Source organism: Canis lupus, chromosome 25, assembly GCF_011100685.1.
Source record: "Canis lupus familiaris isolate Mischka breed German Shepherd chromosome 25, alternate assembly UU_Cfam_GSD_1.0, whole genome shotgun sequence".
In the NCBI taxonomy this organism is placed as follows: domain Eukaryota; kingdom Metazoa; phylum Chordata; class Mammalia; order Carnivora; family Canidae; genus Canis; species Canis lupus.
This window is the reverse complement of record NC_049246.1, coordinates 39,310,202-39,382,290: the sequence shown is the minus strand read 5'-3', so window position 1 is coordinate 39,382,290 and position 72,089 is coordinate 39,310,202. Positions and strand designations below refer to the sequence as shown.

At 37.9% G+C, this 72,089-nt stretch overlaps 1 long non-coding RNA gene across 2 annotated transcripts; it reads left to right on the top strand.

Moving 5' to 3' along the window:
- Positions 1-24,215: 24,215 nt before the first annotated feature.
- Positions 24,216-39,983, top strand: LOC111092411. 2 transcript variants are annotated; one of them, XR_005378275.1, is made up of 4 exons: positions 24,216-24,363; positions 25,050-25,096; positions 25,508-29,646; positions 39,888-39,983. It is a non-coding gene; the product is annotated as an uncharacterized LOC111092411 (long non-coding RNA). The 2 variants fall into 2 exon arrangements; XR_005378274.1 differs by lacking the exon at positions 39,888-39,983 and adding an exon at positions 31,846-33,290.
- Positions 39,984-72,089: the final 32,106 nt, after the last annotated feature.

The window sequence follows — 72,089 nt, the reverse complement described above, 5'->3', positions numbered from 1 at the left end:
TGTCCTTGCATTCTGAAGCACAGCTTCCCACCCAGCACGGACCTAAGAACCTATTTAGTTCTGAGAATATCATATCCAAAGCATACGGATTATTTGAGGAAAATTTCCCTTGCACATGCATTACAGGGGGGAAATCTCAAATGTAACCCAATCTCAATGAAATGAGATAAACAAAAGAAAAATGAAAAAAAAAATTAGCTCTATTCTCCTATTCTGTCCAGCACTCTTCTCTCCCACAGTCTCCATTTGGAAATACTTTCTCAGCCTTCTTATGGTTTTGAGCACATATTTAACATTTTGAGAAACTTCTATTTGCCTTTGGCTAGAATATCCTACATAAACATCCTCTGCCTACTTATTTAGAACAGCTCCTGTTTCTTCTCACACTCTCCTCTTGCAAGTTCACTATTGTGATAACAGTCATATCCCCCCAAATGTAATAATTAACACTTAGTAATAGGAATGTAGGAAAGTTTATTTTTGGTTTCTCTTACCCCAAAATCAAATTGCTCTTTCATTATGGTCTTAAGGGAACACGAGCCATGTGGCTGTATTCCTGAATTTCCAAATCTCATTCCTGAAGAATTCCATGGAACAGAGATCAACCAGTTGGCATTATGCTGAGAATTGCACTTCCTAAAAGCTCTCAAATAAAGAATGCCATGAAAATGACATTTTAGTCAGAGATCCCAAACTGGATTGACTTCCTCCCTTCTCACTATTCTTGAGCCAATCAGAGATGACTGTAGCGTGCATTCATTTGGAATGACAAGGCAGATAAATATCAGGATGATTGAAGAAAGATGAAAATAGAACGAGTTGGAAGATAGACTGAGAATGGAGAGAAATATGTTGTAGTTTGAAATGAAGCATCAAACTTATTAGTTGTATGACCCCAAATATCAGTGTATGTATAATGTATAATTTGGGCAATAAGTATATTTGGAAATAATTGGAATTTTTAATTTGATTTTCTAAACTTTATTATATTTTCATTTTCAGCATCATCTTGACTCTTTCTTCCAATCATTCAGCTGGATGGCTGGTCAACTCTTCCTAAGTTAGTTTTAAGGGGCCTTTCTAAACTATTCTCATGGTCCCTTTTTAAGTGGCCTATTCTTCTTAGCATGCCCTCCTCTCTATACCACTTTGAGTCCACTTTCTTTATAGCAACTCACTTCCTCATTCCACATTTTTTTAAATTTTTTTTTTCATTCCACATTCTGTATTTAAGAGTTTCTGATACTCTCTAGTTGTAGGAACATTTGATTCCACTTTATGGAAGGGCAAAAGATTGTGTATTGTTCTTTTTTGAGCTGGAACATCTTGATTATATAATTTCAAGACATCAGCTTTTGTTATGTCTCTCAATTTTCCCAGGAATGATAAAATTATCAAGATGCTAGAAAAATGTAATTGTTCCTTCATGAAAATATGAAAAAAACTGATATAAAATATTTGTTTCTCTCTCCCTGTGAAATAAAGCAACAGAAATGTATTGGGCTTCTCATTCTTGCCCTGAATGGTCATTTGTTATCAGGATAGTTGAAATGTTAGCCACTTGCCACACTGCTTCTACCCACAAGATAGAAAAAATTCCTATCAATTTTGAAGGGGTAGCTTGAGTTATAATTATTGTTTTGTTCTTGAGGAATCTGTATATTTATCACACTTATGAAAACAAAAGAAAATAAAATTATAGATCCAACTTTTTGAAAATGGGTTGATGAAGTTACCAACATGTGAAGGGATTTGAAGAATTCTACAAGAATCTGATTCCTGACTCTGCCCTAAACACTTCCTACCCCTCCTTATTAGAACCAAGTCTACATCCTGAGTTAACCCTTTATTTCCTCCACTTCAGTTACAATTATTTTTTTCTTTTTAAAGAGAGAGAGAGAGAGAACAGAGGGGAAGAGCAAGAGGGAGAGAGAGACTCTTAAGCAGTCTCCATGCCCAGCATGGAGCCTGATGCTAGGCTCCATCTCACGACCCTGAGATCATGACTTGACTGAAACCAAGAGTTGGTTACTTAACCTGCTGAGCCACCCAAGAGCCTCTTGAGTTACAGCTTTCTAATTTATAGTTTTAAATTCTATTAAAATGCAAGAGCATCTTTTTGTTGTTATTATTTCATAAGAAATTAATGTATTTACTTTGCAGAGGTAGCACTAGGTTTGCTGCAGAGTGTGAACATGATTAATATTACCTTAAAGAGTTATCTGGCTCAGATTTGCCTGCGTAGGATGTAGCTTCATTAACATGGAATCCCATTCACCTTCCAAATGAAGAAACTGGAAGAAGGTTTTGATAAAGCAATAAGAGCTTCGGGGGTGAATTTAAGTACCTGAAGTGCAGATGGTGATGCCAGTGAATGGTGAGAGGGCACCGGAGGAGAAAAACACTGAACACACACAAAGTCGCCCAGCTTTACAGTTATGCCTAAAACAGCTTTGTCAGAAGCCCTCATTTATTTTCACCCAACTTGTTTACAGTTTTCAACCCACATTTTAACCACAGCTCAACTTTCAGATTACAGCTAAGACTCATGTTTATATTTAAATAAGAACACCTCGCATCCAATAACAAACTGTTGGTTCCTGAGAAGCTAGGGTAATAAATGACAGTCCTGGATTGATACAATTATGAATTTCTTTAATTCAAACCTCATCTCCTCCTTCAAACTCTGCTCACTCTTTTGCAGGTAAGGCTTTTCCACAACAGTATCAGAATATAAATAGTTAATGTTTCTATTAAAACAAGCTTTTAGATGAGGCTGAGTTGTTCTTTGTTCTTCACTAATATCACATTAATAGTTGAGTATTTTAAGCCTAGGTATATAAGGTGCCTTTGTAACCAATGAATAATATATCATATTATTATACATATATGTGATATATCCACATATATACATATGCACATATATGTAATTCACATGTACATAAATGTGAAACAATCTTCTATTTTCCTTATTAGCTTTAATGACTGGTAACACATAATCTCTTATGAGTCTACGATTACTAATATTGTTTCTCCTTTGACAGAGAAGTTACCTTGGATAACCTATCCCCACATAGAGTTTTATGACCTGCTCTCCAAATTATACAAATTACTCAGAAGTGAAAACCACAATGGAAATATTACAGAATCACATTCCAGCTCTGGAACACAATGCCTTGGTTGTTAGCCAACTTTCTTTTCTTCATCGTTCAGAGTAGTTTATAAAAATATTTTTCTATGCCAATATTGAGTACTGGCACTAATGTGTTCTCCTTTAAATTTATTGCTGGAAGCTACCAGGATAATTTGGAAGGAACATATCAGTATAAACCAAATAGTACATCTCAATCCAGGAGTTCTCTCATTATCCTAAATAGATCATTAATTTGTATCATGGAGACTCCATCTGAAATGTATGGTCAAAGAGTAAAAGAATGGGCCAAGACTTATAGGAACTTGCTGATAGAACAAGATGTTACTGCCAATCTAGGGTCTCATCAGGGTAAGTTTTCTGTGTCTCAATAATTTCATAAAACGATCATGTAAGAACTTTGTGCAATGTCCTGGGCATTGAAACTGTGCCAAAGAAATGAGACAATGCAAAGAACATATATTCTATGATCAACATTTATAGCAACTACAATGCAGTGTTACATTAAAAAACATAAAACATGAGTATGTAAAATTCATTAAATGTGTTTTAATATCAGGAAATCTACTTAACTACTTATATAGCTAGTCATGTTAATAGGTTAAATAAAGACATGTGACTCACACAATCGATATAAAAGACATCTGATAAAATTTCATAGCATTCCTGTTGAAAAAATTTTTGAAATGATCATGTATATTTTCTTCATAGGATGGGAATAATAAAACTAAACCATGACCTGCATCACAGTGGGTGAATTTTCATTAAAATAAAGAATAAGACATGAATCTCACCATTACCATCACTATCTAGCACTATCCTTTGAGGTCCTGCTTAGACATTAGAAGAAAACAACCAAAAATGAGGTGTAATCATAAGAAAAAGCAGGCTAAATTGTCAATATTCGATTTTTTGATTGTATATCTATACCTCAGGGTAACCAATTGGGTGGATGGAGGGCTTTTTGCACAAAGCCATTTAAAAACTAATTTACAAAACCTTTTTATTCTATTTGACAGTAATCAGTTAAAATATAATAGAAACAAAACTAAAGTATCTAAGGATAGCAAGAAATATGTAATATCTTTATGAATAAAATTGTACACAAATTTTTTGAAGCTCAAATAAGACCTGAGATATGGGCAATTGTTTTCGGAGGATGTCAATTTTCTTTGAATTAATATATAAATTTAATTCAATTCTGATAAAAATCTTTGTTTCAAGATTATGATTCAAATGATGTTGAAGTTGATATGGAAATGTAAATAGCGGATCATGGGCAAACATCTTCTGGAAAATATGACTACTGAAGGGGATCTAAAATGCATTGTAAAGTCATGGTCATTAGAAGATTCTGGCACTGGAATAAATACAAAGAAACAGGGGAATTTGTATTTAATTTTTTTACCACTACAATACTCCCTGAGTACATGTTAAGCAGAACATCATTTCCTAGGCATGATTATTAATCACTTCATAGCCATTATCATGTAGATATATATAACCAATCATCACTGGCAAATGTACAGTTCTTGCTATTGTGTTCAACCAGCTATTTTTCTTGATATGGATGAAAAGGTTATGTAGATGGAAACAAACACCACTTTTTAATGTCAAAGGAGTTAATTTTTTATTTCTGTTTCCTGCAAAAACTCATACAATTCACAACCAATGAAATGTTCTACAATTTTGAAATATTTTTAAAGCAATATATATAGGTAATGCACGTTTAGAGACAAATTAGAAAATATATACCTTTACCCATCCTAGGATATTCTTCTTTATTCATCACTGACAACATGAGGGCTAAGATTAGTATTTTATTCCTTAAATTTTATATTTAATTACTGGTGAGTCTGAGATTTTGCCCGCATTTATGAACTACTTGTGTTTTCTTCTGGGGATTGCATATTTATATTTTTAGGCCATTTTTCTTTCCAATTTGAGTTAATTTTTTTTACAAATTGGTTTCTGAAACTATATCTACATAATAATGTTGCTAGATTTTTGTTTTTCAAACACATGGCAAACATTTTCCTATATGTCCTTTAATTATTGATAATGCATTTCATCACAAAGAAATTTTAATTTTTATGTAGTCAGATGTATTGATCTTTTTCTTGTGCCTGTCACACTTAGTGGGAACTTCCCCATGCTTATATCCATTTATACTTCTCTTGTAAACTGGTGATTTCACTTTCATATGTAAATCTTTAATCCATTTAGATTTATTATGGTGTCAAGTACAAGAAGGGAATATAATTTTATTAGTCTGTTTCCTTCTGTTATGAAATGTGATCATTATTTGATAGGAATTAATATAATTTGATATAATTAATATTTACTGTAATATATATTTCATATAGTATATATTTATTATTTAATATAATTTGATAGAGCAATCAACATTAATTTTCAGCATAATAATAAATACACACAAGTTAAACTGTGTAATATCTTCCTTTCTTCCCCCTTCTTGCCACAGCAGACAGAATTGAAAGGCTGATGTTGGAGGAGAGAAAGCAGCTTCCAAGAGGGCCCAGAGGACCCAACTTAGGGGCACAGAGACTGGCTGCATTTCAAACATAAGCAGTAAACATTTTGAAGGGCATATTGGAGTGGATCTAGAGATCTTTTATTCCATACACACTCCAATTCCTCCTACCCCCTTTACCCCTACTGCTATCATCATCACCACTATTGGCAGCAAAACCTCTCCATTATTTCATGAAGAAATCTCAGGTAGCGATGATGAATGGGGTATACAGGAAACAGTCTTCTTCATTGCTATTCTAATATATGCAAAATGTCTTTGGTATCATTTTGAGGTAAGATACTACCTAAATTAAAGTGCTTTATGTGAACATACACATATTTGCTTAGAGAAATTTTAACTGTCCAATTTTTTTTTTCCAAAATAATTTTATGTCCATTTGAACAGGTTCTCATAACCAAAGAGAAGTCTGAAAGTTACTACTTTATTAATGTGATCAAAGCAAATACTAACAGGAATGAGACAAATCTAAATTACTAATATAATCTGATGTGAAGAAACCAGCATCATTTCTACAATATTACTGATGGAATGGATATCTAATTGTGAGAAAACATCAAAAATGTCAAGGTTTTGCAAATCAGCAAAGACTGGGAAATAATTCCAAACTGAAGGAGATTGGAGAGATATGTCAACTAATTGCAATGTGTGATTCTGAACTAGGTCTTGTTGGTTTCTTTGTTGTTTGTTTTTCTATATTTTTGTTTGTTTGTCTTTATTAGTTTAATTGGAAAACTTGACTGGAAGACTGAAAATTAGATGGCAATGATATATCTGTTCTAATTTCCTGGGTTTTGGTGGTAGTATTGTGACTATAAGGAAGAATGTTCTTATTTGTAGAATATGACAGTAAGCATTTAGGGATGATTGGGTTGGGTATCCTGGTGGCAACTTACTTTCAAAAAGTAAAAGAATTGTTAAGAAAAGGAGAGTTATTTCTACAGTATCCAACACTTTTCTGTAAGTGTGAGATTGTTTTGTTTCAAAATAAAATAGATAAGAAATGATTAAGCATAACTTGATAGGCAAACTATTAAGGCATAGCTACTAACTTCCTACAATGTTGCTAGCATTTTGCCATGATCTATCGGTGATGGGTGGTCATTATTTAAGATATGCTTGCTGCTTTTGAAGCGTTTACGGTCTACTTGAGTATATCATATTTGAAATATAATTATTTAAGGCTAATAAAATTCTCATGTGTTTGATAGGGATTTGGAGGTTGACTGTTGTATATTGAAATAAAAAAGAGTGCCTTTAAGGAATATTTTGCCTGAAACATTCCTTAAGAGCTAAGAAGATATTTCTCTTGCTTGCATCAATGAACTGTGGAGAAGCAAGGGGCAAAAAGTGATGATTATGTTGGGTAGGTGAGAATGGGTGACTGGCAGAGGATTGTCAGCTGAGCTACCAGTTGTGGAGCTAGGCTCTGGATAGGAACTTGCATAGAGTCAGCAAAATCCAACATTCCACCTCCAAATTGAAATAAAGCACATGGCAAATCTTCATTTTTCTTTCTAACATAGAGACTTTGGTAAAAGAGGGTTTTGTATGCCAACAATTAAGTAATATGTACCGAAAAATGACATCAACTAAATAAATAAATACATGAGAAATAAAACAGGTTTTAAATGCTTACATTATTTTTGTAAAGAGGAAGAGTGACTGATCCCACCTGACTTCCTGAAAGTTTTCTGGGATAATCAGTTCTATTCTTTCAAACCACGTTAAGGTTATTTTTTTCATCCTTTGCCTCAACCACATTGCACTGGTTGAGCTTCCTTTCTGGGCATCACCAATTACCCATTAGTGGTATCCTAGTTTCCAGAGGAAATTAAAGAAAAATAGGAATGAGAATATGAAAACAAATATGCAGAGTCACTAATCTTGATGAAGTCATATGTGTCATTAGAAAAATGGAGGGAAGATACATCTAATGCATGATCTCTGCTCCAAATGTTAATTAATGGCCACCTAGATTTCTGCTGAGACATCTTCAGTTGCAGATATATTGCCATTTGAATAAGTGTGTATATATGCATGTCTGTGGGCACAAGTCATGACAAAAGAAACAATATCTTTCACTTTCTAAAGGATTTTTCTTTTTTCTTAGCTGTAGGATATAACGTGTTCTAGATGATTTTTGGAGCAGCACTGTGATATATTATCATGCCCACCTCCTTCAAATCTAGTCTTTAACATAGTAAGTAAGTAGCACTGTTGCTATTTTAGATTCATGAGGATCTTGGGATAATTTTTTTTTTCAAAAAAGATGAAAGCATTTCTAGAGTCTGTATTAGCTTACTGGTCCTGCAAGCTCTCTTGAATAAAGATGATGCTATCCTGCACATTAGTTTGAATATTCTACCCACAAGTATCCCCTCTTCATTTCATTGCTTGAATCAGAAGGTCTCTAAAGCTTTCATTCACTTCAATCAACATAAAATGTTTCCTAACACTTGTGACATATTTGAATTATTTGGAAACATGGAAAAAAAAAAAAGGCTATGGATGATTGAAAAAAAAAAGGAGAATTAATTGATTTGGTGAAGAATCCAGTTATTGGTACTTTGAATATCTTCCTGAGTTCTCAAATATAACTAGAGATGAACATGGGATGGGTTCGCTGGTGAAGCCTTCCTAAAAAAACGGCCTTTTCTTCTCCATCTTGTTGTGCTGCTTGGAGGACAACTGACATGTTAAAATTCTTCTCTCAATGAATGGATGTAGTATACTCCATTGTGGATTGTGTGGAAACGTGGAAGTTGCTTTGATGGCTGGAAAAGGAAATTCAATATTGACAAATAAGGTGAGGAGATAGAAGCAAAGTTTGCCATGAGTGTATTCCCTGGACTAGCTTTAAACAGTGAGCTCAAGTGGGAAGCTCCTGAGCACAACATGATATTCATTCTGAATAATTTACTCATTAACCCAGTACCTAACATGAGCCATGTCCTACACTAGACACATGAAAGCTGAAGCTGATTCAGTCGGCCTTGATGGAACACACTGCACAATAAATGGGAAGTGAGGCAAACACGGGGTGACTACATTGAACCTGAACATGGGACCATGATGAAAGTAGTGTAGAGAAAGGAAATAGGGTATTTTGTAACAAATAGGGAAGAATATTATTCCTTCTGAAAAGTTAAATTTCTATATTTTTTTAAGATTTTATTTATTCACGAGAGACACACACAGAGAGAGAGAGAGAGAAAGAGAGAGAGAGGCAAAGACACAGGCAGAGGGAGAAGCAGGTTCCATGCAGGGAGCCTGATGTGGGACTTGATCCCGGGTCTCCAGGATCACGCTCTAGGCTAAAGGCAGGCACTAAACCATTGAGCCACCCAGGGATCCCCCCTGTATTTTTTTTTTTTTTACAGTGGTAAACTCCCTACAATTCTTAATTTTATATTACAATATTGCTAGTCTTTACTTATATATTTTTTCTTCTTTGTTTGCTTATTTTTGCTTGCTAAATAACAGAACACCACGATCTGGGAGTCTCACTGTTTTTGAATTAAAATGTTTATTTATGAGAACTTAAAAAAAACCAAATGGGTCAGTTTCAGTGAATTCTCCAGAGGCTGCAGCAATAGTTAATTGGTTCCATCCTGGGGCAATGATAGCCAGCATTTCCCAAGACTAGAACTTGGAACTTCTCCAGAGGTGGTAGATAGGCCTAACACCAACAGAAGGTTCCAAGTCACATGAATCTGGGGAATTATGGATTGAGTGAAGTTACATATGTTTATTTACCTCAGGATTAATTAGAAGCTTTAATATACTAGTGAACGATGTGATTCACCGAGAAGAGGGTATTTTGTTCAGGGCTTTTCAAACACAAAGTGCTGTGGACTTTTTTATTTCCTCCTTAGGATTAGCAGTAATATAGCCCTCTGACTTTTCCAGCTATATCTTAAAACAGTCCATGTTTCAAATGTCATCCCATCGGAGAGATTTTGCCAACCACCCTATCTAAATGAACATCAGGCTTACATCAATTTCTACCCTTTCACCTTGTTTTTGTTCTCCTTCTCTGTGTGTTTCTCACTCCCTCTTAGAACTTAAGGTCCCTGCTACCATAGAGCCTTGCTTCTCTTCAGTGCTTGCCACACAGTACATACTCAAAATATGTGTTCACTGAATTGATCCTGTGTTGCCATCTTCAGTGAGTGACTTTGGTTCCCACGGCCACAAGATGGCTGCTCTACTTTCAGGTGTCATAACAATGTTCTAGATAGAATGACAAGCAAATGATGAGTCATGTGCCTCCTGGTGCTGTCCTTCCCATCTGGAAGACCAGAGTGGTTTCTGAGTGGTTTCACCCTCTAGGCTTCTGCGTATATCTCATTGCTTTGACTATGAGTTTCCGAGGATTCTACAAAGACGAGTATTTTAAACAGGCAAATAGCCATTGTGAACAAAATAAGATTTCTGTATTTACGGAAGGAATAGGCTATGTTGGGTATTATGTATGCCATTAGCATTCATCCCCACCATCCCCAGGAGGCTGTGATTGTCACATACTCAGCTTCACTTGTTTTACTTCTTTGGCTCCCATAGACATTTGAGTTTGCAGTCTTGAACTAGACATTTCTTTCTTTAACGTAAAGATTTTTTTAAGACTTTATTTCTTTATTTATCTATTTATTTATTTATTTATTTATTTATTTATTTATTTATTTATTCATGAGAGACACAGAGAAAGGCAGAGACATAGGCAGAGAGAGAAACAGGCTCCCTGCAGAGAGCCTGATGTAGGACTCAATCCCAGAACCATGTGATCACAACCTGAGCCAAAGACAGATACTCAACCACTGAGCCACCCAGGCATCCCTTTTATTTTTATTTATTTATTTATTTCAGAGATTTTATTTATTTATTCATGAGAAACAGAGAGAGAGGGGTGGAGACACATGCAGAAGGAGAAGCAGGCCCCCGTGGGGAGCCCAATGAAGGACTTGAGCCCAGCACCTCCTGGGATCATGACCTGAGCCAAAGGCAGACGTTCAACCACTGAGCCACCCAGGTCTCCTAGGCATCCCATTTTATAACTAATAAAAATTTTATTTATTTCAGAGAGAGAGTTTACGCAAGTGGGGAGAGGAGCATAGGGTGAGAGAGAGGAAATCTCAAGCAGACTCTATGCTGAGCATGGAGCCTGACCCAGGACTTGATCCCTGGACCCTGAGATCATGACCTGAGCAGATATCAAGAGTCGAACTCTTAACCAACCAAATGCTCCTGAACGAGACATTTCTTAAAGTCACTCTTAATCTTTAAATTTTATGATTTACTGATCTATGCATCTCTAGCAAAAGCCTTTGATTTATCTGTATATAGAAAGTTCTTGCATATTTGGTTTAAATAATTAACTTAATAATTATTTAAGGGAAAAATCTTCCTTTTTTTCCCTCATAAATAAAAGCAAACCAAACCAAATTAAAAAAAAAAAAAACCCACTTCCAGGTAATAGTCAGCTTTGTTCTGAAGTCATTCATGTTGTGTTCACTGAAGTAAAACAAATGGTCTGTAACAAGTGACCGTCACTCCCCTGGGAAGGTCTGTCATGCAACCATCACGAGTCCTAATCACAGTCTTAGGAACAATGATGACGCTGTCACTAGAAGGTCAGGAGAGGAAGCTGAGAGGCTCTCAAGTCTCAACCAGGGCAAGCCTGACAGAGGACACAGAAGTTAAAAAAAGAAAAAGGAAAGAAAAAAAATCAGATCCACGTAAAAGGAAACGAAGACACACAAAGAAAACTTTGTGAAATGTGTTGAAACTTGGAACATTTGGTTTTATAAAATATCCTGTCACCTTCTAACAATTTTCCATTTTACCATTTGATAAGTGACAAGTTTCACATTGCACAGGTGGCCGATTCCACTACAAATAGCTTCTTGAGCCTTATCAGTATCATTTATCAGAGGCAGCAGAAAATGTGGCATTGCACTAGAGACATTCATTCCAGTCCTATCTACACTGCTGAAGGCTAGTGGATCTCAGGATGGGCCAAAATGATACACTGATATTTACTAAGTGTGTATTAAATGGTAGGTAGTGTAGTAGACATGTTGAGATTCGTTACACTATTTATTTCTTCTAAGAGCCCTGCTAGCCTATTACAAAAGAGAAAATTGAAGCATACAGTACAAACTTAGGCAAATAACTTGAACTTTCTGATTTTCCATTTTCTCTAATCTTATTAGCATTGGACTGGTTGATACCCTTTTTCATTCGTTAAGTGACTATGTCTAATAATGTCCTTAAAATAGAGTTCCTCATTTGCAGAACAGAGATAATGAATCTGCCTTATTGTTTCAAGAAGGAAGGGAGGGTGGGAGGGAGGGAGAAAGAAAAACGAAAGAAAGAAAACCAGGAGATATATATAAGCTCAGACTTAGACTATCTTTGGGTTTCTTTTTCTTTCTTTTTTTTTTTTTTCAAGATTTATTTATTTGTTTTGTAGAGAGAGGGAGTGGAGTGGAGGAGTAGAGGGAGAGAGTCCTAAGCAGACTCCCTGCTAAGCATGGAGCACAACACGGGGCTGGTTCTCACCAGCTGAGATCATGACCAGAGCTGAAATCAAAAGTTCTACCTCAACCAACTGAGCCATGCAGGTGCCCCTACCTTCAGATTTCTGAAGAGCAGCACTGGAAATAATAAAACAATGACAACAACAACAACAACAAAACCATAAGTAAATAAATAAATAATACAATCACTTAAAAATCCTGAAGGAGAATTGTTTTCCCCTTGAGTTCTATACCTAGACAAACTATTAAGAAGGCATGAGGATAGAATATTTTTAGACATGGAAGGTCTCCAAAAATTCACCCAATCCCATGTGACCCCTGCTCTATCATCTGCCTGTCCTCCAAATATAGCAATGTGTACCCTTCTTCCCTTCATAATTATTGCAGCTGTGTTTCACATGCAACATTCCTTTGTACAATATAATTAAAAATGAATTACAAGAAAAAATGAAATACATCCCAGATTATTATTAGATTCAACAGAAATAAAATTATATTCTCATAAATATGTTGTGGAAAACCAACATAAGGAAAAGAAGAATTATAAAATCTGTACATGTTTATCATTAAAAGGGAGTGTTTAAATGATGAAATTGAATGTTTCTTACACTCAAAAATTTAATTGTTCCACATATGTAACTTGACAAGCATTCTTAGTAACACAGCTATTCTCTATTTTATTATTTTTTTTAGCGATTCTCTATTTTAAACAGATACATAGTTTAACACACCAAGCTTTTATCAATATCTAAAGTTTTTAATGTCATAAATGTGCTTACTTTTTGCTGGTTAAATGATCCATTCTATGCTGCATTGGTCACAATTGTACCCCAGAGTATACTGCATATCTGAAATATTTCCATCTTTTGTTTCAATAACATTTGTAGGAGTAAAACTAACCTCTCAAAATATGTGACAGAAGGATTTCAAAGTAATTTCAGCCTAACCAGGATATTCAATTGTATTTTTTATTTAAAATGGATGATAATATATTTTGAACATTTATCTTTAATTTTTTACCAATAAGCTAGTTCTAACAATCTAGCCTGTAAAGTTTTAATTAAGTTTAAATTATCTTTCAGTAGAAGAAAAGGATTTCAGATTCATACATATCCTATTGCATGAACTTCATATATATATGTGAGTGTGTGTGTGTATATATATTATATATATATATATATATAATAAAAATAGTTCATCATACTTATGAGGTATTCAGTGATGACTTTCCCCAATGCATTATGAAGATTATCACCTACTTCACTGATAATTGTGTTAAATTACAAATTATGTCATAATGGTCTGCAAAACTTCTTGAAGCTTATCTGCCACTATAAAGTATGTTGCATTCCTTCTTTACATGAGAGTATTAAAGAATTAAATATATCAATGATATCAAACAAATAAGCAAACCTGACTACCTAATCTATATTTTTTTAGAATTTGGAATATCAACTATTTATTTTATTTTGCAGTAAAACCAAGAGTTCATTCAGTCTACACAAAACTTTCCTCCTTTAAACCAAAGAACCCCAGCATGTGTAGAATCTGCTCATAGTCAGTTTTCATCTTATCCCATAATTAGTGCAAAGAAACTAAAATTTAATACATTAGTTTTTACATAATTCATATCATATAACCTACTTGACTTTCGACTTTTTTTTTTTTTTTTCAGGACAGCAACTTAGGAGCAGTCATAGAGCACAACTTCCAGATTGGACAGAGACAGAGAACTCAAGGAAGAAGCTGCAAAGAAAACACACACACACACACACACACACACACACACACACACAATACAGCTGAATTGCTAGCTCCTTGACATGCTTGACCATGTGACAAAGAGCATTCAAGAGTCTTTTTAATACACTTGGAGAACTTGAAGGCTTTAATGATAAAGACAGAAAATCATGAACGCAAATAAAAAAGATACACTTAGTAGCTGAGAAAAACAAAGTCAATCATGCTTAAGATGATCATAATGAAAGTATGATAAATTGCATTGAAGAATGTAGAGAAAGGGACACAAGATGTGAGGGGATGTAAAGATGCTTCCTATTTTCTAGTAGGAAGTTAATAGATGATGCCTACAAATTATAAATCAAGAGGCAGCAGGAAAAGTTTCTTACTTAGAACTGTGGACGTGGGGATCTGAATAAACTGCTAAAAGTCACTTGTCAGTAGTCACTTGTGGTTTGGTGAAGAATGGAGTTGTAACAGGGGACTTCTGATTTCAGGAAAAAGTTTGTAAGACATTTTGACTTGTAAAACTCTGCATGTGTATAAAATAATTTAATAAAAGATGCTACTCTGATTTAGTATTATGATTCTTCATTTTATCAAAATTTTGATCTAAATATCTGCTTCACACAGTTTTTTCTCTAAATATATGTATATGTTAATCTCCATAAGCTGTTAAAACTTAGTTATCATAACTAAATTTACTATAATTTTGAACCATTCGTAAAACTTTTAAATTTTTACCTGAAAAATCAACTGATTCTCATTCTGTGGGTCTTTGTATTTAAAGTTCAAGAATTTTGACATTTTAAAGGTTCAATAAGGATTATTGCTTTTTGTGCTTATGACTTTAAGTGGCTCAGAAGACTTTAAATTTTCTTTTTAGAAAGTCACCTCACCTCTGAGCAGAGAAACCCCTACCCCTTAGAGGGAAAGCTTTTGTACAAATTTCAACCAAGAAGAAATGAGGTTAGAGTGGAAAGTATTTGGCAATGATAAATTTTAGCCCTTGCCAGAATCAGTTATTGTGCTTTAAGTTTGTAAAATTTCATGTTGTTATGCTTAACATAAAATATAATGATGTTCTTTGGATACATACATTAAATTTTATACTAAAGCAGGTAAAAGCACAGATAAACTTGCCTTCATCAGCTTGCTCACAAATTCTGACTATATCTTTGTTGAGATTTCATTTCCTATTTTTTTTTTTTTTACTACAAAGGTCATAAAAGCACAAGGCAAACAGCTTAAACCTGAAATGAATTCCATTCTGTTTAGTGACCTGAAACTTTTCCCTGGGAAATTTTTACTTTGGCCACATGATCCTTGCTTGTTCTTTAGTCTTCCATAACCTGAAATCTTTCAAGGATTCCCATCCTTCTAAATGAAAAATTATTCTGAAATTCCCACTGGAAATTCTACTTGGGGGTGCCTAGGGAAAAAAAAATACACACACACCTATACATGAGAAATTGCCTTGAGTTATTCTGGAGCAAATGACACTTTGTATTTAAAATGGAGAAGAGATTGCTTTCTTGCACAATACCTATGCTCCATGTAAATCATACCCTCTGACTGAAGATTCACTGCAGGGTTCACATTGACCTGGAAACAATTCAATCTACAGGGATCAAGGCCAAGGGGAAAGAGAGATATCGCATAAAAGCCAATTCATTATGCTAGCCATCGTTCTCAAAATGAGTGTACAGTTGCAATCAGGTTAATATAAACATCAGGGTCACAGAGGCCACATGAAATTGCAAGGGACAGAGTGACCTGCTTTGTTTGGGTCACATCATGGCAGATAGATTTTCATCTTAAGCTGCTTTGGCCATATATTGTGTCAATGCAGGCTTCTTTTCAACAGGCTACCTCCCCACGGTGCCTCTGAATCCTCTATTTCTAGAGAGTTCTTGAAGGCACTGGGTTTAGGTCCACCCATGCCATTCCCACACTCGTGTTGTAAGCAGCCCTTGGGAGTACATAAAAGTGATTTTAAGGATCCATCAGATCCAGTTTGATTTCCAGTCTCTGAATGACTCCAGCCATATAGTTTGATTTCATTCAACCATACCCTGTACCCCCCACCTCCATTGGAGGCTTAATTACCAGAACCACTTCTGCCTAAAAGATGGAGTGTCTGAACCACCTTGAAGTGTGTGAAGGTAACTCTGTACCACCCTCCCTTTTTTCTGGGAGTCACTTCAGTGTAAGTGAATTTCAGCTCAGACTCAAGATGATCCTCAGTTGTCCTTGCTCTGAGAGTCTACATTTCTGTGACTTATCCAATACACCAGGCATGCCAGGTCCAGGAACTTGTCTGGATTTTAACCCTTGGAGACATTAAAAGAAACCTCAAATACAAAATATTTCAAACTGCAGTCATGATCTTTTCCCCCTCTCCAAATAAATCTTTCTGTTCACTTATGTAATTGGTGACATTGACTTTCGCCTCAATCAACTGAACCAGAAACTATGGTCCTTCCCTTGAGTCCTATTTCTTCTGTTCCTTATTCTTCACATCCACTTAATCACCAAGTCTTGATAATTCTTACCCTATCCCGTTTCTTCTATTAATTTATACTCCTATATACTTCTATTAATTTATATCTCCCTCCTATACTGTTGTAAAATCTTCTTTCCTGCTATGTTCATCTTGCCTCCAACCTTTTCTGACTCTTCATTCTGTCAATATAAATCACAAATAGGGTGATTACAATCTTGCCATGGCTCCCTACTGCCTCAGGATAAAATTCCTTTTCCTCAAGAAGGCCTGAAAGGCTCTTCTGATCTGACCTGTCTTTGTCTCACCTCATGACTTTTGTTCTACCCACTTGTTCCATTCATGTTAATGCCTTGTAGATGATTGTGTCTTTTAAGAAAACTCCTTGTGTTTTCTAAGCAAACCAACCAATCTCAGACCTCTGTGCTTTGCAGGTGTCCATCCTTGAGTCCCTTCCCAATCTGGCTGGTGGGTATCTAGTCTTCCTTCAAAGGCTATTAGGCTTCACCTCCTTGTGGGTCTTCCCAACACACAGAGTGAGGCTCAAGACAATCTAATCTTACTGTCCCGCTAGGTCATTTTCTTATGTCTTATTTAGTCTCAGGTCACTGTATTCAGGCTTTTCCTGTTGCTAATTTTCTGAAAGTACTTTTTCTAAAACCCCAAATGACTTTCATTCTGCTAAATCCATTGCCCCTTTTTGCAGTTTAGCTTACTTAGCACAACTGCTGTGTTGGATTTTGTGGATTATGTTCTTGTTTTGGAGCTCTTCCTATACTACTGAATTCCTTTCTCCTTTCCTTCCTTCCTTCCTTCCTTCCTTCCTTCCTTCCTTCCTTCCTTCCTTCCTTCCTTCCTTCCTTCCTTCCTTCCTTCCCTGCCTTCTCCTCTGACTAATCCCCTGTCTAATCTTCCTCTGTCTATTCTCTTACTTATTGACATTCTTGGGCTATATTCTTATCCCACCAGCTTACTTACCACCTCAATCTTATCACATTTATGAATCTTACACATCTAACAGCCCACTAAATTTCTCCATCCAAAAGTCAGACAAGAACCTGCCATCCTACACACTGAGCTATCTTTCCTTATAATATCTGCTTGACACCCCTACTCCTTTAGGAAATCAAAGTCTGTCCAATCATTCAAAATAGTTTTCCTTGATTTCTCATTTTTCCTAAGTCACAAGCAATCACAAGGTCCTGTACAATTGTCCCCCCAAATATGTGTTGACTCTATTGTACCTTCTCTGCCCTGTGGTACTTCTTGTTAGACTACTGTGCACACTTGCAGCCGACTATGTGTCTTCCTTTGGACCTGTAAAATCCCTCCTCTCCAGAACTTCCAGAAACATCTATCCTCAGCATATCACTTCCACATCACTCCCTTACCTACATTTCCTCAACAGTTCCCTCTCACTACAAGAGGGTAAAGTCCACACTCATTAACATCTCAATATAATTTAGCCCCATCTTCCTTTCCTATGTCATCTCTTCCACCATCCATCCCATACTTAATCAGCATCCATGGTGCGCCACTTTTAATTAGCATGCCCAATATGGAGCTTTATGTCTATGCTTTAGTTGACATTAACACCTCTCTCTGAAGACTCAGGAAGTCTTATTTCCAATCCTATTGCATTCACCTACAGATTGGATCATTTTGCTCTCTTCCTTGCTTTTTCCCATGAATGACTCATTACTTCTACTTGTGTTCTAGGCCTTCCCCTTCTTTTCTCCTCTGCAATCTGGCCTCTGAAATTATCCCCTGCCTTTACGCACTGACACGATCTCCAGCTCCACTGCGTATTTCCCTTCAGCCTCCACATTGACTTCCTCTTCCAATGTTTTTGAAAGTCTTTCTCTGATTCTACCTGCATCTCTTTTCTTTCTTTCTTTTTTTTTTAAGATTTTATTTATTCATGAGAGACACACACAGAGAGAGAGACAGAGAGACAGAGAGACAGAGACATAGGCAGAGGGAGAAGCAGGCTCTGTGCAGGAAGCCTGAGGCGGGACTCGACCCTGGGACTCCAGGATCACACCTTAAGCCAAAGGCAGAAGCTCAACCACTGAGCCACCCAGGCATCCCTCTTTTCTTTCTTTTATCATTACACATATTGGAAGAGTGTGCCTTCAATTCTCTTACCTTCTGCTTAGCTCAGCCCACCGTAATGTCATTTCAAATCATAACCCATAGTTGAAACTGTTTTCTTAACATCCCCAATTATCTACTGACTTTAAACTCAAAGAGTGAATTTTTGTCCTTATCCTAGTCAGTCCCCCCAAATTAATTGAGATAAATGCATGCTTCTCTTCTCTGATATTCTTTTTACTGTGATTAAACTACAGACATCATTCTACTTCTCTTTCTGTATCTACCAGCCTGCCTTCTCCTCCTCCTTCATTTACTTGACTTCTGCTTGTCCCAGACACAAGAACCCCACTAAGTAACTATCCCTTTTCCTACTCTCCTTTTTTTCTTACACTGGACCTTCAGCCATCACTTCACTCCAAATGAAACCCAAATGTGTTTCTTAACCTCTACTTATTTTTTTTTCTTTTGGATTTCAAATCTTTATTTCTAATTACCTATTGAGTATCTCTCAGAATCAGAATGGACAAAAGGATCTAATTAAGTCTTACCTTGTTCTCTTTTTGTTTTCCTGTGTCCTCCATATCAACTCTTTTAGGCCTTACATTCATCTTTCCCCACCTTCCACATTCAGAGGAAATCCTAGTGTTGTCAGTCCTATGTCCACACTGCCTCTTACACCCTTTTTCTCCTTTTCATCCCTGTTGCCGTGATACTGGTTCACTGCCTCTTTTTTAAGCTTTTACGATTTTATTTATTTATTTGTTTGAGATAGAGAAAGAGTCAGAGAAAGAAGGTGCACATGTGTGCACATGCACATGAGCACAAGTGGTGGGAGGGGCAGAGAGAGAGAGGGAAAAGCAGAAACCCCCTAAGCAGGGAGTTGGATGTGGGGCTTGAACTCAGGACTCTGAGATCATGACCTGAGCCACTTAACTGTCTGAGCCCCTAAACATTATATTCTTTTAAGCTTTTTAAAATAGATGCCTCATTGGTATCCTTTCTCTCTAACCTATTCCATCTGTTGCCATCATTACCGTTTCCAAAAGCCACAGTCTGTTCACATTTTCTTGCTTACAGATCTGTTTTCTTTTCCTATTGTTAATAAGATCAGATTAAAACATAAAAATTTTAAAGAGATCACTTTGTCATCATCTGGATCAATCTCTTTTATGAGCCTTGATTTTTTTCTAATTATATCTCAAAATTATTAGAACACTAATTGTTTCAGAACTTGATCTTTACATATCGATGCTATTTCTCTGTCTAGGGATAGTAATTAGGCAGTTCTGTATGCCAGATTCTATGATGTGTATGGAGGATACATAATAATTAAGAAAAAATCTTCCCTTAGTATTTATAGAGATCAGTTCTAGAGCAGAGAAGATAAAATAAATACATAACAAAGTAAGTAAGTAAAAAAAAAAAAAAGCATACTACATGCTATTCTAGAGGAAGTGTGAGATTTTAAATGTACATAGTAAGGCGCCTTACCTCATGGTTGTGGTGGTAGTGATGATGGCATGTTGGGAAAGTTGGTTACAGCGGCAGGCGCTATTTAAACTGAGTCAATTAAAAAAATAAATAAACTGAGTCAATTAAAGATGGGGGGAAATGGGTGAGTGGGCTGATTCTGGGCAAGAAAAAATGGCCACACATAATATAACAACTAATGATGTTCAGTATAGTGATTGCACAAGATATGAAGGGGAGAATGCTCACTCTGCTGAAGTTTGTTAGGCAAGAAAACACTAGATAATGAAGTACCTTGGACTTTATACAACAAACAATTGGAAGTCCGTTTTAAGCACAGGTGTGATAGAATCATATTTGTATTGAGGAGAAACATTTTGGCCACAGCGTGAATGATAAAATAGAAAGAAAAGACCAGAGGAAGTGGGAGTGCTCAGGAACTGTTGCAGAAATATTTGGGAACATGGGATGCCTGGGTGGCTCAGCGGTTAAGCGTTTGCCTTTGGCTCAGGATGTGGTCCCAGAGTCACGGGATCGAGTCCCACATTGCACTTCCTTGCAGGGAGCCTGCTTCTCCCTCTGCCTGTGTCTCTGCCTCTCTCTCTCTCTCTCTCTGTGTGTGTGTGTGCGTGTGTCTCATGAATAAATAAATAAAATCTTAAAAAAAAAAGAAATATTTGGGAGCAGCCACTTTGGCCTTACTAGATTCTTTGTTACATGAACAGAGAAAGGTGGATTGGTTATGAGGAATAAAAATGAGGATTTAGTGATTGCTTTATTGTTAGTGGTATAAGATTAAGTAGAATAAATGATGGTCAGAGGTAGGGGATACATAAGTCTGGAACTCAGAACTGATCAGCTCTTGAGACATAGATTTGTAATTCATTAGCATATAGGATTAGTGAAAGCTATGGAAATCAATGACATTGACTTTTAAGAATGGTTGAAAGAAGAGGGCAATGGTGGTTCTAGGAAGGTCAGAAAAGCTGTTTCAATAAAGAAGGAGTCCAACATAGTCAAATGCAGCCAAGAGGAGAAATAGGATCGTTTGGGGTTGGGGAAGGGAGCATTCAGTGTCAAGGATATCATTAGTGAACTTGGTACAAGCACTTTCTGCAGAGAATTGAGATAGAGGCTACTTTGCTTTGTTCATTAACATGCCTTCATGTTCATCTCTTGACTGGGACAGTAGGCAACAGTCTTGGCTGTGCACTTGGTGGTGGTTGTGGGAAGGGGCAAAGACTACAGGCCACTAAACACTACTTCTCTTTTTGACCATAAGTAAAAGTCAATTTTGACATTTCCATTTTTTGAACTCCCAAGTAGCCTATGAAAGATAGTGGCAGCAAAGCCTCTTCTAAAGCGTGATTATCTTAGGCTCTCTGCCATAGCTGATTGTCCCACACTCTTCTAAGGATATAACTACCTGCTATCTCCTTTGTTGAAATTCCATTCATTCTCAAGAAACATATCAAATTTCACTTTCCCCTAAAGACATCCTTCCCTCACAAGAGAATTATTGTTCTTCGTCTGTGTTCTTAGAGGATTCTGTACACAAATTCATTAAGTGTTTAAAACATTCTCCTTCATAATACAGTTATATATGTAGGCCTGCTTTCTTTCCCCTCTTGGGACACTGTCTTATTTATCTTTGCACCCTAGATTTCACTTAGTAAATTGAGGTATTTAATCCTTGTTTATTAAGTCAAATTGAAATGTTTACATAATACTTACCTGGCAGGGGAGATACCATGATCATGAAATGTTTACATACCATGGCTTGTCTAATTACAATAAATTATTTTAAAGGTCCAGACTTAGGAGAACTACATTTTTGTGGAGAAAAGAAATAAACACGAGACAATTGAAATTACTTTTGATCCTATCTTGTACTATGATGGCTACTACCTTCAAGTGTAGTTCTAAATAGAGGTAGAGTGCTACTCTGTGTCTGAGAAAGGTTTACCTAATATTTTCCTGCCTGCAGAAGGAAGAAAGTCAGAAAACAGTATTTTGTGACTATAGCATATGAGTGGTATCCCTGAAAAGTATGCAGTAAACTTGAATCTGCCTCTAAACTGGATTTGCTTTGGATAGACAGCTTACATTATATGACAGATACAAGACTTGCTTCTGGAAGTGATGGTCTAATTTACCATCTTCACCTTCAAGAACGTTTTGGAGCTGAATCTTGCTCCTATAAAGAAATGCTAAGCTAGTGCTTAAATGAAGTTTATGTTTCCTGCCAATCTTCTGCCTTTAAAAATATATAATTTTATTTACATGGTCTCAGACCTAGAAAAGTAATGTTTAGTACTTTAAGCTGATTATTGCGAATGAAATGTGGGATTTGTGTCATGGTTTCTCGGTAGTAGGGCAACATTTGAAATCAAGTGTCAAATGGATTCTCAATGTGCATGAATATTGACTAAAAATTTATGTGACTTCACAATGTTGTCAATAGCCGTAAAGAAATTGTGAATTGCTTAGATATTTTTCCTTTCGATCCAAAATATTGCCTTTCTGTGAGCAAACTGATACTTGGCAGACTTGATGAAAATAAGTAATATTGAAAAGTGCTTCGAATTCTTGAAATGCACCCACACTTTAATTTCTATTTGACCCCATTCCTCTTCTCACCAGACAGAGCATAGAGCAAATGATATGATGGATGTCAAATGCAGATTCATAATTCACCACAGTTAGGAACACTTATAATCGTGCATTTTCAAACTCAGTGAAAATGCCCAAGCAGATCAACATCTCATTCAATAGAGTATAGATATAATGGACTGTTTTCTTCAGTATATTCAGTGAAGCAGAGTAAGGGCTAGACTCCAATTATTTCTTATGGTGATGGAGGTGGGGTTTGTTCATAAATGTAAATGGGGACATGAATCAAATGTGTGTCCTCTCTTTTTGACAGAGAGAGAGAGAGAGAGAATGAGAGAGACTGTGTATTTGAAGGACAAAGGGAGATGATTCTAGAGAAGAAGCTATATTTACATATTAGAAATGATGAAAGTTTCTTCAAATGTTACAACAGGAAGAGAGTGTCACCGAAAAACCAAATACTTGCTTGTGTTAAGGTCTTGATAACATATTTTACTGAGTTCTCTGTCACTAATGTTTTAATTAGAATATGAAGCAAAAATTCAATAAAGTGGAATCATTTCTTCAAACTAACAATGAAACTTTGCTTATATCTGTTTATAGTGGAAACTGGCCATAGATATGTTAGGCATTTTTAAAAATAGTTCATTGAAAGTTTTCCATGAATAAATGATTCCTCCCCCCACCCCTGTCTAAATTCACTGCCAAAATATTTGGGACTGGACACCTGGGGCACTTGTTTCCTTCTTGGGGCCAGGCATCCTTCTCATTTCACATACTGTTGACCCAATCAATTCCATCTGTTATAGTCAGAATCCACATACAGTCAAATTCAAAGAGAACAAATTTGGCATTGGTGTCCAGGGCTTCACTTCCTGCTTCATTGACCCCCACTGGGCGGGTCCCTGCTAAAGCTCCAACTTTCAAGGAGCTGAGAGATCTTTGAGGCTCATCTTGAATTTTATCTTACTGGTACTTTTCCAAAGTCAGTGCATTTTATTCAGGCTCTGCCTGGGGCATGAATGACTCTGCTTCCCATTGTAGGATTTCTAAGCATGGACTCCCATTCCATGGGCTTTGGAGGCAATGTGAAGGAGGACCACCAGTAAATCCATCTCTCTCTTCTAAGCTTTTCTTGGAAAGACCGTCCCTTCCATTCTATTTGTTCCCATTATTCAAACATCTCTGCGTTCTATGTGGCAAAACAACCCTTTAGATCCAATGTGGTTACCTAATCCCAGGGTCTTTTCTCTTCTTTCTTTCTTTTTCTTTCTTTCTTTCTTTCTTTCTTTCTTTCTTTCTTTCTTTCTTTCTTTCTTTCTTTCTTTCTTTCTTTCTTCTTTCTTTTCTTTCTTCTTTCTTCTTTCTCTTATGTGTGCACACAATTTTTATGGTCTTCACCTCTGATACTATTGGGCACACAATTCTGCTGAAGCCACAGTTATTTTGCAAGTCAGCGAGGACTTCTCCAGCACCGGGTTGGAGTTCCATGGGCAACTTTGCTCTAAATTCCCTCTTAAATGGAAAAAAAAAGAAAAACATGGACGGAAGGCAGAGGAGCATAAATCTTGCGAGTTGCTTTTCCGAGACCGGCCAGAACCAGCCCTTAAAGGAAGACACTGTGCGCTGCTGGCGGCTGTAGTCTTCTCATTTCGATTTCAACAAGTAGCCCCAGCCAGAGAAGCCTTAGAAGGTAAAAGGGGATCAACCAGGATGTTAATCCAGTTGTGACTTGGGTTTGGGGCGCATTTTCTTCAAAAGCCCCCCCACCCCCCAGGCTATGGGGCCCTGGGCTATGTGTTGTTGGGTGATTGAGTGCCTTTGTCCTGACGGGAGCTTTTCATTTTGTACCTTTTCACCATTGTTTTTGGCCGCAGATCAAGCCTCACATCTCCTGGTCGTGGAATTCCTTTCCGCAGGCCCCACTGCAGGCTCAGGCCTCCGCGTAACCCGAGCCGCCCCCACCTCCCAGCAGACAGCACATTAAAGGGAGGTCTGCGGGCCAGCTGCAGAGACAGGTGTTGCGCTCCCTCACTTTACACCCGCCCCCATTTATTTGTCCTAAGAATTCCTCTCCGGGGGCTGTGGAGCCCCGCCGATGGGGTCGGGCAGACTTTCTAGTTGCGGGGTGCGGGATGCCCGCGCTGCACCTGCTCGGTGGCTTAGCTCGCTGAGCCGGGCTTGCAGAGGCAGCGCGGTCCGTCCCCCCGTTAAGGAGCCAGGGGGCCGCGGGGCCGCTCCCGGTCCACCCCACGACGTGTTTACCGACTCGGATTCCAGCCCTGCTCTTTGCCGAGGGCTGACTCATGCTGCTTTCTGAGAAACTGGAGAAGTGGAGAAAATGCGGTGATTATTGTCCTTTTCTCGCCCGTGTTGCAGGGCCCGTGAAAACCAGGCCCGGTGGAGTCCTATCAAATTTAAGGCCGGTAAGGGCAAATCCAGATCAATTTTTAGGGCGCGATTATCTAAATGAGAAGGGTCGGATATCTCAGGGCTTGCTGCAGGCTCTGCTGTTGCTTCCACCGTCCCTTTGGAGGGGGTCGGGATTTTCCCCGGAGAGTGAGTTTATAGGCTGAGGAGGTGCCAACCTGTGGCCTGTCTGGCCTGGATCACCATGATCCATCATGAGGTCTCCTCGTCGTGGCAACTGAGGAAGCTGGAGGCGCTTATTTCTCCTCCTAATCTGAAGTTTAGCTGTGAAAATCCCTCTTTGAGGGGCATCAGTTGTTGTTGGTGGTGGTGGTGTTGTTTTTCCACAAGCCACACCCATGTTCAAACCCTCCTGGGTCTGCTCACCTGGGCTTGGGTAATCTGGTTCTTTCTTCTCTCCTTTGCAGGATTTGAGGTGATGAGGAATGTTTTCCATAATTAGACCAAAGACTGTTGAACACAAATCAGTATTGGCCATCGTTAACGGAAGACAGCTACGTTTGCTACGTTTGTCACTTAGGGAACGTGTAATAAGTAGATCCTACCCATGGGTGAAACCATAAGATAATGAGAGGACTGTGACTTACAATACTTCCTTCCTGGCACTCAGAATTGTCTCTTTCAAGATGTTTGGATGGGACACGGGCCACATGGGAGAGAGTATCCTGTTACTGTCTTCCCAGACTCCTGGAAGCTGGTCTTTAAAGAAAATGGTGCATTCTTCATTTAAACCCTGGCAGCATGCTTGGACCCTGCCTTGCTTTCTTCTTGTAGGAAATCAGATTACCCAGGATGGTAGCAAGACTTCGGAAGTGGCCTTCCACCACCCTGTCACTTGTGGCCTTTTGAAAACACTGTGTTTCTCCCATGTTTGGAAAACCCATGCGGCCGCAGAAGGCCCAGCATTCCAACCATACACACTGCCAGACACACTCAGTGCACATGGAGTTCTTGCAGGCCTTGATGGCTACACTGTGACATTTCTTCTGTCCCTGTGCTTCCTGCTGCCCTCCTTTCTCCCTTTTCACTGGGTTAATTCCTATTTTCCTTGTAGCCCTACATCAAACCCCCCAACCTTTCCTAAGCAGTGCTAGACACTTCCTTCTCACTTGGTCTCTTTCCCACACATCATTTTGTCATCATGTGCCATGTGATTTTTTTGCTCTGATCTTTGTTTGCTTTGGATCATTTGTTTTATGTGTCTCACTAGACCATGCATTCTTTGAGGATCAGGATGGTGTCCTATTTATTCACCTTTGTGAAGGTAAGTCATTCTTCACACCCCCCACCCCCGCCTATCTTCCATGCTGCCACCTGGCAGTCCCAGATGCACATAGGTGCTCAGTTAGTCTTGGTTACATTGACGAGTGAAGACATGAGTGGATAAAGCCATACTTATGATTGATCTTAAAAGGTTTGGGAGGACCAAGGCAGTCTCTAAATCTGTGAAGGGGACAGTGAATGCGGGGCATGGAGAAGAGGAGGCTCCTAAGCCCGTCTTCTGGGACTTTGCACTAACAGACTAAAATGGACTGGTGTCACCCTTTACCCATCATCTTCCTTTCCATCTATTTACTGCTACTGTGTTCAGGAAGGGCTCACGATAAGTGCGACAATGTAAGATGTTCATAGCAATGTCATCTTACCTCCCCTAAAAATTGCTGACTATGGTCCATTTTATCTAGTAGTTCACATTTACAAGTAAAAGATTTACCTTTGCTTCTAAATAAAATGCGGATTAATATATTGGTGCACCAGAGACACATATCAAGGCGCATGGTGCTTTTCTTCTTGGGCAGAAAGTAGTTATTTTTGATCCCATGGTGTTCTTGTGCTGGTCTGTTTTATCTTTCTTCTCCCTCTGCTCATCTCACAGAGCTATAGGCAAACTATTCCAGCAATTTTCAGGAATATTCAGAACAGTCATATAGAAAGGGGTGCTATGAAATCCCAGTTTTACAGGGGAAGAAAGAGAAGCTCGGAGGTCAGTAACTTACCCAAAGGGCACAAAGCAGGCCAAGTGACAAAGCTGGATTTCAAGCCCATTCAGCCTGGGTCCAGAGTCTCTGCTGTCAACTGCCGTGATAAGCTATCTCGTACTCAGAAGTGTCCACACTCTATGGAGGACAAATTATTTATAAGGAGGGAAACCGAGCAGATAATTTACTGGATCCCTTGGTAATGCTCCATAAAAGGATAAAAAGGAGAGAAAATTAATAATTTCACTTGTAGTTCCAGACCCTGGTAAACTTGTTCATGTTCATATGCTCTGTAGCTCAAACTGAATAACTGAGTACTTTCTGAAGTAAGTAACCAGTTCTATGACTTGGAAAAAAATCTCTGACTCCACTTAACTCATGCAGAGGGCCATGGCATGAGGCCTAAATGCCCAGGAGTTTAAGTCAAGATACACTTACCTAGTAAAACTATTCTTTTGTTGTTTTACTCTTTTCCTTCCTGCTTGGAGAACTTTTAAAGTTTAAAGCTATCTACAAAATGTCATTTTGTCCCTAGAAAGCCGAGGTCATAGAGATACACGTCAGCTGTCAGAAGAGCCGCAAAGGAAGGTGATATTCTTTTATAATGGTTTCTGAGAAGAGAGGCCATCAGAGTGAAATCCAGTAATCCTGCATTTCTGATTTCATGTCTACTGAGAATGCTCAAACTTGAGTGCAGACCTTGGTAGAGTACTGATTGCTGAAAGGTAGCTCTGTCTCCTGGGGGATCTGGAATGAGATCTAGTAGAAAGTTTCATTCAAGTTGAATGGAAAACATAAAAGAGAGTGTTCTATGGGACTCAGAGGTCTGGCAATGATGGATTTACTCCATGTGTGAAAGACTGGAATAAGTGTTCTTCCCACGGTTGATTTATTAATTGGTTTATTAAGAAAGTCCTCCAAGTTAATATTTCACTACCTGCTTGAATAGAGTTATAAATTCCTAAGTAGCGAGTCCACAAATCAAATACAAATGGACACTCTAGTGCCCATCAAATGATGTTTTAACATGTATCTATATGTTTAGCTATAATCTAATAATTCCCTGAGAGTATTGTGCCTACTTTGAGTAGAATGCTGCATTTCAATTTTATTTTTAAATTTAGATATTTCTAAAGATGACCTGAATTAATTTATGGGGAAATTATTACACTCCTTCTTGGAATATGCCTAAGTCTATGGCATGAAATGCACCCATTTCTGAAAGGATTCCTTTAGTAATACTCTCTCATTTTATGAGATTCCATGGCACCATAGCATGACTGAATAAATTACCTTCTGGACACAGCCTAATTTCCCATAGTCCTAATTCTGAAAGATTTTTCAGATTTTTTTTTTTTCAGTAGGAGAAATCTTGTAAGATTATCAAATTCATGATTTTACTGATGAACAAAATTGTACCTGAACTATCTTAAAAGTGCTTCTTTTCATTAAAAAAAAAAAAAAAAAAAACACTATAGCAAATGAAAGGCATCTATTATATAACTCCCTGGAGTGGATCCCTCTCCTGTTAACTCAAATTTTCAGGAAGCTTGAATTCCTCCAATTCCATTTTAATGCCCCCCTCCCTTTTTTTTTTCTCTCTCATTCTGTTTCAGTGGCAATGAAGAACAGCTGGCCACCATCCTCTGTGATAATAACCTTCATATAGTGGAAACTTGAATGGTTTTGGACATGGTACTCACAAAAACATCTCCTTGCACATGATGTAGCTTATTTGGTATTTCCCCCTGTAAATAGCTAGATTCCTTATAGCCAACCCTTCCAGCGACCATCAAATTTTGGCTCTGTTCAGCATAATGCAAGCATTTTCTGCCCTGTCTATTCAGGAATGTCTTCCGAGGAGGTTTCACAATCAAATTTATTGTGTTTAATTTATGACATACAATGTAAGAAGAATGGAATGCTTTTCTGCTAGGATTTGCATCGATAATGAAAGGTTACCATAGTACCGGTCTGCTTTTACCAAATTTGCCAAATTCTGAAGGGAATGCCAATTAGAAGGCGGTCATGGTTCTCGCTGCGACAGATTGAGACCAATACCTGGTGGCGAGGACCCGTGGCTGTTGGCTGGACCCTACTTCTAATTGGGAAAGAAGGCAAACTGCTAGATCGAATAGTGTTTATGAAGTGATATCAATCATTCCAAGGAATATAGCCACACCCCAAGAAAGCTGAGGAAGTGATTCAGTCTTTCTGAGGTCATCTTTTCTATTAGTATCAGGGTAGCCAAAAGTCTGAAACCGGCTCACATTTTGCTCTCTTTAGGAAAAAACAACATTGATTTTAGAGGCTTTTGTTATGGAGGCCAGGGGGATTTTCCCACTGCCGCAAAGAGGAAGCTGGGCTTGGATGGGGAAGCCAGACATTTCTTGGCCTGAGTTTCTCACTTGAATGGGATTCCAGTTTGCCCCCTCCTCACCTCGCCAACCCCCAAGCAGCTCGAGGCCCCACCTCCTCCCTTGGACCATATGGGGAAGCTGGCTCAGTGGCTGTTATTCTACGGACTCCAAGTTCACGCAGCTGTTCATTCCCTGCTTAATGCACCGGTAATTACAGCAATGTGCTCTTCTCTTTTTCCAATCGTAACTTTTTTTCTAATGGAAAATGATTTGTTTTTAACAACTTCCATGCATTTTGTTCTTTAATAAGAAAGGGTGTCTTGTGGTACTGAGGGATTGAATTCTCTATAAAAAGCCAAAGTCTCTATATCAGTTTCCAGCTCCATAGGAGGGCTCCGTGGGACTAGCCAAAATTGGGTGGGGGGGGGGGACTTAAGTGGGTGTAACTAACTTGATATGGATAGGTCAGTTGGGAAACAAAGCAAGCTCATCGCCTTCTGCACATGGAGGTGGTGAAAGAACATTTTTAAAAAATGCAAAACTGGGAAAAATCAAAAGTACAAATTGAGCTCTTCTTTCATGATCCAAATTCATGCTCTCACAGGATTTTTAAGACAAATATCTGAAGAGCTTTTCACTTATCTTAGTTCTATCTTTTGGAGCATGTAAATTTTCTGCTTTGATGGTTGGGTTTGGGTGGAGGACTCAAAAGATAGCAAGGGATGCTTCTTTCCCTTCAGCTATGCCAAGCTCTGGGGCACAGATCAAACACGTGTGTGTTCACATTATCATTTCATTTGTGGATAAAATATACCACCCTTGGAATCTCCGCCCTTGCAGCTCCCTAAATGGCATTGGGAATCATTGCAAGAGGATCATTTTTAAAGCAAAACTTTTCCAACTCATTAGAATACTTCGCGTTGGAGCTTTTATTAATATATATATATATATATATATATATATACACACACATATGGCAACAGTTGTAGTGAAGAAAAGCAAATCAAATCCCTGTGTGTAAATGAAAATCCTAGTTCTATACAACACATAAAGCTAATTTGATCAGAAGGATAATAGCAAAATGAATGTTCCCTTTATATGAAAATTCAAAATTCAAAGAAGTTGGAAGCATGATAGACTATGCTTGCAAGTCGAATATCCCTCATTTGACATTTTAAGGATTCAGAGAATTTAAGATTTAGCTGAAGTTATAAAATAGTTACTCAGAGCCCCAAATCCTTCGGTGCTAAAATGTATCTATATCTTCGAGGGGCATTAATTTTATTACTTGCCTATTCCCTTTATGCTAATAACAGTGAGTAACAACCTGATTGTCAGAAACAACCTCTCTTCGGCTCTGCCCCTCTTATCTAGCTCCCCTTCCAGAAATCTTTTGGTTTTTCTTAGAAATTCCTTCAGAAATTTTATGACTCCAATGTGAGGAAATTTAAAATATTCATACTAGAACTTGGAAGTAAATGACTTCTAAATTTATAATAACATTGGCAAAACAATTGCTTTCCTTCGGAACCACTAGAGTCACAGCAGCAGTCAAGAAGTACTTTTGTTCTTCTGAAGTCTTTAGTTAGAAGCTCCACGTGTGGCCAACTACAGAGAGGGGGTCTGTGCTTCCTCCTCATGGACCTGGCTCATGAGTCTACATTTGATTTCACCCTCTAGGAAATCATTGTTTCCAGCTTTGTAAAAAGTAAAAATTCTATTTATTATATTTCAGCAAGCTTGGAGAATTAGGATCATCGGAATTAGTAGCAAGACTCTAATCCAGGTGTCCATTTTACCTCATATTCTATTTCTTCAGATGATTATATCAGTACCTTTGAGAAGATTTTATTTTTAAAGCTTTAAGTTATTTTGATAACCATTAGACCATCAAAACTATAAATATGGTCTGGTGAATGTCAACATAAGTAGTTATGTGATAAATAATTGTCCTCATCCTACTTACTCAGTCAGAAAATATTTTTTTTAACTTTTTCCAGCTTTATTGAGGAATAACTGACAAATTTGTATACATTGAAAGTGTACAATGTGAAGATTTGGTATACATTCTAAAGGATTACCATAATCAGGTTTATTAACACATCCATCACCTTACAGTTACCTTTCATTATATGTGTGGTAAGAATTCTTAAATAGTACCTTTTCTTTTGGCAATTTTAAAGTATGCAGTAAGGTATTTTTAACTGTAGTCACCATGCTGTATGTTGGATTCACAGGACTTACTGGTTTTCTAACTGAAACTTTGTATCCTTTGACCAACATCTCCCCATTTCCTCTATCACTAGTTCCTGGCAACCACCGCAAGCAACCACCCTTTTATTCTCTGCTTCTATAAGTTCAATATTGAGTTCAATTTTTTTTTTTTTTTTTTTTTTTTTTTTTTAGATTCCACATATGAATGATACCATGCAGTATTTGTCTTTCTCTGTCTGGCTTATTTCACCTAACATAATGTCCTCCTGCTTCTTCCTTCAACTTTATAGTCTTCCGAGAAGATCCGAACAATCAACAAATTAACCAAGTATACATAAAATATCAGGTGGTGATAAGTTCTATTGAGAGAAACCCAAAAGGAACTCTAGAACATGTTCCCCAGGAACAACCCAGCTTATGATGACAAATAACCTACAAATAAATGAACGTCTGAAAAGAAGGGATTGGAAAAGCAAGTCCTGGCATATTCAATCAGGGAATATTATGCAACAATGAAAATGAATGCGATACTCAATGTAACATTGTAGGTGGATCTTAGCAATGTCAATATCAGTGAAAATAAGTTCATAGATATTAAAAACATCTGATGCATTTTTCACGAAGTCAAATTCATACAACCAAACCATATACTTTTAAGGTGAAACACATAGATGTGTTTAATAATATAAAATAACTTTTTAAAGCTGTTAATATAAGATTTGGGATTGTAATTATTTTGGATGAAGGGAGAGCTTTCATGTTGCATGTTGGACTCATTCATTTAATTGTGTTATTTTGAAGGAAAACATGAAGGAAGAAAGGAAAGAAGGAAGGAAAGAAAGAAGGGAGGGAGGGAGGCCTTCTCATGAATTAATATTGAGTGTATGTCATGAACCCAGGATTATGATTAATCTGATTTTATGCTCCTGAGGTAAGGGTTGGGGAGAGTTATGGGGTAGTTGTTTGTAGTTTGTTTACTTGTTTTTTTGATAGAGTTGTTAAGGAAGTTCTCTGTAAGGAAATGACATTTGAGCAGAGACATTAATGGAGAGAAGCCTAAAGAACAAGGGTACTGCTGTAGCAGGGGGAAGGGGGAGTAAGAGAGAGGACCAGCAGCAGGAGGTGAGTCAGGGAGGTAGCAGAAGCAGGTCATCTTGGGCATTATAGGCCATGAAAAGCACTTTTACATTTACTCCAAAGGAAACGGAAGCCACTGAAAGGTTCTGAGTAGGAGTAACATCATATATTGTATATTTTGAAAGGAGCAATACATAATGCAGTAGTTGTAGTAGTTGTCCTGCTGTAGTGTGGGAATGAGTATACCAGCATTTTTCTGGCATAGTTTACATTTTGGGCTAGATAATTCTTTGCTGTAGAGGGTTTGCATGGTAGGATATCTAGCAGCATTCATGGCTTCTTATAGAGCTATAGCAACCCCAACCCACTTGTAACAACCAGAAACATCTGTAGACATTGTCAAGTGTCTCCTTGGGGCAAATTCTTTTCTGGTTGTGAATCAATGGAGGGCACCAAAGTTGGAAAAATATAAAAATATAGAAGCAGAGAGAGGAAGTAGGAAAATCTAGCTATATCCACTGGAGACCAGAGCTGTGACTAGGATAGCAGTGCGTGTTGTCCGTCCCCCTTTTCTTTTTCTATATTTTTTTTACTTTTTTATAATTCTCATTTTTTACATTTTTATAATTCTCATAAATTTTATTCAGCTTCAATGAGGTATAAATTACAAATAAAACTGTAAGATATTTTAGGTGTATGTCATACTGATTTGATACATGTAGACTTTGTGTAGAGTCTTCCCATCTAGTTAACACCGCCATCACCTCACATATTTACCTTGTGTTTGCGTGTGTGTATGTGTGTGTGTGTGTGTGTGTGAGAGAGAGAGAGAGAGAGAGAGAGAGAGAAAATATTGAAGTTCTACTTTCTTTGTAAATGTCAGTAATACAATACAGTGTTATCAATGATAGTCACCATGTTATGCATTAGATCCTCAGACCTTATAGCATCTTATAGCATGGCCTCCTCTTTTCTAAACACACATTTTCACAGCTTGGGTTTATACCCACATGCCTGGAATTTCTACAATTTGAGAATACTTGGAAACCCCCAAAGATGTGATGTCAAAAATTCATTCACATGCAAAACAAATATTTTCCAGGTGCTCTAGAAACGGTATATTTGAGCATGAAATCATCCATATGGAGGTTCTTTAAGAACTAGATCTTAAGCTATCCATTTCTTCTTCCATTGGTTTTGTCAAGCCTGGTGACTCATTTTCTGACTCACAACCAGATGAGTTCTGAAGACCTGAAATAAGGACCTCCTCTCTGCCTTAGCTTTGGTCAATCTGAAAGTAATCTTACTGACAACACTTTTAACACAGACCCCCATATAAAGTAAATATCAGAGGCATACTGCTCATCCTTAAATGTGTACTTCTGAGGGCAAGTTTCTTTCAGAAGGCACAGGAAGCCATGACAGAGATCATCAGAGAATCAGCTTTGCACCCAAACATGGTAGGGCAGAGAGTCAGATGAGAATTGTGTTTTGTGCAGGATGTTGAGCAAAAAGACCAGGTCCTTGACATCAGTATCACAGGACTTAAGGAATATTGTAGAGCAAGCAACAGCAGAGCCAGAGAGCAGAGTTGACAACAGGAGCCTTGAGTGCTTTCCCCTGAGGACTGTATTCTGTTCTCACAAAGGCCAGGCATCTGAAAGGTAGAAATGTAAACACAAGGACACTGAGCGGCCTTTGGTCTGAGAGTGAGCCACACAAGCTTCTAAGTAAACAGTTTGAGGATTTCAGAGTGGTATTAGGAAATGGTTTTATAGGAAAGACAAATCATCCAAATGCAGAAAATGCAACTCTATGGAAGCAAATCTAACTTCCTTCTCTTACAGGGATACTGTAATTAAATCTTTCAGGCCAGAGGGTTAGAAGCTCCTGCTGCTGAGGGTCTTAGCTCGTGCTCATCACTGGTGGTTTACCAGATGACATTCTATGCCAAGTCTGACATGCTAAGGTAGCCCTGCCTTGAAGAGGAGATCACAGTGCACATGGGGGAAAGAGCCTGGATGAGATTGTTTTCATCTGCAGGGCTTAATTCTTCATCCCTCATATTCAAAGCCAAAATCAAAAGCCCACACCATGCTTGATTTTTCCAAAATAATGACTAATATAACACCAAAAAGAGCTGTGTCAACACACCTTTGAGAAGTAGGTGGAAGGGCATATGTCGTCATAGCATAACAACAAGGAGTAATTATACAAATATTAAATGTTATTGCCACTAGCTAGAGTAGCTCTATGCAATGAACTGACTCAAGCACAGCTCATAGTGTGATCAAAATGCAGTTTTACCTTTATTTATCTATTGATTTATTCAGCTGCCCACTCATATTTCAAAAGTATAATTAGTGACAGTAATGCCATCTATCCTCAATGAAAACCCCAAGAAGTCCTTGAATCTTCTACTCATTCTTGGTCCTTTGGTAACTTTATATCATGCAGTCCTAATTTAGAAAAATGGAACATCCTACACAAAAGATTAATCAAAACTGTAGCTCGTTATCCACAGCAAATATAAAATCTTCCTTCCCAGCTTGGATCTGCTTCAGACTGGAAACAAAGGGAAAATGCCAGTGTAGGCAGGGCATGGAATACATCTGATGCATCTCTATTTTTTATAGTGCATCCTTCTTCCAACAGCCAGTGTCTATTTCTCAGGTCGCAGCAGTGGGGAAGACAGAGGTGGTCTTGAGCTCGGCTTTCCTTAGCATGCTTCAAGTTTTCTGGGTTTAACAGATGATTAAGGTTGAATTTTTTTTTTTTTTTTTTACTTCAAGAGTCTTCTGTACGGGTGTGCAGAACAGCCCACTCCTAAAATCCCCTCGACCTGGGTGGATGCTTTCCTCATTATGATGGTAGACTGTAAAGCTTTGTGATTCGTAGGAACATGGCATTCATTTCTATCTTCCCCCATAGGTATCCTCAGCCATCTAGTTGGCCTTGTTAGAAGGACTTGAGGGCTCCACCTTAGTTCTCTTTTCCGTGTCACATGGGTAAGTGAGACACATGTGCACTGTTACCCCAAAACTCTGGAGTATAAGCAGGTCCACCTCAGGGCAACTACACCTGTTCTCCTGCCTCAGGCTGCCGTATCCTCCTCACTCATGAGTCAAGCAGAGCCCACATTTCACACGTTTCAGAGCTATCTGCGTCATCATGTGGTCATCCCTAAGTAGGCTTGAAACAAACAGGGTATCCCCAGCCTATTTCCTAAGGTAGTTTTGAAGTATGTTCTTTTTCTATCCCCTCCGTAAAAACTTTTTTTATTCTCGAAGTTAACAAAGAGATGCAAGGATCATGCCACAGCTTCTGACCTATTTCCTTTACAAAATCTGTTTATGGTAAACGCTTTCACACATACTTCGCTATCTGATGTTAATTTTCTAAAGATCTCATTCAAGTTCTGTCAGGAAAAGCCCCCATTTTAACTTTCTGTTGAATTTGTGAAAGAAATTGTGCATACATACAATTGTAAAGAAAAGAAAGTTGATTTTCTGTGTTCTCTGTCCTTGGCCTTCCCATATGCTCATTGACACATCCACCTCTCATTTTTATTAGTTCTTTTCACCAGAAAGGATAGAACTCATGATGCCTAACACAAGACAGTGCAATCACCAGTACCACCATGACCTCAAGCAGTAGACTTTCTAAACCTTTTATCTCCACTAAAATTTTTTATCACAAGACACTTACTCAAAAGACCCACCACTGCACAAGCCAGAAGACAGCTCTTGAGTGTCCCTCTTGTGCCAGCACTGTGTAGAGTTCTAACTGCAGAAGGTGACAAAAGCAGTTCCCTGTACCAGAAGAGTTCAAGGTTTTATTCTAGTTATTTTTATTAGAATACAAAGCAATGCATGGTTTTGCCAATATGTTTGATCTAATGAAAACTTATTGTTTGTAAGAGCTGGGTATTTTATATATTTATATATATATGCAAAATGATGTTGGTCAGAACAACTAAGCTTAAGGATTGAGTGGAAGTATATGGAGTGGAACAGGGAAGAACATGCTCCTTTAAGTCACAGATAAGCCAATGTCCCCAAAAGGATCCTTGTTTACTACAAACCATGAGAATTTTTAACTCCTTGGTATTTGTATTTTCTTTCCTGACATAACATCAAAGACATGAACATTTCTACACAAACCCCCATTTGGTACAGTTCATCAGGAAGAGCTGTATCTACTACCAAGTAAATTTTATATCTATCTATCTATCTATCTATCTATCTATCTATCTATCTATCAAGATATCAATATCATGGATTATATTATTATTATATTGTATCAATATAATGGAATATACTAAAAATCACTCTTTTAAGGAATTGTTATTTACCTTTTAATCCCTTATATCATCTTAAATTCCAGCATTAGTAACTCAGAAAATTTAGCAACCACTGGCCCATTCATTATTAGAGAAAACATTATAAGCTCATTTGGATTGACGTATTAATTGTTGATTTTAAGGTTAATGGTTGACATTAGTTTCCCTTAACCTCCCAGGATAACATTTGCATTTTATGCAAAACCCCTAAAATGTCCTTAAACCTGAAGGACTTGGTTAGATAAACAGTTGAGCAATGATAGCAAAGCCAGCTATGGAGATTTTTTGATAGAATAACTATGAGTATTAGCTAATCCCCACCCCTCACTCAAGAAACACATCTAAATCTTATGTTGGTACTTTGGGACATTGACACAAAGCATCAGCATAAAAATGAAAACCAAGGTTCTTTGAAAGATAGCTCTTGAGTGTGCCAGGGAGGGAAGGCTAGAGGCAGAAGCAGACTCCCCACTGAGCAGGGAGCCTGATGCAGGACTTGATCCCAGGACCCTGGGATCATGATCTGAACTGAAGGCAGATGCTTAACCAACTGAGCCACTCAGGTACCCTTAAGTTGTTTTTTTGTTGTTGTTGCTTTTATTTTTATTTATTTTTAGATTTATTTATTTATTCTGGGGGGAAGAGGCAGAGGGAGAGAGAATCTCCAGCAGACTCCACACCAAGCAGGGAGTCTGATGTGGGGCTCAATTCCACAACTCTGAGATCATGACCTGAGCTCAAATCAAGACTTGGATGCTCAATCTATTGAGCCACCCCAACACCCCCAGGATATTGAATTTTTAGGATATAATATTTTTAGCTTTGAGTCCATTTTCCACTTTGAGAAATTATCTCATTATGTATTGCTGAACTAGGGACAAGATGTCCAAAACTTAAAAAAAAAAAAAAAAAAAAGGGATCAAGAATGTCCAAGAATTGATAAAACTCCATCTGGTCTTGTCCCTATGATGTGGCTCCTCCCTAGAGAAAGTCCCAAGATGAACTCTCTCCTCCTTGTACTGCTTTCCCACTACAAGCTGGTAAAATGTAGGATGCCAAAAAAGGATCTGTCCTTCCTTGCCCTGCTGAACCACATCGGAACCTGCAGCAGGAGGAAAATTGTTCCTTATATATCTTAATCAAGATATTCTCCCATGATTTGAACTAAGGGGAAAAAGTTAACAAAAGCCCTACAATCAAAACAATGACTTTATATATAAAGCTCTGAATTGCCCAATCTGTTTGTTCACCATTGTCAATCCTCAGAAACCAGCCAGTGGTGGAAGCCAGCAATTCAGAATCAGGGGCTGATTGGAAAAGGATTGTTCCCATTGCCCAATAATACAGGGTCATAAAACAAACGACAGCCTGTCTTGATTTAAAATTCTGATATATGAGTCAACATGGATTTTCAAAAACACTGCAATAAAGTGTTACTTACCTTGATTAGTGAATTTTTTGAAGACTCCTTATTTTTCATCTGAAGTGAGTACATAATTCACCTCATCTTAATTCTGGATCCTAGTTTTGTTGCCATCTGAACATATCTAGATCCATAGAGGACAAAAATCAAAGCTTGCCCACAGAACCAAACAGTGTCCATCAATGGATATCTCATGGTGGATCTATAGAAGATGATGCCTTTTTTGGTAACTAGCAATACACATCTTATAATGAATGAGAACTTCGGATCCTTCTTTGTCAGACTTACTGGTCAGAAAATGGTCAGAAAGAACTGAAAGCAGGTGGCCAAATTGGCTGTAAAGACTTGAAAGGCAATTTAGATTTTACCCAGTTTATATGTATATTTAATTTAAAATATGATATATATAATACAAAATATAACATTATATATATATGTATTAACAAATTTGTGGCAGAGTAATTTTCAGAGATGAGTCAAGAGTGAAGTTTCTCTATTTCTGACCCTAATTTAGGAATTTCTTTCTTTTCTGAGCTGCTGGTGCCAAATTATCTGATAAGTATCTTATGTTGAGCACAGGCCAGAATTCTGAAGTTTTCCAGGCAATTATTTTCCAAATGAAAAGAAAAAAAAAGGAAACTAAAGATCTAAATAATTAATAGAGCATTGGATTGGCTGAAACACCCTCTCCAAATATTTGATATAGAAAAATGCTCAGAATGGAGATGTGTCAATCAAGAATTCGGAATCCATGGATGTTACCAAGGAACATTTTGGAACAGGCATGGCTGTTTTCTAGAATGACAATACAGAATAGTGAAGATGATACCACAAAAACTGCTTCTATTGTTATGCTCGTTTTTTTTTTTTTTTTTTTGCAAATCTACCATCCATTTAGTAATTTAAACTTTTACTATAACCATCTACTTTTTCAATATACTTATTTTTAGTAGTTATAATCGTCTCTTTAAATTTTTTTAAAGATTTTGGTTTTGAATATAGTTGATATTTTTAACTGTGATAAAAAAACACATAACATAAAATTTAGCCTCTCAACCATTTCAAAGTGTAAAGGTGAATAGCGATAAGTGTATTCATGTTGCTGTGTAACCAGTCTCAAGAACTTTTTCATTTTATACAAATGAAACTCTATACCCATTAAACTACAACTCTTTATTTTCCTCTCCCTCTAGCCCTTTCTAACCACTGATCTAATTATTAGTTTCTTTGAATTTGAATATGCTAGATACTTCATATAAGTGAAATCATACAGTATTTACATTTTTGTGACGGGATTATTTCACTTAGTATTACGACCTCAACGACTATCCATGTTGTCAGCATGTGTCATAATTTCCTTCCTCTTCAAGGCTAAATAATATTTCATTGTAGGTGTGGACCACATTTTGTTTATCCATTCATCCATTGATGGACACTATGTTGCTACAACCTCCAGACTATTGTGAATAGTGCTGCTATGAACATGGGTATGTAAGTACGCAAGTAACACTTCCAGATTCTGTGCTCAATTCTTATGGATATATATCCAGAAGTGATATTTATGTCTTCTTTGGTGAAATATCTATTCAAATGTTTTGTCCATTTAAAAATCAAGTTCCAATGAGTTTTAGTATTTATCTTAAATGTACTTCTCAGGTTCTGGTTTCTGAATTTTGATAAGAATAGTATATTGTCTTTAGGCATGGAAGTCTTACTGATAGAAGAACAAATCAAATGGAAGATGGCCAGAACCTAGAACTCAGACCGGAATAGGGAAGATAGTCCAGAGAGTATCAAAACTGAAAAGGAATCAAAAATTGAAAAGTCTTCAGTTATTATAGGAAAGGGTAGCAGCAAAGAATCAGAAGGTAGAGTTACAGAAATGTAAGAAGAAAATAAACCCATGGATTATATTAATTAATTTTTATAGTGTTATTCTTTGATATTTTTAAAGTTATATATGATACTAGATGGCAAGAGGTTGGTGGGCAGCCTGCTTTTCCTGGTCACAAGGTTTCCTGGTACAGTAGCCATAGTGGATGCTCAATAAACATTTGTTAAGTGGAAAAAGGAAGAGAGGTAGGAATAAAAGGATGAGAAAGAATGAAGGAGATAGGAAGGAATGGGGGAATAAGGCAAGAAGGAACACACAAAACTGAAGAGTGATTTCTTTGTTGAGTTTGACAAGAACACAGTTGAATTACCTTGTTAGGTAAAGTAGATCTGAAGATTTTCACAAACAATGTGGAAGAATGATCTTTCTTCTTGTAATCTATAAGTAGTGGGGATGGATGGACATTTGAGGAGAAGCTTAGGGATTAGTCCTTAGAAAACTTACAACACTTTCAAGCAGTTTCCATTCACATTTCTAAAAGAAGAAGATTGGGGGGATCCCTGGGTGGCTCAGTGGTTTAGCGCCTGCCTTTGGCCCACATCCCAGGATCGACTCCCACGTCAGGCTCCCGGCATGGAGCCTGCTTCTCCCTCCTCCTGTGTCTCTGCCTCTCTCTCTCTCTCTCTCTCTCTCTCTGTCTATGATAAATAAATAAATCTTTTAAAAAAAAGAAGAAGATTGGTTGGAATCATTTATTCATGTGGCCATACATTTATAAAGTTGAAGGTACTCAGAGACTCCCTAATCCAATGTCTTAATTGAAGATGCAGCTGTATTGAGAGATTCTCTGCTGGCATTTCCAACATAACTCTTTTAAATCCAAACTGTAAAATATCTCTCTATTAGAATGATCAGAACTAACATTTACTTAGTGCTGATCATATGTGCAGACACCTGTTCTAATTTGTTTTCCTCTTTCTCTCTCTCTCTCACGCACACACACAAATAAAGACATTTAATACTCACAAGAACCCAAAGCACAGCCCAATTGTACAGGGGAAGAAACTAAAGAATGAAAAGATGCAGTAACCTGCTCGGTAGACCCAGAATTCCAAGTTCAGGCCAAATTGCTCCAGACATCGTGTCTACCCTGCTCCATTGCACTTGCTGCTTATATTTTACCTATTTATGTCCATGTTTGTTTTTGCTCCTAGAATGGTGGTTTTTAAATGGGAGATTCTTAGCAAGTCTGGAGACATTTTTTTTGGTGGCCATGACTTGAGGATGCTACTGTCAACTAGTGCGGAGAATTCACAGATTCTGCCAAACATCTAAAAATGAATGAGGGAGTTCCTCATAACAAGGAATTATTCAGCCACAAGCATAAATAATGCCAAGGTTGGGAGACACTAGAATATGACACACTAAAGGGCAAAAAGAATGGTGCCTTTCTATATTTGTGTCATATCTGGAACAGACTTGGATGAAAATAAATGTCTATGGTTAGAAGAAATAACTTACCAAATTTGTTAAAGGGAAGGAGTTAATAATAATTATTATTAATAATCAATAAGACACCAGTCAGCTCTAATCAATTAACTGATACCTCCATCCTGAAAATATATATATTTAGGGATATATATATACATATATATATGGATTAGCAAATATATGCACTGCCTTTTTCTGTCCCTTAACTGCATAATTCTATAGTGTGAAATTTGCCCTTGCTAGAAAACAAATCCAGATATATATGGGGTAGATTACAACACAACTGTGTTTGGATATTTTGGGGAAAAAAAGGTAAGCAACATACTAAACATGGTAGAGTTTTACAAATATGATGAATAGATGGAAATGCAATATTTGTGCCCTTTAAGACCCATTGCAAGGGAAATACACATTTATAAAATTCTACAATGAGGGAATTTTATAACTAACAATTGGGGCCAATAGCACATCATATCGTAAGAAGGAGATAAAATCTTACACTAATAACTATTGGGTATGTGCTCTTGCAAAATCCTTTGTGCTTGTAAAACAAAAGACACAAACTCGGATTCCTTAGAGTACCCCAGTCTGAAGGTCAGGTTTCTTGGTGTTGAACCAATCAACACAGAATCCTCACTAACTCAGAGAGAATAGCATCTTCTCTCTCCTTTGCTTTCACTGTCTACTAGTAAGATGCCCTGCTTGCTCTCTCCGTGGGAATGCTAAAATAAAAGTGCTACACAAAGAGTGATCGCTTCAAACAGATATCATCTCTTTCATGGACTTTCAGAAAACAGGCCGCCAAGATACACTTGTGAACTAGCTCCCTGAGGGACAGAAGTAGATGTTCTGACAATACTAGTAAGGTACCACTTGATTTAACAGGAGTCGGGGACTCTCGGAAGCCTTTAGCGCCCTGCCAGGATGCTTCTTGCTACTGAGGAGTCTCTCTGGTTCAGAACCTCTTTCTTTGTTAAATTTAACAACAGTCTTACCTCACAGACTCCTTTCACCTGTTCCATCTTCATAGGATTTTTGATAGGATTTTTCCTGTTTTCCTGAAATCAGGATCTAGGGCTCAAAGTTGGGGGCAAAGTGAGTCACAGAGAGTCAGAGTCTGCAAAAACAGGAAACACCCAACCTATTACAATCAGGTCCTCACCCAGCCTCAGTGAGCATAAGCCAACCACTAGCAGGGAGAAGGTTTCTCGGAAATAACAAAAAAAGTAATGAAACATATTATCAGGAACTGAAGGGTTTGGGATTCTCATATACTAAGCTAAGATAATAAGACAATATGTTATCTTTTGTCTTAGAAATTCTGAAAATGCCCCAAAGTAGTCTCCTCTGATCATTGTGGACTAAACAGCCCTTCAAAGGACCTCATGAGGCTATCATAGGCTCACCTGGATACCTTTTGCAATTAACCCTAAATAGAGCCATGGAAGCATCTCCATAAGGACCTGTAGTTCTGGGGAAGAGTTTCACCTTTATCTGTCCCTGAAAACACAGGTTTGAATCCCAAGCCCACTTAGTTAGCTTTTCTTTCAAATGCCCGACTGTGACATTTTCATAGGAGCATATCATTCTGAGAGTTCCCTTTATTACACTTCATTGTATTCAGATCTAACAATATGATTTCTTTTTATTTTCTGAAATCTGTGGTTTTTTTCTTAAAATAGTATTTTTATGAAAACCGTTAGTATTTCTAGTTAGAGAGGAGGACAACAATAACCAAAGGACCACATTGCAGGTATGTAAGGAAACAATATGTTTTATGTGTGTCTGATATAATTATTTTTATGATAATGCTTTTAACTGGTAATGGCAGTTTCATATCAATGATTCATATCAACGATTTGCAAGATCTGTTGCCTTTAAGTATAATCTGTCTCATAACCAGAATAAATCCCAAATAATTGTGCAGCTCACCATCACTACTGCCACAGTTGTACTGCCCCTAGCTCACTGTTCCAGCTTCCCAACTCCACCATCACTTAGTAAGGCCACTTCAATAGTCTTGATACACTACTTTCACACTTTCTCTAGTCAATTCATTCCCCATGTGGCAGCCATGTTGTTCTGATCACTCGTGGTTCTTGTGTGAAACCCTTCAAAGACCTTGACCTTTTTCCAAGAAAAAATCCAAATTTAAAAATACAACTTGCAATGTGTTTCAAGACTTGCCCCTTCCCCAGCCTCATATTTCACCCTCCACATACCTACATACTTGGCTCAGCCCTACTGGTCATCTTTTGATTCTTTCAGTTCTCCAAAAGACTGCTGCATATACTCTGTTTTCTGTGTAGGATACTCTTCTCTCTGGTTTTTTGGCTTATTCACATTTACCTTTCATATTGTAACTTACATGCAACTTCTTCCAAAAGTTCTCCCTTGACCAATCCACCTCAACTATCGGTACTATATTATTCTCTTTCCAAAATGCCCTGAATTTCCCTTTAATAGCCCTTCTAATTACAAACTGAAAAATTTTAAAAGCCATTTAAAAAAACTGTTAAGATTCAAATTCTCCTGCTAGAGTTATTATCCTGAGTGCATTTGGTGCACTATAAATGCATAATACATCTTTGTTAAGTATGTGGGGAAAATGATCAAATAAATAAATTTGTGATATAACTTGTTCCTTTAATACTGAAATGGAATAAGCACATCCTAGTGCCAGCAGTATACTAAAAAGTATAATCTTTTAAGTGATTTTCAATTGTCAGGCATTCTTGTCTTTCACCTCTAAATAGACATGTATAAACATGAATTACAAGCTATCAAAGCACTCATAAAATGATAATTCCAATCAGTTAGGTGACTTGTCTGCACAAGTCTGACTCACTTATATTTGAGACCTTGGTGACCCTTTAGATGAAAAGAAATAGAATATAGTGGAGGAAGTATCTGATGCTCCAGTGGGGTCATACAGGATCTGAATGAGACTGGTTGGTATCTGATGCTGGAGAAAAGTGGAGGCTGAGTAGATCTGACTGGACACATAGACACAGGAGGTGGATTTAGCCAGACACTAGATGGAAGCCTAAGAATTAATCATAAATATTGTGACACAGAATGCCAATGTTGAGTAAACAAAGGCAAAAGCCTAGACAGCATTCAGCAGGTCTGCTGGAACAGCATTTACTAGGATAAAGTAAAAGGAACGGGAGCATTAGCAGGAGGGTGGGTCCTGTGTTGCAAACTTGCAGTTAGCAGATCTAGCATTAGACTCTAAAAGAAGAACATTAAACTTTGGCCCATGAAGTTTGTAAGCACTAGCTTCCCTCTGATATGATCAGAGGTTGGAAGCAACATCAGTGTCATGTGGCAGATTTTTGGTTCCTGCCTAATTCCACAGGCTCAGCCTGTGTGGTTGCAGCAATCCCAGTTCCTACTGTGGTGTAATCAGTGGACTAGACACAAGCCTTGTGGATATAATTCACGTGAACTAGTGGATGCTTAACCTAATCCACCACCTCAAAAACTCTTCCTAAACTGAGTGTCTTTAACAATTGACCGTGGGTATAACCATGATCACTTTGTGAGTGGCTAATCTGCAAAGAGTCAGTCTTGGACAAGTTACTCAACTCTTGGCCATCAGTAGCCATGCATTTCCTCTTCTTTTTGGACACACAATCAGATGTTCTCATGAGGTCATTTGTGGCCATGTTACTGAGCTTTGGCCTAGAATATTGACAGAAGTGTCATACATCATTTCTAGGACTGATTTCTACAAACTCTTGGCTGTTCTTCCACCTTTCCTCATTGTCTGTTAACTGTATGGGATCTAGTGGAAAATACCAAAGGCCTAAAAGGTAAAGGAGCCATATAATTGAAGGATCCTGGTCTTGGAAAGACTGTACAAAACTAAGTCCCCTGCTAATACCCGTTGGACTTGATATGAGCAAGAAAAAAAACAACAGGGATTTATTAAACCATTGGTATTTAGGGAGGGGTATATTGCAGCAGCTAATGTTATATAACCTGATGAATAAATATATAAAATAAGAACTACATCATCAGAAAGAAGTAGAGAGCTAAGATAGAACTGAAGCACATGAAAGATCGAAGCCCACTTTTTGCAGATGAACAGATTCTATGGGACAAAAACACTGTTAGTGTTGTTCAAACATCTGCATCTCACACTTCCTTCTTAATCCCTCCAAGGCAGAGAACAAATCTTATTGAGTTTTGCAGCCTCAGCACTTCACAGGAGAAGTTTCAGCAATGTAAGTTGAGAGTACTCACTCAGAAGCATTTGCAAGTATCAGTGTCGACTGGTTTTGGAATGGGTAAGATACTAAGTGAGGTAACTGGGAGAGAAAAGAGAAAAGAGAAAGATGTTTCTATGTGAAAAATTAAAATAGAATGATATAATTGATATTAAGTAGATGGTTCCTCTGTAATGGGGTTAGAAGTCAGGGAAGGCATCAAACAGAAGGTGACCCCTGAGTAAACAAAAGGAGCCAAAAGCCCTGAGAAGAATATTTTTAGTGGAGGCAGCAATATTGCAAAGGTCCTAAGGCAGAGACAAACTTGGCAAGTTTGTTTACTCAAAAACCATCTAGTTAACATCAATTATATCATTCCATTTTAATTTTTCACATAGAATTTACCACTTTGTGTGTGTATGTGTGTGTTTATTGTTTTCTGTCACCTAAAATGTAAGCTCCATTAGTGTTAGGAGCTTTCCTATCTTTTCCTTTCAATATCCCTGGTGTCTAGAATATTGCCTGGTGATAATAAATATTTGTTGAATAACTATGTGAAACTATGTCAGGGAACTTTGCTCCTGCTCAGCTGACAGTGGAGATCTAACATCAGGCTGAAGAATCTGGACTTTATCCTGTAGGTGATGGGGGTTCAAAAGAGTTGTAATCCAGAGAGTGACATGATAAGAGCTGCATTTTAAAAATGTACTCTGGGAGCCGAATGGAAGATAGATTGTAGAAAGCAGAGCTGGAGGCATGGTAATTAGTTAAAAGATGATAATAATAGCCCAGACAAAAGATTAAACAATAAGAATATCAGTGAGAAAGAAAGTGGAACATAATGCGAGTGGCTGAGGAAAGAAAAACAATAGCCTCCTTAGGACTCATCGGGTGTGGTGAACAGTGTATAGGAAAGAAGGGAAAATGAAGCCCAGGCTTTTACTTGGATAATTATGGATGTAGGTGTGCTGGATGGGGAACAAGTTTGAGAGAACACAATAATGGATTCAACTCAAACAGTCTGAGTAAAAGTGCTAGCAGGACATGTAGTTTGAGGTGGGAAAAGGCAGTTAAAGATGTGAAGTTGAAACGGAGAAAATAGATAAGAACTGAAGGTAAAAATTTGTGAGTCATCTGCCTGGAGGTGGTAATGAAGTACTGGGCAGGGATGAGGTCAGCCAGGAAGAATAAAAATCTTGACTTGAGAGCAGCATGTCAGAATCACTCGAGGTGCTTCTTCAAGTTAGACACAATCTCCTTCCTCCAACTTAGCTTTAGAAATGTAATTTTACTGCTGCATATTGGGGTCCTCAGTGTGCTGGGCTTGAAAGTGTTTGAGAATCACTGGGTTGGGAATGATACATGATGACCAGCCAAAGAACCCTAGAAATGAAAATGATTTTAAGAGTTGGCGCACAAACAGGGACTTAGGAAAGCGATCAAGATGTATCACTGCAAGATGTAGGAGAATAAATAGAAGCAAAATAAAAAAAGACAAAGAAATATCCCTGAAACTGTGGGTCTTGAAGAGTTCATGAAGCAAGAGTGGTCAACGGCACAGATACCAGTAAGTCAAGCAACATCAACACTTGGGAGTCACTATTGAAATTGACAATTGGTTCATTTATGATCTTGGTGAGACTAATCAGATTTTATGGTGAATTTATCAGAGAATAGAAAGTAAAGAACTAGAAAAAAAATGAATTATGCTTTGTAACTCTTTTAAGAAGCTTGGGCTGTGAAACATGTGGATGACAAGGCAGAGAATATCCAAGCATGATAAAAAGTAGTTTTAATGACTTATCCAGAAAGAGAAAATAAGAAAACAGTCCCATCTGCAATTGCATCAAAAGCAATAGAATACCTGGGAATTTTAACCAAGGAAGTGAAATATCTGTACACTGAAAACTCTAAGACGCTGACACAAATAAATAGAGAGATAGTCTGTGCTAATGAATTGGAAGAATTGAAATTGTTGAAATTGTCCACACTACCCAAGGCAATCTACAGATTCAATGCAATCTTTATCAAATTTGCAATGGCATATTTTCACAGAAGTAGAACAATCTTAAAACTTGCACAGAACAGTGAAAGACCTCAAATAGCCAAAGCAATCATGAAAAAGAAATAAAGCTGGAGGTATCACACTCTGATTTCAAACTATATTACAAAACTATGGTACTCAAAACGCTAGTATTGGCATTAAAACAGATGCATAAACCATGTCATCATGGGTTTATTTCTGGGATCTCTATTCTATTCCATTGATCTATGTGTCTAGTTTTGTGCCAGTAATGCACTGTTTTGATTAGATCTTTGTAGTATATCTTGATATCTGAGATTGTGATACCTTAAGATTTGTCCTTCTTGTTCAAGATTATATATACATATACATATGTACATATAATATATATATAATGAAATATTACTCAGCCATAAGAAGAATGAAATCTTGCCATTTGCAATAACATGGGTGGATCTAGATGGTATAACGCTAAGTGAAATAAGTCAGAGAAAGACAAATAGCATATGATTTCACTTATATATGGAATTTACAAAACAAAACAAACAAAAAAAGAGAGAAAACAAAAAACAGACTCTTTTTTTTTAATATTTTTTTTCAATTTTTTTTTTTTAAATATTTTTTTTCAATTTTTTTTTTTTATTTATGATAGTCACAGAGAGAGAGAGAGAGAGGCAGAGACACAGGCAGAGGGAGAAGCAGGCTCCATGCACCGGGAGCCCGATGTGGGATTCGATCCCGGGTCTCCAGGATCGCGCCCTGGGCCAAAGGCAGGCGCCGAACCGCTGCGCCACCCAGGGATCCCAAAAAACAGACTCTTAACTATAAAGTACAAACTGGTGGTTGCCCAGAGAGGAGGTAGTGGGGGGATGGGTGCAATAGATGAAGCGGATCAAGAGTATACTTACCATGATGAGCACTGAGTAATATATGGAATTGTTGAATCAGTATATTGTACACCTGAAACTAATATAATACAATATGTTAACTATATATTAACTAGGAAAATAAATAATACAAGCACTAAAATGGAAAAAAGATAATTCAGGTTGAGGTATGCTGAAATCATGATTCAAAAGTACTTTGCAGGTGGATATCCAAGGAAATATGTAGAAGGAACTCAATAAAAAGATCTGGGATCGTTATATATATTTTGGAGATTCCTTGGTAAATCATCCTTTAATAAATCATATTTTTAGGTAAGAGGCATCTAGAGTGAACAGAGAAGCATATATTGGATCTCAAATAAGGAAAATTTATTTGAAAAGCAGTCAAAGGAGGAGGCATCTATAGAGAAGTCTGGAGTGCTATAATCAGGGAAGTAGGAAGGAAATTAGGAGAGAGAAGAATTTAAAAAATTCAGATCCAGTGTAACTGACAGAATTGGTGATCAATGAGTATTAAGTTCAGCTGACTCAGTAACAAAAAGAGTGACAGAAAAGGACCATAAAGACCAAGAAATGAAGTCAGATATGAATTCAGGAATGTCTGTTTAGCACATTGGTGATCATTGGTATCTTTTTGGTCAGTTTTTTAAGCTTGTGGTCCAAATGGAAAAAGATTTCAATTGGTTAAACATCCAAAGGATTGTGGGGAAATTTTAATATAAAACACAATGAATAATCTTTTTAGACATTTTTTAAAACCTTGTGCTTTTCTTACTCCTGAACTCTTCTAATAAACTCATTGGTAAAATATCCAGGGTTTATTTGATAATTCATGATAATAAGAATTTTATAGTTTTTACATTTCTCGCATGACTATTTCATAAGTAGATTAGTGGAATGTGAAATAAGCTCCTAATGCAAGTCTACTGTGATGGATCCAGGTAGGTGTGCCTTATCAGACACTGAGCATGGACGGCCATTTTGAAGTCATTCTTGAATTTACTTCTTAAAATAACAATTTAATAAAAATATTAAATAAGATAATATTTTTTGAGGACTTACTTTTTGCTAGGCACCATAGCCGTATTTGATATAGGTCCTTTCATTTAAGTCTCACATCACTTAGCCAGTGAGCACTAATACCATTCTTGTATTAGAAATGATGAAAGGTAGGTACAGAAAGGTAATCTGCCCACCATGTGTTATGTGGCAAGTGTAATAAATGCATGAATAACAGCTGTGTTCCATGGGTGGCCCCATGTTTGGAAGTGGGTAAGGAGCAGGCCTAAGTGAAACAGTCAAGCACCACCTCTAAGATCCTCTTACTTTTATCTCTTTTTTCAGTCCTGCCCAATATATAACACTTTAGAACTTTCTTCATGAAAAATAGGAATTGGCAATAGACAATAGCATTTACAACTTTCCTAAGAGTTCTAAATGAAGTTAGAATCAGTAAATTCTAATAGTAAATTTTGCTTGCCTTCTATTTCTTTTCTCTTCTGACCAGAAAACCTCAACTTTCCTTTGGGGAGCCATTCTTCCCATTTCTTTGTGTCAGCTGTTAGCTGGGGTACAAATACTGACTAGGGCAGAATATGTCCCTCAGATTTATCTGATTCAATCTCCAATCTCCCTTAGTCACATTAAGTATTTAATATTTCCCAAATTGTTCTAATCATAGTGAATCTATATTTTTGTGCTATAGCAACTGGGAATAGATGCTCTTACTCTGTTAGAGCAGACACAACCTAAACCAAACCTTATCCCAATTAGCATTATTTTTAGCCTTAAGTTTTTTAATTACCTAAGCCAATAATTTTTTTTCAGTTTGAGTTTATTTTCTTGCAATTAATGAAATGGTGAATAAATATTTTATGTCTCCCTTTTATATATATATATATATATCATATAGCACTACAGTGAAGTTCTTGAAATTCCAACAGCATGTATTTGGGAAATTTAGCAGGAACTTTTTTATTAGGTCTTTTTTAAGGGAGAAATTAGTTGAAAGAATAAACTTCTCTGGAGTTCAAGTTTAGGTATATATTAAATTATGGTGTGTGTCATATCAGACTTTGGTTATATTCTGACCAAATTACCTACCAGTATGTCAGTGCATGGGATTGATGATGCCATGTCAGGGGTTTGCTTTACCATGCTCAAGGGTATATTTCATAGTTTTGCCCATTTTGAAAAGAAACATATTATTTGTCAGACAGCAACTAAATAAAAGAATTAAGAAGAATCTCTATTTATTGTGCCAAAGAACTATAAAAGTAATCATTGCTAGAGGAATAGACAAGTGATATTTCAAGATTTGACCTTTGGCAATCATGCTTAATTACAACTTAGTGGCCCATAGTCCATCGGTGGAATTGTTCCAGAAACCAGACATAATCTTGAACTTTTCTTGTGAAGGACCAGATAATAAATATATGAAGCTTTGTGGGCCTTACAGCCTCTATTGTCACTATACAACTGTACCTGGTGGCATGAATGCAGCCATAGACAATATAGAAATACCAATATGTAAGTGATAAGCAAAGAAAATATGTAAATATAGACGGTATGAAAATGAGTGTGCATGGCTGTGTTCCATAAAAGCCTTATTTATAGACACTGGAAACTTAATTTCATGTATTTCTCACATTTCATGAAATGCTATTTTTCTTTTTTTAACCACTTAAAAACAGAAAATATTAGCTCACACACAAAAACAGTTTGGCCTACAGACTATATCTTATTTATTTGTTTGTTTTTAATTTCAGTACAAGACAATAAGAAAAAAGTACAAATTGATGGACTTTATAAATTAGAAGGAATACTGAGTGTTGTTGTTAGACAAATAATAACAGAATCAGCCTACATGACAGATACCAAGAATTCTCAGTGGTTTTTCAATGTTTTAGAACTGTGGCACAGAAGAGATTTAACTTAAATATTGAAAGATGTACTGAAAAATGGACAAAAATAGAGAAAATGTCAAGAGTATGTGAATTATTATTTTGAGTTAGACATTTGAGAAAGGCACTATGAATGTTTTTCTTATGTGAGTTCAAAAATAAAATATTCTTTTGATAGAGGTTTGGTCAAGTGGCAAGAGAATATTTTATTGGTGACAGCTACTTCTGTTCTGATATTAAGAAAATATGGATTAGTGGCACGTTTTGAAAACTATAATCTGCCTTAAATAGGATCACTGGGAATAGTCTTAACAGCAGAATTTCCCAAATGGTCTTTCTTCTCCCAGTTTTCAGGGATAGAGAAAGGGCTGTATTATAAACTTTAACTTCTAAAGCAAAATCCAGTGTTAAACAAGGAAAGAATTCAAATTTCAAAAGCTGTGCTGGTTAAAAAAAGGAACACAAGGAAACAAACCGCTTTTAAAACTGACAAACAAGCATCTTCTCTTGTTAAATTTACCTTTCGATTTAAAAACAGAAAATGCCAGGCAAAGCCCAACTGAACATCCAATCAAAGAAGTTATTGTCTCAGAAGCTGGGAAGCTCACATTCTTGAAATTCTTCTCTAGATACACAAGACCCTTGAGACATCATTTTGCTGCCTCCTAACTATCATGTATTTGAAATCAAACCCGGAGATATCTTTCCAGCACACCCCTAGAATATTTATATGTAACCAGATAATATTCCCAGATTTATGTGCTGTACAATCATACAGATATGATTGGGAATAGATTTTTATTCACACTAATATTTGAAATGAGCAGAAATGAACCTCCGGATTTTCTTTATTTTTTAAATTTTTAAGTATTGATTCATGAGAGACACAGAGAGGGAGAGAGACATAGGCAGAGAGAGAAGCAGGCTCCCTGCGCGGGACCAATCCCAGGACCCCGGGATCATGCCCAATGCTCAACCACTGAGCCACCCAGGCATCCCAAATCTCCAGATTTTCTAAGCCCAGAAATTGCCTACAGTCTCCAAAAAGAAGAAATCAAGAACAATATGATTTATTGTTTACTTTAGGAGAGGATTGAAAAATTCTGTAGATACTAAAAGGCAAGCACATTATAAAGGGTCATATCTTAAAAAAAAATGTTCAAGTGAAAAAGTGAAAAACAATTGGTTTATAGAATGACATTCACATATAAGGTATCTGTGGAATATATTCAAAGGCAATTTCATTATGCAGCTAATAGATGTATAGCTCAGGGATATATAATTTCCTGGAGGTCCTCAGCTCATTGATAAGCACAGATTATAAAGATGTCAAATTATGTAAAAAAATAGAAGATGGTAATGATCAGCCAAATAAATGGTATTACAAAAGGGCAAATAGAAATTTGGAGGACAGAATCAATGTGGGTTTGTAGTTAAATAAGACATTGCGAAGCAATGTATGCAGGCAGTCCGGCTGGGTGAGTGGGGTGTACAGTGCATTGGAGGGAAATGAAAAGCCTTTCCAGGCAAGCACAAAGCTGGGAAGCAAGACCTGACAGGGGGTCTGAGATGTTATGTTGAACGGGCAGTCTTCTGGAGCACAAGCACACCTCCACTTCATTTTGCATTCCCAGGTGCCTTTACACTTCTAGAGGGCGATATTTTTCTCTGCCTGAGCTGTGTCTTGAGCTATGAGATGATGAAGCTACTATGGAATTCTACAGAATCTTAAGTCACCAGTCAGAATCTTGATTTAGAAATTAGAATGTCCAGATGTGTTTAATATGCACAACTCCAGACTTGATTTAAAGTTAACTTTTCCCACCTCCCCCAGTGGGGACTGCTGCAGACAGGAAGTCAAGAGAGTATGTGTGTAGTCGGATGGGCTTCATCACCTCCATCTCTCCCTCCATCATCAAGGTTGGGTAGGAGGAGGCGGGTCTCACCTGACTCTCGTGGTTGCAAGATGGTTCTGTGCTCTCTGGGTCTGGCAGGTGTTTCAAGCTGCCTCTTCCCTTGGAAGCATCTACCTGGGTTATTTGAAGGCTCGCATAGGAAACTGGTGACTCTCCTGCACAGACGCAAGCCACCACTTCCACCACTTTCACCCGGTCGCTGTCTATTCTCATAGACTTCCTCAGTTTGGTCTCGTCACTCCAGTCATTCATGGTGCAGGGACACTCATTTCTAGGGAGTCCCCAGTAACTCAGAGGTTTCAAGGAAATAAATCTCATCGTGAGCCTCTGTCTCCCTGGCACAGTTTTCTACAGCCCAAAAAGGGGCCTCAGGAAGTCTTAGGTCTATGTGATGCCTCCACACTTAAGTAAATTACGTATTTGGAATGTGTCCTGATATCTGACATTTTTTTTTTTTTAAGATTTATTTTAGAGAGAGTGAGAGACAATGGTGGGGAGAGGGGCAGAGGAAGAGGGAGCCCAAGCCAACTCCCTGCTGAGCCCAGAGCCTGAGGCAAGACTTAGTCTCAGGACCCTGAGATCCTGACCTGAGCAGAAAACCAAGAGGCAGAGGTTTAACTCAGGAGCCCCTCTGACATATTTAAAAGCACATCTTATTTTAAATGACATTGGTTTTAGATTCCAGTGCTGCATCTACACCTCTGAAAGTGGGAAAAGCAATTCTTGCAAGTTGCCTGCGTTCATCATAGTGATTTTTTTAATGGATTTTATTTATTTATTCATGAGAGACATACAGAGAGAGAGAGAGAGAGAGAGGGAGAGAGAAGCAGGCTCCATGCAGGGAGCCCTATGTGGAACTCGATCCTGGGTCTCCAAGATCACACCTGGGCTGAAGGCAGGTGCTAAACCATTGAGCCACCCAGGCTGCCCCATCATAGTGATCTGAATAGGTCTATGCTTGTGCGTTGAGATCTCACACACACACACACACACACACTCACACACAAATCCCGAAGGAACACTGTTAGGGACTTTGCCTATTGATTCAACCCTAATAAGAAAAAAGTTCTCAAGGTTTTTTTGTGCTATGGACTCTGTAGTATGGTGAAGCGTATAGAACCCTCTCAAAAAAAAAAAAAAAAAAAAAGTTTTTACATACCCAAAATAAAATACAATGGAATCCAGAGGAATTGGTAATTTTGTAAAATTGATTAATTTTACTGAAATCAGTTATCAAATGATTAAAAAGTGATACAATAAGGTATATGCTTCTTTTTTTACATAATATGAACTAGTGGCAGGTGCAAGAGTATTATAGTTTTCAAATAGTGGTGGGTATAAACCATGTTTCTTAAGATTTCTACAGCTGAAATGTGGTATTTGTGATTTCTGCTGGTGACACAGTCAGAGGTATTTTGAATATGGCTCTAACCTGTCTCATCAATTCCTAGTTAAGGAAGGCACTAAATTTCAGTTAAAGAATAGGGAAAATGAAGGTTTCTGAAGGCCATCCCGATCAAAAGCAATCTGTTTGCATATTGTCACTGCCCGTTTCAGTGAAACACGGCCAGTTGCCCTATGGAGGTGGTTTAGTCCATGGAGTTCAATGAAAGATTTACCCTTTTCTTGAATCACTTCTCCTATTCATTCCACCCCACCCCTGCTTCTTCTCTGGGGGATGGTCACAGGCTGTTTACACTGCTCAGCTGGGCCTGGCTTCCTCCACCAGCGAGGCATGGTCCCTGGCCACTCAAAAATATTGCCATTTCACAGGAGTTTACTTTTTCTTAGAATTTTCCCACACATTGGGGCATCATCCACACTGTTGAAGCAGCAGGAAGGGACTGTCAGGATCAACAGTTTTCCTTTTGCTTAATAAGATGATGATGGCATCACAAATAAAACGCCTCCCTTCCCTCTGGAAGTGCTGGCTTCCTGATGGGATTTCTACTTTGCCTCTTCAGCAGTGTGAAATGACCCAGGGAAAGACTTAATAAGTAGATGTCAGCCCCAGAGTAAGCAGGAAAAAAATGATAAATGGACCACTGGACAACCCTATCACGACACAGTTTGGCCATGCACTTTGCATTCGATTCTATGGTTTTTCCGTGTTAAATACGGTCAGGGATTCCCACGTAGTTTCAGCCTGAAGCTATTACCCCTCGTAATTGAGACTGAGGAAAGGTCGTGGTATTTTTACAGCTTAGCTGTGACATGCAATATATCACTTTGCTTCTGTCAAAGAAAATATTATACACTTCATTGGCAAAAGGTTTAATCCTGAGTTTTTCCAGTCCACGCCGTGTGCAACGTATCTGCTTGGGTTTACCAATAAATTTCACATTTAAAAATGTTCTAGAAAATTGCCTGGCGCTAGAATAAGATCATTCAGGTATAAAGCAAATGTTTCAGGATCATTAGGAAATTAATTATATAAAGTGATTGACACGTCGCTACAGGAGCAGGAGTGTTACCTACACGTTCGCTTGTTTGAACACAACTCCGCAGATCCTTTGTGAAAAACTGCTTGATTTTTACTAAAATAGGAAAAGTCACTTAGAATGAAAACCAACTGTTTAGGAAATTGCGCTTTTGGGGGGATTTCACCTCTATGGTGGTTATTTTCTTTCCTTTAGTTATGCTTAAAGTATTGATAATTGGTGAACTTTTAGGTAAGAGCTGGTACCCCAGCTATCAGTGCTGGGGAACTTTTTTTTTTTTAATTAGCAAAATGTTTTAGTTTTTTCTTTTTTTTGGAACAATGAAGAAAATCTGCAGTAAAGCTAGGTTTTTATGATTAAAAAATGACAGATATTAAAACCCAAGAAATCTGTTCAAAGAGGGATTAAAAGGAAAATTCACTTCGTAAAATTCTATATGTTAATCTAACCATATAGAAAAACAGAAAATAATGACCTTAACCTGTAACTTAAGAATCTTTTCCAAATCTTTCCAAATGACAAGAAAAATGACAAGAGAAATAAGGATCGAAGTAAAAATGAATGTATTTTACAAAAGGGAAATACTGGGTCTAATAAATCCTATAATTATTTATTTATTTGTCCAAATTTGGAGAAATACCTTAAATTTTCACTTGGACAAATACCTTAAATTTTCATTAAAAAAAAATCAGTTAGAAGTTAAAAAAATAATGTATATAGCCAGACATAGAATGTGAAACAGGAGCATCTAGGACCTGTTACAACAGTGACCTTGGCTAGGCTGCTGGCTGTGTTCTCCTAGAATCAATTCTAGACAAACTACAGAAGCACATGGAAGGTATGCATAAGGGAAAGCAACAGAAATTGAGAAAAAAAAATGTTGAGAGTGAATATCACCAAGAAGCAGTGCTTATGTGGGGAGGGTCTTGATACTTTTGTGTCAGGGCATATGGCAGAGAGAATAGGTTGGAGGAAAGCTTCTCAGTTCTGCTTTGACTTTTGGATGCATTACCTTATCAGGAGGTTATCTGTCCCATTGCTCAGAGAGATGTTGGGTCAGTGTAGGCCCCTGGTGCTGTGGATTAGTAGGATTGTAGGGGGAGGAGGAGCGGTTGAGCATCTGCCTTGAACTTAGGTCATGATCCCGGGGTCCTGGGATCGAGTCCCACATTGGGTTCCCTGCTCAGCGGGGCGTCTGCTTCTCCCTCTGCTCCTGCCCCTCACTCTGTTCTCTTCCTCTTTCTCTCAAATAAATAAATTAATGTTTGGCTTGCTGCTGCCCCTGGACATTCCCTCTGTAGTTCTCTTCCTCTGAACCTCTAGGCCAGATTTATAAACTAAATAAGAGGCCTTTTCCCAAACTTTCTTTCTTCTTATTTAAAATAGTTTAAAACTGGACGTGCCTGGATGGCTTAGTCGATTAAGCATGGGCCTTCCACTCAGATCATGAACCTGGGTTCCTGAGATAGAGCCCCAGGTCAGGCTCCCTATTCTGTTTCTTGGTCTCCTTCTGCCCTTCCCCTGCACTCATGCTCACTTGCTTTCAATCTCTCTCTCTCTTAAATAAATAAATAAATAAATAAATAAATAAATAAATAAATAAATAAATAGATAGATAAATAAATAAAATAGTTTAAAAGTGAATCTTGGATTAGAAAACTTACATACCAGGTAACGTAATTCTGTGGGGCTTGGGTCTCTCTGCCCTGGGACACATCCCCTCCCCTCTCTATATGTACAGTAGAAAGATAAAGGCCTACCTTGAGGGCTTATTCCAGTACAGATTACCAGAAGTAATAGCTGATACTCCCAGTGATTCAAATACCAAAATTCCTTGAAACCTCCAGTGAATGAGCGGATAAATAAATTGTGGTGGATCCGAACTATAGAGTATTATTAGGCACTAAAAAGAAATGAGCTATCAAGCCGTGAAAAGACACGGAGGAAACTTAAATGCCTATTACTAAGTGAAAGAAGCTGATCTGAAAAGCTACATACTATAGAATTCTGTGTATATGACACTCTTTAAAAGGTAAAGCTATAGAGTACTAAAAAAAAATAAAAATAAAAATAAAAATAAAAATAAAAATAAAAATAAAAATCGATGCTTGTTGGTGTTTGGGTGGAGAAGGGATGAATAAGCAGAGCCCAGAGGATTTTTAAGGCAGCAAAAATACTCTGTACGATTCTGTAATGGTGGATACATATTATTATTATACATTTGTCAAAACTCATAGAACGTATACCAGCAAGAGTGAACCCTAACATAAACTATGGATCTTGGTGATAATGATGAGGTTGACCAGTTGTAAAAAACGTACCTCTCCGGTTTGAGGTGTTGATAGAGGAAGGTTATACTTGCTTGACAACAGGCAATAGGTGGGATTTCTCTATACTTTTGATCCAATGTTGCTATGAACCTAAAACTGATCTAAAAATACAGCTTATTCATTAAAAAACTAAAATATGATATGTTTTAAAAGAATCACAAAGTTTTTAGTATATAAAATAGTCCTTCCTATTTGGTTCATGTCTTTGATTTCAACCTGTCAAAGGGTCCACCAAAAAAAAAAAAAAAGGATAGGAATGGTTCCTCTGCCCTATTCTGCTGGTACCCCCTCCTCCAGCAACATTTTATAGTGAAAGTTTGCAAACATACAGAAACTCTGAAAGGACTTCAGAATGAACACCCATACACCCACCAACTAAATCCTACAATTGGCATTTCACTATACTCATTTTTATTACACATATATTTATTTGGGCTTTCTTATTTTTAAAATGAATTTCAAACTAAGTTGCGGACTTACATGTCACTGTACACATGTCATTAGTATGCCTATTGTTAACTAGGATTTGATGCTTATTGATGGCTCTTTTTTCTTCTTTTCAGGAATATTTATATACAATAAAATGTACAAATAATAAATGATGATTTGATGACCTGAGCAAACCAACCTCCTATTAATAAGCAGAGCATGACTCTCATTCCAGAGAGTTCATAATGTTCCTTGCCAGTAAATCCTCTCCTCCATGTCCACCATTAATTAGTTTTGTCTATATGGAACTTTATATAAATGGAATCTTAGAATATGTACTTTATTGTGTCAGACTTCTTTCACTCAGCATACAGTTTTTGAGATTCATCCTGTTAACATTGTACATCGGTAGTTTTTTCTTTTTATTGCTGAGCAGCAACATGCTGTTGAAATATAACATGGTTTATTTATCAATCTTTCTATGGCTGGATGTATAAGTTGTGTACTTTTTTGAGTTGTTATGAATAAAGCTGCAATGAACAATTTTGTGCAAGTTTTTTGGGGGGACATATTTTTTTGAATCACTGAGTTATAGGCTTGGTATTTTCCCACTTTCTTAAGAAAGTAGGAGAGATTTCTCTAAAATTATAGCATTTTTATACTCCCCCCACAGTGTATGAAAGCTCCAGTAGCTGCACATCCTTCCCAGCATTCAACAGTATCTATCATTTGATTTAGCTATTTTAGTGGGTGTATAGTGGTGCGGAATTGTCCTGATGTTCAATGATATCCAGTGCTTATTTATGTATTAATTGTCCATTTACATATTATCCTTTGTGAGGCATATGTTTACATCTTCTCATTTCCTTATGGGTAGTTTGTCTTCTTATGATTGTCTTATAAAAGTTTTTTAATTTTGTTTTTGTGTTTTGTGTTTTAAAGTACTCAGGTTACCAGTCCTATGTCAGTTGCCAATATTTTCCCACTGTCTATAGCTTGTCTATGAGTTTACTTAAGGGCGTCTTTGGATGAATCACTGTTCCTTTTTTTGAAGTATAATCTATCAATTTTTTTAAAAAATGGATTTTACTTTCTGTTTTTTTAAAGCCTTTAATTATCTTCAAGCCACAAAAATACCTTATGCTTTCTCTCTCATTTTTTAAAAAGATTTACTTCTTTATTTTAAAGAGATAGAACATGAACAAGAAGGGCAGAGGAAGAGCAAGAATCTCAAGCAGATTCCTTGCTGATCACAGAGGCCAATGAGTTGCTTGATCCCATAACCCTGAGATCATAACCTGAGCTGAAACCAAGAGTCGGACTCTCAACTGACTGGGCCACCCAGGCACCCCTGACATTTTGTCTTGAAAGTTTCATGGTTTCAGAATTTATGTTTAGGTATAGGATCCATCTCAAATTAATGTTTGTAGTGAGTTAGAGGTTAAGATTTATTTTTTTTATTTGAATATCTAGATGTTCTGATATCATTCGTTGAAAACCTTTTCCTTTCTTTTCCCTCTTGAATTGTCTTGTCACCTTTGTTGAATATCAAACGATCGTAATGTATGAGTCTATTTCTGTCCTCTGTATTTATTTCACTGATTTAATTGTTGAGCATTTGCCAGTACCACACTATCTTTATTAGTGTATTCTTATAGTAAGTCTTGAAATGATACGGAATAAAAGACTTTTAAGCAAATCATTAGTCAAAAATATATATGGAAAATAATATGATGAAGGAGTCATGTTCATGTAATATAAATATTTCTTCCGATTTAAAACCCATTAAGTTTGCAAAAGGGGTTAACAAATAAAAAAAAAAAAACACATCACATCCACTTAACTAATACACACGAATGTGACCAAAATGATTGAGGTAGTACTTCACTATTCCAAAATGGCAATATTTTTAATGATTATATTCAATGTTGATAGAATATATACACAGCTCATTTGGGAAAAAACTCAATGTCATTTATCTGGATATAATATTGTGGTGTGTATATAAAACTTGCAAAAAAACAAAAAAAAATCTTGCCTTTTGATAAAAATATTATGTCTTTTGGACAACCCTGCAGTAAGGTGGAGAGTAATTCACAAACCCCAGCACTTAGAAGATTTTCCTAATTTTGGAAAAGAAGGAGCAATGTACCCATTCAAAATAGAGAAATAGAGTGCACCTGGGTGGCTCAGTGGTTGAGTATCTGCCTTTGGTTCAGGTCATGATCCTGGGATTCTGGGATCGAGTCCCATGTCAGGCTCCCCGGAGGAGCCTCCTTCTCCCTCTGCCTATGTCTCTGCCTCTCTCTGTGTCTCTCTAATGAAGAAATAAATAAAATATTTAAAATAAATGAGTAAATAAAATAGAGGAATGGTTACTTCAGAAGCTGTACATCAAATAATGCCAAATATCATTCTAACATTAAAAAAAATCAGGCTTTTGAGAAATATTCATAGGTATAGGGAAAGGCTCAATATGGGAAATGCAATCCTAACTTCCTAAAAATATTTGTACATGTGGGGCAAAAAAGAACTGGAAAGAAATATTTTAAGAATTTAACTGTTTTTTTTAATGGTTATTTAATATCCAGTACTTTGAGACAATAAGATTCAGGATGAATTTGATTATTTAGTTTATGATTTTCTGTCCTTGTATATCCTAACAATGGATACTTACTTTATAATTAAGCAATATAAAAATTCTTTAAAAAATTTGTTGGTTTAAGAAGTATAACAAAATGCTGGGAGAACACACATCCTCGTAATATCTCTGAAAAATAGAACAGGTCATTACTGATGAAGGAATTGGGTGCATTGGAAATGGATCCAGCCCTAAGAAAGCTATGTGAGGAAGATCCCAGTTAAGGACATGGGGTCTTGCCTCTTTGTCTGGGCTCTTCTACTCTTCAACACTGCATCTTTGGACAGTTCCCAAATAACCAGTCCATTCACCCAACCAGGATGGCCATATCAAATAACAGATGGTTAACAGTTCTTTAAAACTCCCTGCTATTCTGTTTGACCCCACAGAATAGCAGAAGTTAATGTTATCTTGTACCTACAAATTTGTTTCATCTTAATGTAATAATTTGACAGAATTTAGGACTTTGTGGCATGCAATCAGAACGCACACGTTTATTTAATCTCTATAGAAGCTGTTATGTAAGATCGTTGGGGGTTCATGAACGAAGTTGGCACTGGTGGAACCAGCAACAAGTAGAGCTGCTTCCAGAATGACCAGGTTGAGCCACTCCAGCAGCCCCTGGAGCTGCTTTCAGTATGCCATGCCTGTTCTAGAAGCATCAGCCCACCAGCTAAGGCTGAAAGTTTAGCAGCCTCTTGTTGCCCAGCATAATGTAGTATATGCCTTTGGAGAGTGTAAGAAACAACATTTAATTAAGTGTAAATTGTTTCAGCAGTAAGCGTTCATTTAGAATGCCCTATAACCAAAACAAACATTTCTTTTTCACCCTTGATCTGTTTGCACCCATTGACAGTGCTCTGGTCGATGACCCATATTTCGTCAAATTAGTGACCTGGGTGTATAATTGGGGGAATGGAAAATGCATAAATATAACAGAGACTTCCTTGGAATTGGGCTGGTTTATATCAGAGAGATGTTTTTGTGTTTTGAAAATCCAACCCGTATGCCTGTTTCATGAGCATAAGCATGTGCGTTGTAACTGTAAAAATAAGTAAGTGTCTTGGGGAAAAGCGCCTTGAGCAGTTTATGTGGGAAAGGTAAACAAAATCCAATTTGGCTAACCTCTTCTCACTCCATGGAAGGTACTTAAACCACAGTAAAACGAGACAGGAAAAACTGATTTGATTTTTTTTCTAATTCGAAAGAAGAAAACCAATTTGATCTTGGTTTTAGTGATCAGATGAAAATGAGAACATCATGAGCAACACACAGTATATAAAACTAGTGAGGTCTCATTTACAATTTGACAAACAACCTCGGGCAAAAACATTAGTTCTTTGTATTGTCTAATGCAGAACAGAGTATATTGGGCAACGTGTCCTTGAGTGACTGTGTTTGTCAAATCAGCTCATGCAACGTATCATGTATTGAACCCTATATTAACCCCCCGTGGCTCAAACAGTCAGGCCCCATTCACCATGTGGAGAACCTGGAGTTATCGCCTTCCTTGGAATGTTCACATGCTCACTTGGTGCTGAGATCTTGGCAAAATTAAAAGGAATGACCTTCAATACTGACATTCTTTTATATTTTCATCTTATTTTCACGCTGGGGTGGACTTGATCATTCCTCTTTCATCCCCTGCTAGAGCAAAGCTCTCCTGATTTTGCAGACAGAGTCTCTCTCCCACTTGGTCATACCATCTGTCTCCACATTACAGTTTACTCTGCATGAGTACCAGGTAGCAGACGCGGTTTTGCCCAATAGCAAGTACAGTGGAAAGTCTTTCACAGGCTCCCCACAATCTGTGAACATATGATCAGTCTAGGATAACACGTTGTACTAAAAATATACCAGAGAAATGTGCATGTGGTAATAAACAAGAAACCTGAATCGGGGGAGAAATGCGCCATGTGCCATGAGCTTCTGAAATATATGTTTCTCTGTGTACCAGAATGATGACGGTCTGTCAATGGGAGATGATGGGACCAACTAATGTTTGTTTCTTTATTGCAAGTGTTAATGTACATTTAACAGTGTGGGCATAGTGTGTTTGGCCTAAAACCTAAACTGTGAGTTAAATGAGTGGAAATCTAAAAGTATTTGTCAAGAGGTGGTTGGTTTGATAACTAGAAATCTGTAATTTCCACGTGAACTTCTTAAACTATGCATTGACATTGGCAGGATCATCTCAGTAGGTCTGAGAGCGCAAATGCAAAAGAAAGGATTGTGTCTCCTATGTTTTATGCTGCATCATCAACCTTTATTTATACCATCTTTTCCTATAGAACTTGACCATGTCCTTCAAACATTAGAGTACATATTATAGAGACTTTATGCAGAACGATTGTTTATGCAGAAAATATTTGTGCATATTTTTGATATGTCGTTTCGGGAACTGATTTTGCAAACTTGGCACTTGTAACTTGCTTTACTTCATGTGATATTCAATGTCTGCTTTTAGTCAATCAGCTAGGGTGACCATTATCTTATGCCATATCTCCTCCCTACCTCCTATTTCCAGTTCTGTTTGCTGAGGGAGGCTAGGATGAGAAGGTTGCTAGAAGTTTGCTGCTTTCTTCATTTGGTCAAACGACTGTGTTTGGGTTTGAACTGTATTATATCGACCTGGAGCCAAATTTTCTGGATCTGCGATTGGTGTAGCCATTTTGATTCTCGCATCAGTCATAAAAATTTTGAACCTCAGATGGTATCTGGTTCTCCAGGGACAAGAGAGCAGTGGGATGTAGTAGAGATGTAGTATACAGGTGTCAGAGGCTGGTGTTCACAAATCAGCCTTCTCTGCCATTGCTGTGTGGCTTCCAACCACCAATTTAAACCCTGTGTTTCACCTACAAAATTTATGAAGTCATGTTCATCCCATTGGGTTATTGTGCCTGAAAATGCTTGGTCCACAAACTACCTTACTTAAACCTTTATGATCAGTTGGCAAATAAGTCACATACCCTCGATTGTCCTCCAATACACTCTTTTAAGTATAGATCTAAGACAGCATGGTGGTTTCATAGTTCATATAACATGGTAGCCAACAGTGTGGCAGACACCTGACTAAATCTGGCCCCACTAGCTGGGTAATGAGAACAAGGCAGTGAATTTGAGCCTACCATGGAGATGAGAACTATATCTACCTTGTGCCTCGGAACTGTTGTGAGGATTAAACATCTATTAGAATAATATCTGATATGTAATATGTAATCCATAATCAGTATTATTATCACCATGTATCGATGCAGACTTAGAAATCCTACTTCCATAGGACTGGTCACTCTTTGTTTATTTGGGTCTCCCTCCAATATTACCCAGGCAAAATGAAGCAAGAACCACAAATCTTGGCTCTAGCTCCTTCTTTTTATTTTATTTTATTTTTTTAAAGGTTTTATTTATTTATTCATGAGAGACACAGAGAGAGAGAGAGAGCGGTAGAGACACAGGCAGAAAGAGAAGCAGGCTCCATCCAGAGAGCCTGATGTGGGACTCGATTCCGGGTCTCTGGATCGCACTCTGGGCCGAAGGTGGGGCTAAACCACTGAGCCACCCGGGCTGCCCTCCTTCTTTTTATTTTAAAAAGATTTTACTTATTTATTCATGAGAGACACAGAGAGAGAGGCAGAGACATAAGCAGAGGGAGAAGCTGGCTCCCTCTGGGGAGCCCGATGCAGGACTCAATCCCAGGACCCTGGGATCACACACTGAGCCAGAGTAGAGGCTCAACCACTGAGACACTCAGACATCCCTCTCTAGCTCTTTCTGATGCAGATTTTATCTTTCTTCTGTCTTCTCTACATGGTATTCAGACACCCATTCTATCACATTTCATTGTAAAGTATCAGTTGTCATATTTATCTTCTTCACTGGACAGTTAGCTATGCAATGACCAAAAAAAACCGCAAAACTATGTATTCTTTTAGAGCTCATAGTATTGGGCCCAGGTTTTGTTGGCAAATAAATAAGCAATAAATTCTGGCTTAATTAGTTATTATTGAATGGAAGAAAAACATTTATTCTTCGTATTTTCTCCTACAAAATTATATTCTTAATCTGTGATCAGTGGATGTGCCTGTGCACAGGAAATTTGTGAATCATCTCACACTGTATGAAAAATTAATTATGATTGTGAATTTTGCCAGAAAAGGGCTCTGTAGTTTCATCAACTTTCCAGGGCAGCTTGTGGCCCTAAATAGCTTGGGAACTATTAATATAGAATCTCCTTATATTTTTTCTATGAACATTATTTAAAAAAGTCATTAGTCTTTTAAAATGATAATAGCCCCAGATTAAATGTGCCTAATATCTAAGACTGGCCTCCTTCTATCTTTGATTCTTCAAATCTGTCCAATATCTGCTGCCTAAAGAAATGCAAACACTTTCTGTGAACATTACATATGCAATATATGCCCATGAGCCCACAGTATGGTTAACCAGATTCCTTTAACAACTTATTTGGTTCTTATGTCAGCATATAATCAGTCTTTTCAATTGAGAGATAATTAATCATTATTATATCTACAAAATTCAAATTACCTGTAACCTGTTATTTGTCTGACTGATGAAGCATAAATGTCATCTAAGGTCTTCCCTCTTCCCCACCTCACCTCTCAGGAGTGGTAAAGTAGCAAAAAAGTTTGACTGCTTCCTAGAATATGCAGTATTTTCATTATTTTCTATGTAAATGCATTTGACCTTTTATTGGCTATTTAAATCTATAAAATAATGAAAAACTTTTGGATTTTTTTTAAGAAAATGCTCAAATACAAGATTCCTATTAATTATATTGTATTAATTAGACTAAAGGCTGAGAAACAGACCCAAAAGACAATAGTTCAGCAAAATACAGGTTAAATTTGTGTCTCCTAAAAGCACAGAACATGAGAAGCTTTCCCTTTCCAGAAGTCATGCCCTTGACAGTAGGAAAGCTCTGACATCCTCAACATGTAGCTTCTAAGGGTGCTTTTTCATTCTTGTTGTCAGCCAGCAGCTAGAAAAGTGAAAAACAACTTCAGAGCAAGTATTTTCTAAGCAAGTGAGAGAAGTTGCACATTTTACTTCCGCTCATACTCCACTGATGAAAACTTAGTGACACGTCTATACCTAGCTACCAAAAAGCAGGAAGACATAGTATGCCTGAGTAGCTCTGCACCCAGATACACTATATTATCCTAAAAGAGCAGAAAAGATTTTGGGTGAGATGTAACAACCTCTGTTGGCTATGCAGAATTGGGATTTAGACACACACATCAAAATTGGGCAAAACCAACTACTTTTGGGACTTGATAAATGGATTCTTTGTTTCTCTTCCTTCTGGAGGCATTCAGTAATCTCGAGTACTGTAAATTCAAAATAGCCTCATTGTCTGAGAAGAATGTGAAAGCCACTTAAAGAAATTAACAGAACATGGGTTTGGGTTTCAGCAGAATAGACAAAAGAGAATGATCAGGACCCAGAGATAAGTCAGTCCCATTCGGACAATTAGGTGATCATGGAAGATACAGGCACAAGGTAGTAGAGAGGGTAAGAGAGGGCTCTGATAGAGAACAGTAGGAATTACAGGCATGAAGCCCAGAGCTGAGGTTCACATCGTGATAGCTCCTACGAAATCTGGGAAGGGCAGGCAGGGAACTGGAGCTGACAACCAGGGCAACAGGCTGAAACCTACCTCTGGAAAATAATGCTTGGCTGTCAGAACCCTGACACATGACTGCCCAGAGTCAATTTACTGCAATCAGGATGAAAAGAAAGACTTAGATCACCTACAAAGGAGATGAACGCAGCATGGCCCTGCTAACTATGTAGGTTCTTGTTAGCTTTTATTCTTAGGGGCTTAATAAAGTCCCACAGGCTAAGGTGAGTTAAACCTGCAAGTGTCATTGAAATAAGCCCAGCTGCAGATTTAAGGAACGATAAGGGGCCAAGAAGCTAACCCATCTCAGCTTCTTAAATAAAACTCCAATCTCTGGGTTATTTTGAAGACTGGATTGTTGTTTTTCAGACAGGTAGGCAAAGGGTATAAATGAAGAAAAGAATCAATTAAAAAACATTTCTGAGCAACAAATGGTACTAAAGCAACTGGACATTCACGTAAAAAAAAAAAGTGATTCTAGACACAGACCTTATATCCTTTACAAAAATTAACTCGAAGTGGATCATAGACCCAAATTTTAAAAGTAAAACTATAAACCTCCTAGAAAATAACATGGGAGAACACAGATAACCTTGGGCATGGTGATTATTTTGTAGATACAACAAAGACGCAGTCCATGAAAGAAATAATCGATAAACCAGACTTCATTGAGATGAAAAACTCTGCACTGTGAAAGATAATCTCAAGACAATGAGAAGACAAGCCACAGACTTGGACAAAATATTTGCAAAAGGCCTATCTGATTGAAGGACTGTTGTTCAAAATATACAAAGAACTCTTAACACTCAACAAGAAAATTTAAAACCTGATTAAAAATTGGACCAAAGACCTTAGCAGACACTTCACTTCACCAAACAAGATATACAGATGGTAAGTAAGCATATGAAAAGATGTTCTGCATCAAATGTCATCAGGGCAATAAAAATTAAAACAACAATGAGATACCCCTACCGACCCATTGGAATGATCAAAATTCAAAACACTGACAATACCAAATGCTATTGCGGGTGTGGAAAATGAGACTCATTCATTGCTGATGGGAACGCAAAATGGAAAAACCACTTTGGAAGATAGTTGGTCAGTTTCTTACAAAGCTAAGCATACTTCTACCAAATGATTCAGCAGTTATGCCCGTTGGTGTTTACCCAAATGGACTGAAAGCCCATGTCCACACAAAAACCTGCATATGAATGTTTATAGCAGCTTTTTCATAACTGACAAATCTTGGAAGCAGCCACGCTGTCCTTCCATTGATAAGCAGGTAAATAAAACAGTGGTACGTGCGCATAATGGGATGTTATTCAGTGCTAAGAAAAAGGAGAAAAAAAATGAGTGGGAAATATCAGAAAGGGAGATGGAACATGAGAGACTCCTAACTCTGGGAAATGAACTAGGGGTGGGGGAAGGGGAGGTGGGCGGGGGGTGGGGTGGGGGTGACTGGGTGACGGGCACTGAGGGGGGCACTTGATGGGATGACCACTGGATGTTATTCTGTATGTTGGCAAATTGAACACCAATAAAAAATAAATTAAAAGAAAAAGAAAAAAAAATGAGCCATCAAGCCACGAAAATACATGGAGAAATTACAGGCCTTTTACTAAGTGAAAGAGGCCAACCCGAAAAGGTTACATTCTCTATGATTCCACTTACATGTCTTTCTAGAAGAGGTAAAACTTTAGAGACAGTAAACTGATAAGTCATTGCTCAGGGTTGGAGGAAAGAAGAGATGAATAGAGAGAGCACAGAGGACTTTTAGGGATGTAAAAATACCCCGTATGATACCATAATGGCAGACAAACATCATTATATATTTATCCAAACCCATATAATGTACAAAACCAATAATGAACAGTAATAAAAAGTATGGCCACTGGGTGATTATATTATATCACTGTAGGTGCACTGGTCATACCATATTTTACACTTTGGTGAGCAAGTGGATGGGAGAGGTTATGCAAGTGTGGGGACAGGGGGCATGGGGAATCTCTGTTCCTTCTCAGTTTTGGTGTGGACCAAATATGACAGTACGTGTGGAGGGTAGAGCAATGGGTACAAAGTTTCAGTTTGGGAAGATAAAAAAGTTCTGGACACAGATGGCAGTAATGGTTGCACGACGATGTGCATACATTTAATGCTGCAGAACCGCACCTTAAAGAAATAGAATGGCAAATTTTGTGGTACATCTATTTGATCAAAGTAAAAACAATTTTTTAAAAATTTAACAAAGACGTAAGCAATCACGGCGCGTGTCTTACATATTTGTGTCTGTCAATTGTTACAGTCAGTGAGCGAAAAGAATGCAGCTTTGGGAAACTTGTTGATGATGAACGTACATATTTTGCCAGTGTACTCGTGTCTGAGACCAATTCTTGGCTCTTGAAATTTTCACTGTGGAAATTAAAACAGGTAAAATGATAACAGCAATCAAATAATATAGAGGAAAAAAAAAACCCAACCCTGTGAGATTGGAATGCTCAGGAGAGTGGCAGGGACCCCCGTTCAGGGCACATGCTTCAGGAGAGGATCTGCTCTGTACAGGCTGTGAGCAAAGGTAGGAACTGGCCACCCTTGATCCACCTGCTGCCTCCTACCTTTTGGTCAGAAAAATGATGTATAGCCATCTCCCTACGCTCTGGCTACCAGAGCGAGCGCGGAGATGCTTGTTTGTGTAATTATAAATGCTAGAGACTACAGACGAAGAGACACAGGCAAAAGGAAGCACATCGGGTCGCCCTTCCCCTTCTCTGTTCATACCTTTGCTAGGCAGCCTTTACAACGGCTCCTGATGACTGACCCCCCCACCCCGCACCCCAGTTCTCACATCCTTGTGTAATTTCTCTCCCCTTGAGCAGGAGCTGGACCTATGACTTGCTCCAAATAGATAAAATATGGGAGCACCTGGGTGGCTCAGTGGTTGAGCATCTGCCTTTGGCTCAGGTCGTGATTGGGGTCTTGGGATCGAGTCCCACATCAGGCTCCCCACAGGGAGAGCCTGCTTCTCCCTCTGCCTACATCTCTGCCTATCTCTCTCTCTCTCTCTCTCTCTCTGTTTCATGAATCAATCAATCAATCAATCAATCAATCGATAAATCAAGCAAGCAAGCAAAAGTGCGGAGATGGAACTTCAAGGTTAAGCCACAGAAAGAACGTGACTTCAGTCCTAAGCTCCCTATCTCACTCTCTTGCTACCTCGTGATGGAGGAAGCAGCTGCCCAGCCATGAGCTGCGCTATGGAGAGGGCCACGTGTGTGGCAGGGAGCCAGTGTCTACCACCAGCCAAATGCCAGTAAGGAAGTGAGGCTGCCAGTAGCAGAAGATTGAGCTTGGAAACGGATGCTCCCGGCAGCCCTGCTGATGCCTACACAAGCACCAAACTAAACCACACCTGTGTCCCTACCCCCCAGAAATTGTGAGAAAAGAAGCATTCGCTGTGTAAAGCCACTAGGACTTGGGAAGTTTTCCTTCACAGCAGTGGATTACTCCTGCACCCCCAGACAGTGGATATCAGTAATTCTCAAGCAGGGTAGGGTGAGAAACGCTCTGCTTACCAAAAAGGTGCTAAAGCAAAGATGGCTGGGGTCCCACCCACATCCACCACCGTCTCCTCTAGGGTAGGATCGTTGCTGGAAGCGGCCGCCAAGCCAGAGACTACATTTTCCAGCACCACCTCCACCCTTCCACACATATGTGGGGCCATGTGACTCGTTCTCACCCTGGGACATGCGTGGGAATGGTAGGTGTGGCCCTTCTAGGCCTCGAGGTGGACACAGATGTGTGTGTGGACCGTCTCGCTGCATGTGCCCAGCTGAATTCCCAAAGGAGTCTGAAGAGCAGCGCTGGCTTACTCAGAGGACAGAAACATTTGTTCTCAATTATTATAAACCCAACATCTGTTCTGGACACGAAATGAACTTTTAATGGGTTAAGCCACTAAAATGTTGGGGCCTGCAGTTTTTGTTACAGCAGCTAGCGTTACTCTAAATAATACAAGGATACAGGAGCATAGTTTAAAACCCTGAGACGAGACACACTCCACATGGAGACTGTCCACACGTCTGGCAAGGTCTAAAATCCAAAATCAAAAGCATGCATATTGCAGAGCAATAGCCAGGGTATCCCAGGGAGGTGTGGCCTCTTAGGGTAAGGCAAAGAGAGAGAGGGGATAAAATGGTATGACTTTGAGTTGGGGACTTCCCTGTGTCCAGCTTTGCCATGTCATCAGGAGGGAGGAAAGGAATGAAAAGCCTTGTAAGTTCTCATTTTTCTCCCCCTATTTCCTCACTACAAAACTCTCATGATGCAGGGGAATGTGGGTGGTTTAGTATTTTGAACTGACTCACAGAAGATCCAAAGGGGGAGCAGGGAAGTGGTGGGGGAAGAGAAAGGGAAGGGAAAGGTCAGACAGTTTGGGTAAATATTGCTCTATTTTAGCAAGATCGAACATTTCATGAACTGTTTCTGAAAAGCCCCAAAATGGAAGGCTGTTTACTTGGGGTTCAAAAAGGAGCTCCAGAGGTTTTGATTTATTGAACATTTTCCACAAAATTTCAATCCTTGCGCACACACACACACACACACATATTTTTCTGCAATTCAAGACCCCTCAAAAGTTTAAGAACGAATCTCTCTAAAGTTACTTTGGTCATGTTATTTGGGGCATTTTGATTTAGTCCTGCTCTTGCCAATTTTTTTCACCTCCTTAAAAGTCTTCCTTAAGACTTATTACCCAGGGGAAATTTTATAAAAGCCAGATGAAGGATGTATTTTTAAAAGTGTGTTTGAACAATGTGTTTGAACAATGCTGGTTCTGTCTGTCTCTTACG